Source organism: Lytechinus pictus, unplaced genomic scaffold, assembly GCF_037042905.1.
Source record: "Lytechinus pictus isolate F3 Inbred unplaced genomic scaffold, Lp3.0 scaffold_23, whole genome shotgun sequence".
Classification (NCBI taxonomy): Eukaryota; Metazoa; Echinodermata; class Echinoidea; order Temnopleuroida; family Toxopneustidae; genus Lytechinus; species Lytechinus pictus.
The window spans coordinates 97,034-169,122 of record NW_026974143.1 but is presented as its reverse complement, the minus strand read 5'-3'; the positions used below and the strand labels follow the sequence as shown (position 1 = coordinate 169,122).

The 72,089-nt window shown below is 40.4% G+C and overlaps 1 protein-coding gene and 1 long non-coding RNA gene across 2 annotated transcripts; one reads left to right on the top strand and one right to left on the bottom strand.

Annotated features, from left to right (window-relative positions):
* Positions 1 to 25,126: 25,126 nt before the first annotated feature.
* On the bottom strand, positions 25,127 to 29,708 carry LOC135158002 (uncharacterized). The gene is made up of 2 exons (XM_064115208.1): positions 29,342 to 29,708; positions 25,127 to 26,919 (listed from the first exon to the last, which is right to left on the bottom strand). The coding sequence occupies exons 1-2, from the start codon at positions 29,508 to 29,510 to the stop codon at positions 25,934 to 25,936; spliced, it is 1,155 nt and encodes a 384-aa protein (XP_063971278.1). The 5' UTR covers positions 29,511 to 29,708; the 3' UTR covers positions 25,127 to 25,933.
* Positions 29,709 to 42,295: 12,587 nt separating this feature from the next.
* On the top strand, positions 42,296 to 48,719 carry LOC129264357 (uncharacterized). The gene is made up of 5 exons (XR_010296845.1): positions 42,296 to 42,387; positions 43,648 to 43,744; positions 44,505 to 44,664; positions 45,737 to 46,020; positions 46,400 to 48,719. It is a non-coding gene; the product is annotated as an uncharacterized LOC129264357 (long non-coding RNA).
* The last annotated feature ends 23,370 nt before the right edge of the window (positions 48,720 to 72,089 follow it).

The following is a 72,089-nucleotide window of genomic DNA, read 5'->3' as shown; positions in this document are numbered from 1 at the left end:
GGGTCTACGATGCCCCGAAAGGTAGGGGGTGCATGGACGAAAATATAGCGCGTGTTATATAATTATGTATTATATACGTGTATTCCAACAATTCCACTTTGGTCTGGTAATACATTCGCCGCTAATCGAAATCACCATTTTATGTCTTGAAAATCAACCAAATTGATCTTTATTAATCACTTCATCGATTTAGGGGTGAACATTGGTGCACAGAAAAGGGGGACGGGGTCTACGATGCCCAGAAAGGTAGGGGGTGCATGGACGAAAATATAGCGCGTGTTATATAATTATGTATTATATACGTGTATTCCAACAATTCCACTTTGGTCTGGTAATACATTCGCTGCTAATCGAAATCACCTTTTTATGTCTTGAAAATCGACCAAATTGATCTTTATAAATCACTTCATTGATTTAAGGGTGAACATTGGTGCACAGAAAAGGGGGACGGGGTCTACGATGCCCCAAAAGGTAGGGGGTGCATGGACGAAAATATAGCGCGTGTTATATAATTATATATTATATACGTGTATTCCAACAATTCCACTTTGGTCTGGTAATACATTCGCCGCTAATCGAAATCACCTTTTTATGTCTTGAAAATCAACCAAATTGATCTTTATTAATCACTTCATCGATTTAGGGGTGAACATTGGTGCACAGAAAAGGGGGACGGGGTCTACGATGCCCCGAAAGGTAGGGGGTGCATGGACGAAAATATAGCGCGTGTTATATAATTATGTATTATATAAGTGTATTCCAACAATTCCACTTTGGTCTGGTAATACATTCGCCGCTAATCGAAATCACCTTTTTATGTCTTGAAAATCAACCAAATTGATCTTTATTAATCACTTCATCGATTTAGGGGTAAAAAATTGGTGCACAAAAAAGGGGGACGGGGTCTACGATGCCCCGAAAGGTAGGGGGTGCATGGACGAAAATATAGCGCGTGTTATATAATTATGTATTATATACGTGTATTCCAACAATTCCACTTTGGTCTGGTAATACATTCGCCGCTAATCGAAATCACCATTTTATGTCTTGAAAATCAACCAAATTGATCTTTATTAATCACTTCATCGATTTAGGGGTGAACATTGGTGCACAGAAAAGGGGGACGGGGTCTACGATGCCCCGAAAGGTAGGGGGTGCATGGACGAAAATATAGCGCGTGTTATATAATTATGTATTATATACGTGTATTCCAACAATTCCACTTTGGTCTGGTAATACATTCGCCGCTAATAAAAATCACCATTTTATGTCTTGAAAATCAACCAAATTGATCTTTATTAATCACTTCATCGATTTAGGGGTGAACATTGGTGCACAGAAATAGGGGACGGGGTCTACGATGCCCAGAAAGGTAGGGGGTGCATGGACGAAAATATAGCGCGTGTTATATAATTATGTATTATATACGTGTATTCCAACAATTCCACTTTGGTCTGGTAATACATTCGCCGCTAATCGAAATCACCTTTTTATGTCTTGAAAATCGACCAAATTGATCTTTATAAATCACTTCATCGATTTAGGGGTGAACATTGGTGCACAGAAAAGGGGGACGGGGTCTACGATGCCCCAAAAGGTAGGGGGTGCATGGACGAAAATATAGCGCGTGTTATATAATTATGTATTATATACGTGTATTCCAACAATTCCACTTTGGTCTGGTAATACATTCGCCGCTAATCGAAATCACCTTTTTATGTCTTGAAAATCAACCAAATTGATCTTTATTAATCACTTCATCGATTTAGGGGTGAACATTGGTGCACAGAAAAGGGGGACGGGGTCTACGATGCCCCGAAAGGTAGGGGGTGCATGGACGAAAATATAGCGCGTGTTATATAATTATGTATTATATAAGTGTATTCCAACAATTCCACTTTGGTCTGGTAATACATTCGCCGCTAATCGAAATCACCTTTTTATGTCTTGAAAATCAACCAAATTGATCTTTATTAATCACTTCATCGATTTAGGGGTGAACATTGGTGCACAGAAAAGGGGGACGGGGTCTACGATGCCCCAAAAGGTAGGGGGTGCATGGACGAAAATATAGCGCGTGTTATATAATTATGTATTATATACGTGTATTCCAACAATTCCACTTTGGTCTGGTAATACATTCGCCGCTAATCGAAATCACCTTTTTATGTCTTGAAAATCAACCAAATTGATCTTTATTAATCACTTCATCGATTTAGGGGTGAACATTGGTGCACAGAAAAGGGGGACGGGGTCTACGATGCCCCGAAAGGTAGGGGGTGCATGGACGAAAATATAGCGCGTGTTATATAATTATGTATTATATAAGTGTATTCCAACAATTCCACTTTGGTCTGGTAATACATTCGCCGCTAATCGAAATCACCTTTTTATGTCTTGAAAATCAACCAAATTGATCTTTATTAATCACTTCATCGATTTAGGGGTAAAAAATTGGTGCACAAAAAAGGGGGACGGGGTCTACGATGCCCCGAAAGGTAGGGGGTGCATGGACGAAAATATAGCGCGTGTTATATAATTATGTATTATATACGTGTATTCCAACAATTCCACTTTGGTCTGGTAATACATTCGCCGCTAATCGAAATCACCATTTTATGTCTTGAAAATCAACCAAATTGATCTTTATTAATCACTTCATCGATTAAGGGGTGAACATTGGTGCACAGAAAAGGGGGACGGGATCTACGATGCCCCGAAATGTAGGGGGTGCATGGACGAAAATATAGCGCGTGTTATATAATTATGTATTATATACGTGTATTCCAACAATTCCACTTTGGTCTGGTAATACATTCGCCGCTAATCAAAATCACCATTTTATGTCTTGAAAATCAACCAAATTGATCTTTATTTATCACTTCATCGATTTAGGGGTGAACATTGGTGCACAGAAAAGGGGGACGGGGTCTACGATGCCCCGAAAGGTAGGGGGTGCATGGACGAAAATATAGCGCGTGTTATATAATTATGTATTATATACGTGTATTCCAACAATTCCACTTTGGTCTGGTAATACATTCGCCGCTAATCGAAATCACCATTTTATGTCTTGAAAATCAACCAAATTGATCTTTATTAATCACTTCATCGATTTAGGGGTGAACATTGGTGCACAGAAAAGGGGGACGGGGTCTACGATGCCCCGAAAGGTAGGGGGTGCATGGACGAAAATATAGCGCGTGTTATATAATTATGTATTATATACGTGTATTCCAACAATTCCACTTTGGTCTGGTAATACATTCGCCGCTAATCGAAATCACCATTTTATGTCTTGAAAATCAACCAAATTGATCTTTATTAATCACTTCATCGATTTAGGGGTGAACATTGGTGCACAGAAAAGGGGGACGGGGTCTACGATGCCCCGAAAGGTAGGGGGTGCATGGACGAAAATATAGCGCGTGTTATATAATTATGTATTATATACGTGTATTCCAACAATTCCACTTTGGTCTGGTAATACATTCTCCGCTAATCGAAATCACCATTTTATGTCTTGAAAATCAACCAAATTGATCTTTATTAATCACTTCATCGATTTAGGGGTGAACATTGGTGCACAGAAAAGGGGGACGGGGTCTACGATGCCCCGAAAGGTAGGGGGTGCATGGACGAAAATATAGCGCGTGTTATATAATTATGTATTATATACGTGTATTCCAACAATTCCACTTTGGTCTGGTAATACATTCGCCGCTAATCAAAATCACCATTTTATGTCTTGAAAATCAACCAAATTGATCTTTATTAATCACTTCATCGATTTAGGGGTGAACATTGGTGCACAGAAAAGGGGGACGGGGTCTACGATGCCCCGAAAGGTAGGGGGTGCATGGACGAAAATATAGCGCGTGTTATATAATTATGTATTATATACGTGTATTCCAACAATTCCACTTTGGTCTGGTAATACATTCGCCGCTAATCGAAATCACCATTTTATGTCTTGAAAATCAACCAAATTGATCTTTATTAATCACTTCATCGATTTAGGGGTGAACATTGGTGCACAGAAAAGGGGGACGGGGTCTACGATGCCCCGAAAGGTAGGGGGTGCATGGACGAAAATATAGCGCGTGTTATATAATTATGTATTATATACGTGTATTCCAACAATTCCACTTTGGTCTGGTAATACATTCGCCGCTAATCGAAATCACCATTTTATGTCTTGAAAATCAACCAAATTGATCTTTATTAATCACTTCATCGATTTAGGGGTGAACATTGGTGCACAGAAAAGGGGGACGGGGTCTACGATGCCCCGAAAGGTAGGGGGTGCATTGACGAAAATATAGCGCGTGTTATATAATTATGTATTATATACGTGTATTCCAACAATTCCACTTTGGTCTGGTAATACATTCTCCGCTAATCGAAATCACCATTTTATGTCTTGAAAATCAACCAAATTGATCTTTATTAATCACTTCATCGATTTAGGGGTGAACATTGGTGCACAGAAAAGGGGGACGGGGTCTACGATGCCCCGAAAGGTAGGGGGTGCATGGACGAAAATATACCGCGTGTTATATAATTATGTATTATATACGTGTATTCCAACAATTCCACTTTGGTCTGGTAATACATTCGCCGCTAATCGAAATCACGATTTTATGTCTTGAAAATCAACCAAATTGATCTTTATTAATCACTTCATCGATTTAGGGGTGAACATTGGTGCACAGAAAAGGGGGACGGGGTCTACGATGCCTAGAAAGGTAGGGGGTGCATGGACGAAAATATAGCGCGTGTTATATAATTATGTATTATATACGTGTATTCCAACAATTCCACTTTGGTCTGGTAATACATAAGCCGCTAATCGAAATCACCTTTTTATGTCTTGAAAATCGACCAAATTGATCTTTATAAATCACTCCATCGATTTAGGGGTGAACATTGGTGCACAGAAAAGGGGGACGGGGTCTACGATGCCCCAAAAGGTAGGGGGTGCATGGACGAAAATATACCGCGTGTTATATAATTATGTATTATATACGTGTATTCCAACAATTCCACTTTGGTCTGGTAATACATTCGCCGCTAATCGAAATCACCTTTTTATGTCTTGAAAATCAATCAAATTGATCTTTATTAATCACTTCATCGATTTAGGGGTGAACATTGGTGCACAGAAAAGGGGGACGGGGTCTACGATGCCCCGAAAGGTAGGGGGTGCATGGACGAAAATATAGCGCGTGTTATATAATTATGTATTATATACGTGTATTCCAACAATTCCACTTTGGTCTGGTAATACATTCGCCGCTAATCGAAATCACCATTTTATGTCTTGAAAATCAACCAAATTGATCTTTATTAATCACTTCATCGATTAAGGGGTGAACATTGGTGCACAGAAAAGGGGGACGGGGTCTACGATGCCCCGAAAGGTAGGGGGTGCATGGACGAGAATATAGCGCGTGTTATATAATTATGTATTATATACGTGTATTCCGACAATTCCACTTTGGTCTGGTAATACATTCGCCGCTAATCAAAATCACCATTTTATGTCTTGAAAATCAACCAAATTGATCTTTATTAATCACTTCATCGATTTAGGGGTGAACATTGGTGCACAGAAAAGGGGGACGGGGTCTACGATGCCCCGAAAGGTAGGGGGTGCATGGACGAAAATATAGCGCGTGTTATATAATTATGTATTATATACGTGTATTCCAACAATTCCACTTTGGTCTGGTAATACATTCTCCGCTAATCGAAATCACCATTTTATGTCTTGAAAATCAACCAAATTGATCTTTATTAATCACTTCATCGATTTAGGGGTGAACATTGGTGCACAGAAAAGGGGGACGGGGTCTACGATGCCCCGAAAGGTAGGGGGTGCATGGACGAAAATATACCGCGTGTTATATAATTATGTATTATATACGTGTATTCCAACAATTCCACTTTGGTCTGGTAATACATTCGACGCTAATCGAAATCACCATTTTATGTCTTGAAAATCAACCAAATTAATCTTTATTAAACACTTCATCGATTTAGGGGTGAAGATTGGTGCACAGAAAAGGGGGACGGGGTATACGATGCCCAGAAAGGTAGGGGGTGCATGGACGAAAATATAGCGCGTGTTATATAATTATGTATTATATACGTGTATTCCAACAATTCCACTTTGGTCTGGTAATACATTCGCCGCTAATCGAAATCACCTTTTTATGTCTTGAAAATCGACCAAATTGATCTTTATAAATCACTTCATCGATATAGGGGTGAACATTGGTGCACAGAAAAGGGGGACGGGGTCTACGATGCCCCAAAAGGTAGGGGGTGCATGGACGAAAATATACCGCGTGTTATATAATTATGTATTATATACGTGTATTCCAACAATTCCACTTTGGTCTGGTAATACATTCGCCGCTAATCGAAATCACGATTTTATGTCTTGAAAATCAACCAAATTGATCTTTATTAATCACTTCATCGATTTAGGGTTGAACATTGGTGCACAGAAAAGGGGGACGGGGTATACGATGCCCAGAAAGGTAGGGGTGCATCAACGAAAATATAGCGCGTGTTATATAATTATGTATTATACACGTGTATTCCAACAATTCCACTTTGGTCTGGTAATACATTCGCCGCTAATCGAAATCACCTTTTTATGTCTTGAAAATTGACCAGATTGATCTTTATTAATCACTTCATCGATTAAGGGGTGAACATTGGTGCACAGAAAAGGGGGACGGGGTCTACGATGCCCCGAAAGGTAGGGGGTGCATGGACGAAAATATAGCGCGTGTTATATAATTATGTATTATATACGTGTATTCCGACAATTCCACTTTGGTCTGGTAATACATTCGCCGCTAATCGAAATCACCTTTTTATGTCTTGAAAATCAACCAAATTGATCTTTATTAATCACTTCATCGATTTAGGGGTGAACATTGGTGCAAAGAAAAGGGGGACGGGGTCTACGATGCCCCGAAAGGTAGGGGGTGCATGGACGAAAATATAGCGCGTGTTATATAATTATGTATTATATACGTGTATTCCAACAATTCCACTTTGGTCTGGTAATACATTCGCCGCTAATCGAAATCACCATTTTATGTCTTGAAAATCAACCAAATTGATCTTTATTAATCACTTCATCGATTAAGGGGTGAACATTGGTGCACAGAAAAGGGGGACGGGGTCTACGATGCCCCGAAAGGTAGGGGGCGCATGGACGAAAATATAGCGCGTGTTATATAATTATGTATTATATACGTGTATTCCGACAATTCCACTTTGGTCTGGTAATACATTCGCCGCTAATCAAAATCACCATTTTATGTCTTGAAAATCAACCAAATTGATCTTTATTTATCACTTCATCGATTTAGGGGTGAACATTGGTGCACAGAAAAGGGGGACGGGGTCTACGATGCCCCGAAAGGTAGGGGGTGCATGGACGAAAATATAGCGCGTGTTATATAATTATGTATTATATACGTGTATTCCAACAATTCCACTTTGGTCTGGTAATACATTCGCCGCTAATCGAAATCACAATTTTATGTCTTGAAAATCGACCAAATTGATCTTTATTAATCACTTCATCGATTTAGGGGTGAACATTGGTGCACAGAAAAGGGGGACGGGGTCTACGATGCCCCGAAAGGTAGGGGGTGCATGGACGAAAATATAGCGCGTGTTATATAATTATGTATTATATACGTGTATTCCGACAATTCCACTTTGGTCTGGTAATACATTCGCCGCTAATCGAAATCACCATTTTATGTCTTGAAAATCAACCAAATTGATCTTTATTAATCACTTCATCGATTTAGGGGTGAACATTGGTGCACAGAAAAATGGGGACGGGGTCTACGATGCCCCAAAAGGTAGGGGGTGCATGGACCAAAATATAGCGCGTGTTATATAATTATGTATTATATACGTGTATTCCAACAATTCCACTTTAGTCTGGTAATACATTCGCCGGTAATCGAAATCACCTTTTTATGTCTTGAAAATCAACCAAATTGATCTTTATTAATCACTTCATCGATTTAGGGGTGAACATTGGTGCACAGAAAAGGGGGACGGGGTCTACGACGCCCCGAAAGGTAGGGGGTGCATGGACGAAAATATAGCGCGTGTTATATAATTATGTATTATATACGTGTATTCCAACAATTCCACTTTGGTCTGGTAATACATTCGCCGCTAATCGAAATCACCATTTTATGTCTTGAAAGTCAACCAAATTGATCTTTATTAATCACTTCATCGATTAAGGGGTGAACATTGGTGCACAGAAAAGGGGGACGGGGTCTACGATGCCCCGAAAGGTAGGGGGTGCATGGACGAAAATATAGCGCGTGTTATATAATTATGTATTATATACGTGTATTCCAACAATTCCACTTTGGTCTGGTAATACATTCGCCGCTAATCGAAATCACCATTTTATGTCTTGAAAATCAACCAAATTGATCTTTATTAATCACTTCATCGATTTAGGGGTGAACATTGGTGCACAGAAAAGGGGGACGGGGTCTACGATGCCCCGAAAGGTAGGGGGTGCATGGACGAAAATACAGCGCGTGCTATATAATTATGTAGTATATACGTGTATTCCAACAATTCCACTTTGGTCTGGTAATACATTCGCCGCTAATCGAAATCACCATTTTATGTCTTGAAAATCAACCAAATTGATCTTTATTAATCACTACATCGATTTAGGGGTGAACATTGGTGCACAGAAAAGGGGGACGGGGTCTACGATGCCCCGAAAGGTAGGGGGAGCATGGACGAAAATATAGCGCGTGTTATATAATTATGTATTATATACGTGTATTCCAACAATTCCACTTTGGTCTGGTAATACATTCGCCGCTAATCGAAATCACCATTTTATGTCTTGAAAATCAACCAAATTGATCTTTATTAATCACTTCATCGATTTAGGGTTGAACATTGGTGCACAGAAAAGGGGGACGGGGTCTACGATGCCCCGAAAGGTAGGGGGTGCATGGACGAAAATACAGCGCGTGCTATATAATTATGTAGTATATACGTGTATTCCAACAATTCCACTTTGGTCTGGTAATACATTCGCCGCTAATCGAAATCACCTTTTTATGTCTTGAAAATCAACCAAATTGATCTTTATTACTCACTTCATCGATTTGGGGGTGAACATTGGAGCACAGAAAAGGGGGACGGGGTCTACGATGCCCCGAAAGGTAGGGGGTGCATGGACGAAAATATAGCGCGTGTTATATAATTATGTATAATATACGTGTATTCCAACAATTCCACTTTGGTCTGGTAATACATTCGCCGCTAATCGAAATCACCATTTTATGTCTTAAAAATCAACCAAATTGATCTTTATTAATCAGTTCATCGATTTAGGGGTGAACATTGGTGCACAAAAAAGAGGGACGGGGTCTACGATGCCCCGAAAGGTAGGGGGTGCATAACGAAAATATAGCGCGTGTTATATAATTATGTATTATATACGTGTATTCCAACAATTCCACTTTGGTCTGGTAATACATTCGCCGCTAATCGAAATCACCATTTTATGTCTTGAAAATCAACCAAATTGATTATTATTAATCACTTCATCGATTTAGGGGTGAACATTGGTGCACAGTAAAGGGGGACGGGGTCTACGATGCCCCGAAAGGTAGGGGGTGCATGGACGAAAATATAGCGCGTGTTATATAATTATGTATTATATACGTGTATTCCAACAATTCCACTTTGGTCTGGTAATACATTCGCCGCTAATCGAAATCACCATTTTATGTCTTGAAAATCAACCAAATTGATCTGTATTAATCACTTCATCGATTTAGGGGTGAACATTGGTGCACAGAAAAGGGGGACGGGGTCTACGATGCCCCGAAAGGTAGGGGGTGCATGGACGAAAATATAGCGTGTGTTATATAATTATGTATTATATACGTGTATTCCAACAATTCCACTTTGGTCTGGTAATACATTCGCCGCTAATCGAAATCACCATTTTATGTCTTGAAAATCAACCAAATTGATCTGTATTAATCACTTCATCGATTTAGGGGTGAACATTGGTGCACAGAAAAGGAGGACGGGGTCTACGATGCCCCGAAAGGTAGGGGGTGCATGGACGAAAATATAGCGCGTGTTATATAATTATGTATTATATACGTGTATTCCAACAATTCCACTTTGGTCTGGTAATACATTCGCCGCTAATCGAAATCACCTTTTTATGTCTTGAAAATCGAGCAAATTGATCTTTATAAATAACTTCATCGATTTAGGGGTGAACATTGGTGCATAGAAAAAGGGGACGGGGTCTACGATGCCCCGAAAGGTAGGGGGTGCATGGACGAAAATATAGCGCGTGTTATATAATTATGTATTATATACGTGTATTCCAACAATTCCACTTTGGTCTGGTAATACATTCGCCGCTAATCGAAATCACCTTTTTATGTCTTGAAAATCAACCAAATTGATCTTTATTAATCACTTCATCGATTTAGGGGTGAACATTGGTGCACAGAAAAGGGGGACGGGGTCTACGATGCCCCGAAAGGTAGGGGGTGCATGGACGAAAATATAGCGCGTGTTATATAATTATGTATCATATACGTGTATTCCAACAATACCACTTTGGTCTGGTAATACATTCGCCGCTAATCGAAATCACCTTTTTATGTCTTGAAAATCAACCAAATTGATCTTTATTAATCACTTCATCGATTTAGGGGTGAATATTGGTGCACAGTAAAGGGGGACGGGGTCTACGATGCCCCGAAAGGTAGGGGGTGCATGGACGAAAATATAGCGCGTGTTATATAATTATGTATTATATACGTGTATTCCAACAATTCCACTTTGGTCTGGTAATACATTCGCCGCTAATCGAAATCACAATTTTATGTCTTGAAAATCAACCAAATTGATCTTTATTAATCACTTCGTCGATTTAGGGGTGAACATTGGTGCACAGAAAAGGGGGACGGGGTCTACGATGCCCCGAAAGGTAGGGGGTGCATGGACGAAAATATAGCGCGTGTTATACAATTATGTATTATATACGTGTATTCCAACAATTCCACTTTGGTCTGGTAATACATTCGCCGCTAATCGAAATCACCTTTTTATGTCTTGAAAATCAACCAAATTGATCTTTATAAATCACTACATCGATCTAGGGGTGAACATTGGTGCACAGAAAAGGGGGACGGGGTCTACGATGCCCCGAAAGGTAGGGGGTGCATGGACGAAAATATAGCGCGTGTTATATAATTATGTATTATATACGTGTATTCCAACAATTCCACTTTGGTCTGGTAATACATTCGCCGCTAATCGAAATCACCTTTTTATGTCTTGAAAATCAACCAAATTGATTATTATTAATCACTTCATCGATTTAGGGGTGAACATTGGTGCACAGTAAAGGGGGACGGGGTCTACGATGCCCCGAAAGGTAGGGGGTGCATGGACGAAAATATAGCGCGTGTTATATAATTATGTATTATATACGTGTATTCCAACAATTCCACTTTGGTCTGGTAATACATTCGCCGCTAATCGAAATCACCATTTTATGTCTTGAAAATCAACCAAATTGATCTGTATTAATCACTTCATCGATTTAGGGGTGAACATTGGTGCACAGAAAAGGGGGACGGGGTCTACGATGCCCCGAAAGGTAGGGGGTGCATGGACGAAAATATAGCGTGTGTTATATAATTATGTATTATATACGTGTATTCCAACAATTCCACTTTGGTCTGGTAATACATTCGCCGCTAATCGAAATCACAATTTTATGTCTTGAAAATCAACCAAATTGATCTGTATTAATCACTTCATCGATTTAGGGGTGAACATTGGTGCACAGAAAAGGAGGACGGGGTCTACGATGCCCCGAAAGGTAGGGGGTGCATGGACGAAAATATAGCGCGTGTTATATAATTATGTATTATATACGTGTATTCCAACAATTCCACTTTGGTCTGGTAATACATTCGCCGCTAATCGAAATCACCTTTTTATGTCTTGAAAATCGAGCAAATTGATCTTTATAAATAACTTCATCGATTTAGGGGTGAACATTGGTGCATAGAAAAAGGGGACGGGGTCTACGATGCCCCGAAAGGTAGGGGGTGCATGGACGAAAATATAGCGCGTGTTATATAATTATGTATTATATACGTGTATTCCAACAATTCCACTTTGGTCTGGTAATACATTCGCCGCTAATCGAAATCACCTTTTTATGTCTTGAAAATCAACCAAATTGATCTTTATTAATCACTTCATCGATTTAGGGGTGAACATTGGTGCACAGAAAAGGGGGACGGGGTCTACGATGCCCCGAAAGGTAGGGGGTGCATGGACGAAAATATAGCGCGTGTTATATAATTATGTATCATATACGTGTATTCCAACAATACCACTTTGGTCTGGTAATACATTCGCCGCTAATCGAAATCACCTTTTTATGTCTTGAAAATCAACCAAATTGATCTTTATTAATCACTTCATCGATTTAGGGGTGAATATTGGTGCACAGTAAAGGGGGACGGGGTCTACGATGCCCCGAAAGGTAGGGGGTGCATGGACGAAAATATAGCGCGTGTTATATAATTATGTATTATATACGTGTATTCCAACAATTCCACTTTGGTCTGGTAATACATTCGCCGCTAATCGAAATCACAATTTTATGTCTTGAAAATCAACCAAATTGATCTTTATTAATCACTTCATCGATTTAGGGGTGATCATTGGTGCACAGAAAAGGGGGACGGGGTCTACGATGCCCCGAAAGGTAGGGGGTGCATGGACGAAAATATAGCGCGTGTTATATAATTATGTATTATATACGTGTATTCCAACAATTCAACTTTGGTCTGGTAATACATTCGCCGCTAATCGAAATCACCTTTTTATGTCTTGAAAATCAACCAAATTGATCTTTATTAATCACTTCATCGATTTAGGGGTGAACATTGGTGCACAGTAAAGGGGGACGGGGTCTACGATGCCCCGAAAGGTAGGGGGTGCATGGACGAAAATATAGCGCGTGTTATATAATTATGTATTATATACGTGTATTCCAACAATTCCACTTTGGTCTGGTAATACATTCGCCGCTAATCGAAATCACCATTTTATGTCTTGAAAACCAACCATATTGATCTGTATTAATCACTTCATCGATTTAGGGGTGAACATTGGTGCACAGAAAAGGGGGACAGGGTCTACGATGCCCCGAAAGGTAGGGGGTGCATGGACGAAAATATAGCGCGTGTTATATAATTATGTATTATATACGTGTATTCCAACAATTCAACTTTGGTCTGGTAATACATTCGCCACTAATTGAAATCACCTTTTTATGTCTTGAAAATCAACCAAATTGATCTTTATTAATCACTTCATCGATTTAGGGGTGAACATTGGTGCACAGAAAAGGGGGACGGGGTCTACGATGCCCCGAAAGGTAGGGGGTGCATGGACGAAAATATAGCGCGTGTTATATAATTACGTATTATATACGTGTATTCCAACAATTCCACTTTGGTCTGGTAATACATTCGCCGCTAATCGAAATCACCTTTTTATGTCTTGAAAATCAACCAAATTGATCTTTATTAATCACTTCATCGATTTAGGGGTGAACATTGGTGCACAGAAAAGGGGGACGGGGTGTACGATGCCCCGAAAGGTAGGGGGTGCATGGACGAAAATATAGCGCGTGTTATATAATTATGTATTATATACGTGTATTCCAACAATTCAACTTTGGTCTGGTAATACATTCGCCGCTAATCGAAATCACCTTTTTATGTCTTGAAAATCAACCAAATTGATATTTATTAATCACTTCATCGATTTAGGGGTGAACATTGGTGCACAGTAAAGGGGGACGGGGTCTACGATGCCCCGAAAGGTAGGGGGTGCATGGACGAAAATATAGCGCGTGTTATATAATTATGTATTATATACGTGTATTCCAACAATTCCACTTTGGTCTGGTAATACATTCGCCGCTAATCGAAATCACCATTTTATGTCTTGAAAATCAACCATATTGATCTGTATTTATCACTTCATCGATCTAGGGGTGAACATTGGTGCACAGAAAAGGGGGACAGGGTCTACGATGCCCCGAAAGGTAGGGGGTGCATGGACGAAAATATAGCGCGTGTTATATAATTATGTATTATATACGTGTATTCCAACAATTCCACTTTGGTCTGGTAATACATTCGCCGCTAATCGAAATCACCTTTTTATGTCTTGAAAATCGAGCAAATTGATCTTTATAAATAACTTCATCGATTTAGGGGTGAACATTGGTGCATAGAAAAAGGGGACGGGGTCTACGATGCCCCGAAAGGTAGGGGGTGCATGGACGAAAATATAGCGCGTGTTATATAATTATGTATTATATACGTGTATTCCAACAATTCCACTTTGGTCTGGTAATACATTCGCCGCTAATCGAAATCACCTTTTTATGTCTTGAAAATCAACCAAATTGATCTTTATTAATCACTTCATCGATTTAGGGGTGAACATTGGTGCACAGAAAAGGGGGACGGGGTCTACGATGCCCCGAAAGGTAGGGGGTGCATGGACGAAAATATAGCGCGTGTTATATAATTATGTATCATATACGTGTATTCCAACAATACCACTTTGGTCTGGTAATACATTCGCCGCTAATCGAAATCACCTTTTTATGTCTTGAAAATCAACCAAATTGATCTTTATTAATCACTTCATCGATTTAGGGGTGAATATTGGTGCACAGTAAAGGGGGACGGGGTCTACGATGCCCCGAAAGGTAGGGGGTGCATGGACGAAAATATAGCGCGTGTTATATAATTATGTATTATATACGTGTATTCCAACAATTCAACTTTGGTCTGGTAATACATTCGCCGCTAATCGAAATCACCTTTTTATGTCTTGAAAATCAACCAAATTGATCTTTATTAATCACTTCATCGATTTAGGGGTGAACATTGGTGCACAGTAAAGGGGGACGGGGTCTACGATGCCCCGAAAGGTAGGGGGTGCATGGACGAAAATATAGCGCGTGTTATATAATTATGTATTATATACGTGTATTCCAACAATTCCACTTTGGTCTGGTAATACATTCGCCGCTAATCGAAATCACCATTTTATGTCTTGAAAATCAACCATATTGATCTGTATTAATCACTTCATCGATTTAGGGGTGAACATTGGTGCACAGAAAAGGGGGACAGGGTCTACGATGCCCCGAAAGGTAGGGGGTGCATGGACGAAAATATAGCGCGTGTTATATAATTATGTATTATATACGTGTATTCCAACAATTCAACTTTGGTCTGGTAATACATTCGCCACTAATTGAAATCACCTTTTTATGTCTTGAAAATCAACCAAATTGATCTTTATTAATCACTTCATCGATTTAGGGGTGAACATTGGTGCACAGAAAAGGGGGACGGGGTCTACGATGCCCCGAAAGGTAGGGGGTGCATGGACGAAAATATAGCGCGTGTTATATAATTACGTATTATATACGTGTATTCCAACAATTCCACTTTGGTCTGGTAATACATTCGCCGCTAATCGAAATCACCTTTTTATGTCTTGAAAATCAACCAAATTGATCTTTATTAATCACTTCATCGATTTAGGGGTGAACATTGGTGCACAGAAAAGGGGGACGGGGTGTACGATGCCCCGAAAGGTAGGGGGTGCATGGACGAAAATATAGCGCGTGTTATATAATTATGTATTATATACGTGTATTCCAACAATTCAACTTTGGTCTGGTAATACATTCGCCGCTAATCGAAATCACCTTTTTATGTCTTGAAAATCAACCAAATTGATATTTATTAATCACTTCATCGATTTAGGGGTGAACATTGGTGCACAGTAAAGGGGGACGGGGTCTACGATGCCCCGAAAGGTAGGGGGTGCATGGACGAAAATATAGCGCGTGTTATATAATTATGTATTATATACGTGTATTCCAACAATTCCACTTTGGTCTGGTAATACATTCGCCGCTAATCGAAATCACCATTTTATGTCTTGAAAATCAACCATATTGATCTGTATTTATCACTTCATCGATCTAGGGGTGAACATTGGTGCACAGAAAAGGGGGACAGGGTCTACGATGCCCCGAAAGGTAGGGGGTGCATGGACGAAAATATAGCGCGTGTTATATAATTATGTATTATATACGTGTATTCCAACAATTCCACTTTGGTCTGGTAATACATTCGCCGCTAATCGAAATCACCATTTTATGTCTTGAAAATCAACCAAATTGATCTTTATTAATCACTTCATCGATTTAGGGGTGAACATTGGTGCACAGAAAAGGGGGACGGGGTCTACGATGCCCCGAAAGGTAGGGGGTGCATGGACGAAAATATAGCGCGTGTTATATAATTATGTATTATATACGTGTATTCCAACAATTCCACTTTGGTCTGGTAATACATTCGCCGCTAATCGAAATCACCTTTTTATGTCTTGAAAATCGACCAAATTGATCTTTATAAATAACTTCATCGATCTAGGGGTGAACATTGGTGCACAGAAAAAGGGGACGGGGTCTTCGATGCCCCGAAAGGTAGGGGGTGCATGGACGAAAATATAGCGCGTGTTATATAATTATGTATTATATACGTGTATTCCAACAATTCCACTTTGGTCTGGTAATACATTCGCCGCTAATCGAAATCACCATTTTATGTCTTGAAAATTTAACCAAATTGATATTTATTAATCACTTCATCGATTTAGGGGTGAACATTGGTGCACATAAAAGGGGGACGGGGTCTACGATGCCCCGAAAGGTAGGGGGTGCATGGACGAAAATACAGCGCGTGTTATATAATTATGTATTATATACGTGTATTCCAACAATACCACTTTGGTCTGGTAATACATTCGCCGCTAATTGAAATCACCTTTTTATGTCTTGAAAATCAACCAAATTGATCTTTATTAATCAATTCATCGATTTAGGGGTGAACATTGGTGCACAGAAAAGGGGGACGGGGTCTACGATGCCCCGAAAGGTAGGGGGTGCATGGACGAAAATACAGCGCGTGTTATATAATTACGTATTATATACGTGTATTCCAACAATTCCACTTTGGTCTGGTTATACATTCGCCGCTAATCGAAATCACCATTTTATGTCTTGAAAATCAACCATATTGATCTGTATTAATCACTTCATCGATTTAGGGGTGAACATTGGTGCACAGAAAAGGGGGACAGGGTCTACGATGCCCCGAAAGGTAGGGGGTGCATGGACGAAAATATAGCGCGTGTTATATAATTATGTATTATATACGTGTATTCCAACAATTCCACTTTGGTCTGGTAATACATTCGCCGCTAATCGAAATCACCATTTTCAGTCTTTTAAATCAACCATATTGATCTGTATCAATCACTTCATCGATTTAGGGGTGAACATTGGTGCACAGAAAAGGGGGACAGGGTCTACGATGCCCCGAAAGGTAGGGGGTGCATGGACGAACATATAGCGCGTGTTATATAATTATGTATTATATACGTGTATTCCAACAATTCCACTTTGGTCTGGTAATACATTCGCCGCTAATCGAAATCACCATTTTATGTCTTGAAAATCAACCAAATTGATCTTTATTAATCACTTCATCGATTTAGGGGTGAACATTGGTGCACAGAAAAGGGGGACGGGGTCTACGATGCCCCGAAAGGTAGGGGGTGCATGGACGAAAATATAGCGCGTGTTATATAATTATGTATTATATACGTGTATTCCAACAATTCCACTTTGGTCTGGTAATACATTCGCCGCTAATCGAAATCACCTTTTTATGTCTTGAAAATCGACCAAATTGATCTTTATAAATAACTTCATCGATCTAGGGGTGAACATTGGTGCACAGAAAAAGGGGACGGGGTCTACGATGCCCCGAAAGGTAGGGGGTGCATGGACGAAAATATTGCGCGTGTTATATAATTATGTATTATATACGTGTATTCCAACAATTCCACTTTGGTCTGGTAATACATTCGCCGCTAATCGAAATCACCATTTTATGTCTTGAAAATCAACCAAATTGATCTTTATCAATCACTTCTTCGATTTAGGGGTGAACATTGGTGCACAGAAAAGGGGGACGGGGTCTACGATGACCCGAAAGGTAGGGGGTGCATGGACGAAAATACAGCGCGTGTTATATAATTATGTATTATATACGTGTATTCCAACAATACCACTTTGGTCTGGTAATACATTCGCCGCTAATTGAAATCACCTTTTTATGTCTTGAAAATCAACCAAATTGATCTTTATTAATCACTTCATCGATTTAGGGGTGAACATTGGTGCACAGAAAAGGGGGACGGGGTCTACGATGCCCCGAAAGGTAGGGGGTGCATGGACGAAAATATAGCGCGTGTTATATAATTACGTATTATATACGTGTATTCCAACAATTCCACTTTGGTCTGGTAATACATTCGCCGCTAATCGAAATCACTATTTTATGTCTTGAAAATCAACCAAATTGATCTTTATTAATCACTTCATCGATTTAGGGGTGAACATTGGTGCACAGAAAAGGGGGACGGGGTCTACGATGCCCCGAAAGGTAGGGGGTGCATGGACGAAAATATAGCGCGTGTTATATAATTATGTATTATATACGTGTATTCCAACAATTCCACTTTGGTCTGGTAATACATTCGCCGCTAATCGAAATCACCATTTTATGTCTTGAAAATCGACCAAATTGATTTTTATAAATCACTTCATCGATCTAGGGGTGAACATTGGTGCACAGAAAAGGGGGACTGGGTCTAAGATGCCCCGAAAGGTAGGGGGTGCATGGACGAAAATATAGCGCGTGTTATATAATTACGTATTATATACGTGTATTCCAACAATTCCACTTTGGTCTGGTAATACATTCGCCGCTAATCGAAATCACCTTTTTATGTCTTGAAAATCAACCAAATTGATCTTTATTACTCACTTCATCGATTTGGGGGTGAACATTGGTGCACAGAAAAGGGAGACGGGGTCTACGATGCCCCGAAAGGTAGGGGGTGCATGGACGAAAATATAGCGCGTGTTATATAATTATGTATTATATACGTGTATTCCAACAATTCCACTTTGGTCTGGTAATACATTCGCCGCTAATCGAAATCACCATTTTATGTCTTGAAAATCAACCATATTGATCTGTATCAATCACTTCATCGATTTAGGGGTGAACATTGGTGCACAGAAAAGGGGGACAGGGTCTACGATGCCCCGAAAGGTAGGGGGTGCATGGACGAACATATAGCGCGTGTTATATAATTATGTATTATATACGTGTATTCCAACAATTCCTCTTTGGTCTGGTAATACATTCGCCGCTAATCGAAATCACCATTTTATGTCTTGAAAATCAACCAAATTGATCTGTATTAATCACTTCATCGATTTAGGGGTGAACATTGGTGCACAGAAAAGGGGGACAGGGTCTACGATGCCCCGAAAGGTAGGGGGTGCATGGACGAAAATATAGCGCGTGTTATATAATTACGTATTATATACGTGTATTCCAACAATTCCACTTTGGTCTGGTAATACATTCGCCGCTAATCGAAATCACCATTTTATGTCTTGAAAATCAACCATATTGATCTGTATCAAGCACTTCATCGATTTAGGGGTGAACATTGGTGCACAGAAAAGGGGGACAGGGTCTACGATGCCCCGAAAGGTAGGGGGTGCATGGACGAAAATATAGCGCGTGTTATATAATTATGTATTATATACGTGTATTCCAACAATTCCACTTTGGTCTGGTAATACATTCGCCGCTAATCGAAATCACCATTTTATGTCTTGAAAATCAACCAAATTGATCTTTATTAATCACTTCATCGATTTAGGGGTGAACATTGGTGCACAGAAAAGGGGGACGGGGTCTACGATGCCCCGAAAGGTAGGGGGTGCATGGACGAAAATATAGCGCGTGTTATATAATTATGTATTATATACGTGTATTCCAACAATTCCACTTTGGTCTGGTAATACATTCGCCGCTAATCGAAATCACCTTTTTATGTCTTGAAAATCGACCAAATTGATCTTTATAAATAACTTCATCGATCTAGGGGTGAACATTGGTGCACAGAAAAAGGGGACGGGGTCTACGATGCCCCGAAAGGTAGGGGGTGCATGGACGAAAATATTGCGCGTGTTATATAATTATGTATTATATACGTGTATTCCAACAATTCCACTTTGGTCTGGTAATACATTCGCCGCTAATCGAAATCACCATTTTATGTCTTGAAAATCAACCAAATTGATCTTTATCAATCACTTCTTCGATTTAGGGGTGAACATTGGTGCACAGAAAAGGGGGACGGGGTCTACGATGACCCGAAAGGTAGGGGGTGCATGGACGAAAATACAGCGCGTGTTATATAATTATGTATTATATACGTGTATTCCAACAATACCACTTTGGTCTGGTAATACATTCGCCGCTAATTGAAATCACCTTTTTATGTCTTGAAAATCAACCAAATTGATCTTTATTAATCACTTTATCGATTTAGGGGTGAACATTGGTGCACAGAAAAGGGGGACGGGGTCTACGATGCCCCGAAAGGTAGGGGGTGCATGGACGAAAATATAGCGCGTGTTATATAATTACGTATTATATACGTGTATTCCAACAATTCCACTTTGGTCTGGTAATACATTCGCCGCTAATCGAAATCACTATTTTATGTCTTGAAAATCAACCAAATTGATCTTTATTAATCACTTCATCGATTTAGGGGTGAACATTGGTGCACAGAAAAGGGGGACGGGGTCTACGATGCCCCGAAAGGTAGGGGGTGCATGGACGAAAATATAGCGCGTGTTATATAATTATGTATTATATACGTGTATTCCAACAATTCCACTTTGGTCTGGTAATACATTCGCCGCTAATCGAAATCACCATTTTATGTCTTGAAAATCAACCAAATTGATCTTTATTAATCACTTCATCGATTAAGGGGTGAACATTGGTGCACAAAAAAGGGGGACGGGGTCTACGATGCCCCGAAAGGTAGGGGGTGCATGGACGAAAATATAGCGCGTGTTATATAATTATGTATTATATACGTGTATTCCAACAATTCCACTTTGGTCTGGTAATACATTCGCCGCTAATCGAAATCAACTTTTTATGTCTTGAAAATCGACCAAATTGATCTTTATAAATCTCTTCATCGATCTAGGGGTGAACATTGGTGCACAGAAAAGGGAGACGGGGTCTACGATGCCCCGAAAGGTAGGGGGTGCATGGACGAAAATATAGCGCGTGTTATATAATTATGTATTATATACGTGTATTCCAACAATTCCACTTTGGTCTGGTAATACATTCGCCGTTAATCGAAATCACCTTTTTATGTCTTGAAAATCAACCAAATTGATCTTTATTAATCACTTCATCGATTTAGGGGTGAACATTGGTGCACAGAAAAGGGGGACGGGGTCTACGATACCCCGAAAGGTAGGGGGTGCATGGACGAAAATATAGCGCGTGTTATATAATTATGTAATATATACGTGTATTCCAACAATTCCACTTTGGTCTTGTAATACATTTGCCGCTAATCGAAATCACAATTTTATGTCTTGAAAATCAACCAAATTGATCTTTATTAATCACTTCATCGATTTAGGGGTCAACATTGGTGCACAGAAAAGGGGGACGGGGTCTACGATGCCCCGAAAGGTAGGGGGTGCATGGACGAAAATATAGCGCGTGTTATATAATTATGTAATATATACGTGTATTCCAACAATTCCACTTTGGTCTGGTAATACATTCGCCGCTAATCGAAATCACCATTTTATGTCTTGAAAATCAACCAAATTGATCTTTATTAATCACTTCATCGTTTTAGGGGTGAACATTTGTGCACAGGAAAGAGGGACGGGGTCTACGATGCCCCGAAAGGTAGGGGGTGCATGGACGAAAATATAGCGCGTGTTACATAATTATGTATTATATACGTGTATTCCAACAATTCCACTTTGGTCTGGTAATACATTCGCCGCTAATCGAAATCACCTTTTTATGTCTTGAAAATCGACCAAATTGATCTTTATAAATCACTTCATCGATCTAGGGGTAAACATTGGTGCACAGAAAAGGGGGACGGGGTCTACGATGCCCCGAAAGGTAGGGGGTGCATGGACGAAAATATAGCGCGTGTTATATAATTATGTATTATGTACGTGTATTCCAACAATTCCACTTTGGTCTGGTAATACATTCGCCGCTAATCGAAATCACCTTTTTATGTCTTGAAAATCAACCAAATTGATCTTTATTAATCACTTCATCGATTTAGGGGTGAACATTGGTGCACAGAAAAGGGGGACGGGGTCTACGATGCCCCGAAAGGTAGGGGGTGCATGGACGAAAATATAGCGCGTGTTATATAATTATGTATTATATACGTGTATTCCAACAATTCCACTTTGGTCTGGTATTACATTCGCCGCTAATCGAAATCACCATTTTATGTCTTGAAAATCAACCAAATTGATCTTTATTAATCACTTCATCGATTTAGGGGTGAACATTGGTGCACAGAAAAGGGGGACGGGGTCTACGATGCCCCGAAAGGTAGGGGGTGCATGGACGAAAATATAGCGCGTGTTATATAATTATGTATTATATACGTGTATTCCAACACTTCCACTTTGGTCTGGTAATACATTCGCCGCTAATCGAAATCACCATTTTATGTCTTGAAAATTTAGCAAATTGATCTTTATTAATCACTTCATCGATTTAGGGGTGAACATTGGTGCACAGAAAAGGGGGACGGGGTCTACGATGCCCCGAAAGGTAGGGGGTGCATGGACGAAAATATAGCGCGTGTTATATAATTATGTATTATATACGTGTATTCCAACAATTCCACTTTGGTCTGGTAATACATTCGCCGCTAATCGAAATCACCTTTTTATGTCCTGAAAATCGACCAAATTGATCTTTATAAATCTTTTCATCGATCTAGGGGTGAACATTGGTGCACAGAAAAGGGGGACGGGGTCTACGATGCCCCGAAAGGTAGGGGGTGCATGGACGAAAATATAGCGCGTGTTATATAATTATGTATTATATACGTGTATTCCAACAATTCCACTTTGGTCTGATAATACATTCGCCGCTAATCGAAATCACCTTTTTATGTCTTGAAAATCAACCAAATTGATCTTTATTAATCACTTCATCGATTAAGGGGTGAACATTGGTGCACAGAAAAGGGGGACGGGGTCTACGATACCCCGAAAGGTAGGGGGTGCATGGACGAAAATATAGCGCGTGTTATATAATTATGTAATATATACGTGTATTCCAACAATTCCACTTTGGTCTGGTAATACATTTGCCGCTAATCGAAATCACCATTTTATGTCTTGAAAATCAACCATATTGATCTGTATTAATCACTTCATCGATTTAGGGGTGAACATTGGTGCACAGAAAAGGGGGACGGGGTCTACGATGTCCCGAAAGGTAGGGGGTGCATGGACGAAAATATAGCGCGTGTTATATAATTATGTATTATATACGTGTATTCCAACAATTCCACTTTGGTCTGGTAATACATTCGCTGCTAATCGAAATCACCATTTTATGTCTTGAAAATCAACCAAATTGATCTTTATTAATCACTTCATCGATTTAGGGGTGAACATTGGTGCACAGAAAAGGAGGACGGGGTCTACGATGCCCCGAAAGGTAGGGGGTGCATGGACGAAAATATAGCGCGTGTTATATAATTATGTATTATATACGTGTATTCCAACAATTCCACTTTGGTCTGGTAATACATTCGCCGCTAATCGAAATCACCTTTTTATGTCTTGAAAATCGAGCAAATTGATCTTTATAAATAACTTCATCGATTTAGGGGTGAACATTGGTGCATAGAAAAAGGGGACGGTGTCTACGATGCCCCGAAAGGTAGGGGGTGCATGGACGAAAATATAGCGCGTGTATTCCAACAATTCCACTTTGGTCTGGTAATACATTCGCCGCTAATCGAAATCACCTTTTTATGTCTTGAAAATCGAGCAAATTGATCTTTATAAATAACTTCATCGATTTAGGGGTGAACATTGGTGCATAGAAAAAGGGGACGGGGTCTACGATGCCCCGAAAGGTAGGGGTTGCATGGACGAAAATATAGCGCGTGTTATATAATTATGTATTATCTCAACCCAGACAAAATACACGAGAGGCGAGTAAATGCATTTTCCGTGGAGTTTAATAAAAATTGTTTCTGAAAAGCATCATCCAAATGATGTATACCAAAATGCAAAATGATGTGTTGTCAAATAAAGCCAACATAATATAATGCAACAATCAAAACATAATAATATAAACGTAAAGCCTCCTGAGATGTGTCATATGCGAAAAATTAAAGTTATTAAACCAATCTCCTCAATTGACAATTAAAACAGTCCATCCACATTCATGACAAAGACACCAGTTTGTCATGTTGGCCAAATGTGGGCAACGTAAAATTCCATCTGCAAAGCTACGAAGCAAAGATTCCCGTTTGCAACACGAGCTTATGCAGGAAAACTTTAAAAACAGAAACTAGTGCTCAGAAGCCCCACCAACGGCCCTGAACTAGAATGTGAACGAGGCAACGTTAATGTTCGGTCCGAAATGGAATTCGCTGGTGGCCTCATCCAAATCGGGTGACGAACCAAGCCCCGTTCACATTATAACATGAGGAGTGGAATATACGAAATTGGTCTAAATAAATGAAAAATATTATCTCAGGAAGCCCAAAATAAGTGAAGAATCATAATGTGTTGTGGCAAAAAATGGAATGCCGCCAAACGGGATGACTCATCGTCAGCCCGCCGCCACAACACAATATGATGCCATTAGTTCAAACCATGCTGTATTTACAAGGTCCACGCTAAGAAGCGGGGAAAAAAAGGGGGGGGGTGCATTAAACGAACAGGGACGCACAATTAAACCATCTAGGAGGATTCATGCTCATTCAGTCCACTTGCGAAGAATCTAGTGCACTAAGATAAAGGAGAGGCGGGGGGGGGGGGGGCGGGGCTTAGTCAGTAAATAGTGAAGTTTGTAGTAAGGACGTGAGATCTGATGATACCACGTGTGAGTTCTGGATAAGGTATTCAGGTCATAACATCTGCTCATAAAAAGGTTCCAACTGTTCGCGACGTCCGAGCCAGCGAGTCCTCGACGGAGGTAAAACAGCTGTTACTCTAGTGATTTCGCTCCGCGACAAAGAAATCAAGTGTTCTCCTGTTCGCGGATGTATTGAGTTTTAGGACCCGGCCACGTGCCGAGTAGTGAGGGCCCGCCCCCAACTAGAGCGGGACTGCCCGCGTCAGCGAAACGTGAATTGTCCCCTTCCTCTCTTACGATTCCGTGGAATGCTGACACAACCCACGTCGAGACTCCAAATAACTGCACATGGAAGAGAGAAAAGGAAAGAAACAGCGGCACCAATTGTACATTCTAAAAAGGGGGGGGGTACATAGTTACCATAAACACGATAAGTGTAGCAAAGACCACAATCTACTAACAGTGGGCGAGCAATTCTGCCTGCGCCCATGGAACTATTAACGGGTAAGATAACCATTGCGTCACTATGGCAACAAGCGAGAGAGAGAGAGAGTAAGGTTAATATTTACTGCTCGTTAGGGGTTGTCAAAAAACAAAAACAAATAAACATTAGGTCGATATTAAATTGTGCACAAACTGGTATTAAACATAGAAGGGTGATAAACATACTGGCAAAATTGCTTAAATTAAGGGGGGAGAGGTTGTCGAATATACAATCTGTGTGTGTTGGAAGCCCAGCGCCCCATATTTTGAATGCAAACATCGGGAACACATGCCATGGCTGCAGAAGTTGCCGCCCCAATACGGAAAGAATGGGAAGAGAAATGAGCAACGGGTAGCCCGCAAAAACTAATGGCACGCTTTAAAACTTGGCCAAATTGGTGCCTCGTTAGGGGTGACGAGTCAAAGTGACGGAAAAAGGCAGAGCCGACCGAGCTCCGCAGAGCGAGGTAATCATTTACAGCGCGAAGTGGGCATAAATACGAAACAACATTCTGTGGAATTAAAATCGAGCATCCACGTCCAGTTTGATCTGTTTTAGACCTCGCAATCACAATGCGCAATTTTGCTTGATTACCCATACCTTGAATAATAACATCTTTTTCTGATAAAGGAACGGGTTCATGTCTAGATCGAGACGTGAACTCCCCTACTCGAAGAAAACCAAAGAAAGCGATTAGAAAGGCAGCCCGAAACAATGCCAGATCATACGTATTAACGCATACGTGAGTCAATGAATTTAGGATGGATTTGAGAATAGGCAGGGTTATGGGACACCGGGTATCACGGCGAGCATTTTTCCGCCTGCACCCGTCTACCAGCCGCCGGATTACAAACGCGTCAGTCACATCAGGCCAACCCAATGTTTGCATCGTAAAAGCCAGGCCTGATATATATGTACTTATTGTTGCCCCCGCATACCCATTCCAGGAGAGATAAGCAATAAATTGAGCGACCTGCTCAACGTCAGGACGTATACTTATATCATAATGATATTGCAGCCGAAACTGCTTAAACACAGACCAAGCGTTCCTATAAGTATGATGAGTGCCGGGCGCCCGCGAAGAAAACAACAGATGCTCTCTCTCTATATGAAGCTGCTCCAAAGATGGGCGGGAAGCTTGCTGCCAGCCAGATCTGCGCCTGGTGCTAACCTGCGAAACCTGTCCATCTGAAAACGAGAGAGGGCATCAGCCTTTTCATTGCGAGAGCCTTTCACGTAACGTGCTTTGAACATAATATTATGTTCCAAACAAAGAACTTCCAGCAAACGAACCAGTTTCATTACACTAGGACATTTCGAAGTTAAGGAATTAACAACATGAACAACTGTTTGATTATCCGACCAAAATAAGACCTTAGAATTAGCTAGAAGAGCCCCCCCACATACGTATACCGACTACTATTGGGAAAAGCTCTAGAAAAGCGATGGAATAATTCTTCTCCAGTATTTCAGCTGGCCATTTCCCTTGAGCCCACTTATCCTGGAAGGATATACCAAAGCCAATGCTACCCGCAGCGTCAGTAAAGAACTGAAAATGAGCATTAGTTACCCATGTTGAGTGTGAAAACATAACTGTGCCATTGAAATCGGACAGAAACGTAAGCCAGGCCTGCATGTCCTCTTTTGCGCCGCGTGAAAGCCTTATCCGGTGGTTTGAGGTGCGGACCCCTTTAGTAAGATCGATAAGTCTCCTTAGGAAGGCTCTTCCGGGAGCCACGGCTTTACACACGAAATTAAGGCTGCCAATTAGCGACTGCAACTGCCGCAACGAGAGCTTATCTTTCTTAACAAAATCAATGAGCATTGCCTGTAACACGTTTACTTTCTCCTTGGGTACCCGAACTCTCTGCTCAGCCGCGTCGATTTCAAGCCCTAAAAATATGATAGTGGGAACGGGCCCCTCAGTCTTCTCCTCCGCTATCGGGACGCCAAAAACCTCGCACATCGCCTTAAAATGATACATCAAGGAACGACATTCCTGCCGTGTTGCGCCAACAAAAAAGAAATCATCCAAATAATGCAAAATTTGCTCTGAATTCGCAATTTCACGGCAACATGACTCAAGAAAAGTGCTAAAACGCTCAAAATGGGCACATGAAATTGAGCAGCCCATTGGCAAGCATTTATCAAAGTAATACGCGCCATCAATGCAAAACCCCAGAAGGTCAAAATCGGAGGGATTCACTGGTAGTAAGCGAAAAGCGGATTTTATATCGGTTTTTCCCATGAGAGCACTAGCTCCCAAGCGAGCAACGAGATCAACCGCCTTGTCAAATGAAGTGTAATTCACGGAACATAAATCGGAATCAATGTGGTCATTAACCGAAGCCCCCCGAGGAGAAGATAGATGCTGAATTAGACGGAATTCTCCCGGATTTCGCTTGGGGACGAGCCCTACCGGGGAGCAGCGAAAGTTATCGAAAGGCGGGTCTTGGAAAGGACCTGACATTCTCCCTAAACTAACTTCCTTACCAACTTTCTCCAACAGCATGTCCCTATGCTCCCTAGCAGATTTCAAATTACGCGAGAACACAGAGCGACGCTCGCCTGTGAAACCCAATGAAAAACCCAACCTTAAACCAGAAATCAGAAAAGCTGCATTATGTTGATTATGGTGCCGTCTAAGAAATGGGAGCATGCTGCCAAGTTTAATTGGAGTTGGAGCTAGGCTTCTGTTTGGCGATTGCAGCGGCAGAGTTGCAGGCGTGTGAGCCATGCGCTGCTGAGGAGCATTTTCCGCACCGGTGAGCATAACGACAGGCGGTGCGTTGGCATGACCCAGCGTTAAAGGCGAAACAGACTGGTGAGGAGCGGAAGGGGGCAGGCGCGGCGCCAGGGGCCCGAATTGCCCCTTGTCTGTTGGCATATCCTGAGGATGGGAAACTACCCCGCCGAAACGACCGGTCGTATGGCCGAAAGGGCTGGTTACCCCCAAAAGACGAAAACGCTGCTCGACCGGGCGTCGAAGCTACTGTCAGCCATAGCTCGGTGTCTATGACAGCCCAGGAACGATGTGGATGACGGGCCTGACGTAACCGAAATTGAATGTCATAGGCCCGCCAATTGAAACCCCCAAAACGCACAATAGAGCGAACGATATCCATATACTTGAGGAGCTCGCGCGCACGCATACAGTGTCGCTCCAAGTATATAGACGCGTAAATAATGAACGCAGATGTCCACTGTTCTATGCTGGCGATCACCGGAGCCTTGCTTTGGGGGCGAAGCATTAAAGCGGACCCGGTGGCACAAAGGCTGAAGGCCTGCAACTGGGAACTTTCCTCACTTAAGCTTTCCCTTTTTAGAAATCCTCCTAACTCTACAAATTCACCTTTCCAAATCTTCTCCTTAACACTGGAAGGCACCTCCCCGCCCAAATCATCACACACACAGCTAAGCATATCTGGCTGCGCAGACAGCGTAGGAAAAGGAGGGTTGGGGGCTGGTGTAAAATTATCATGACTATTAAGCCCCTCAACTACATGGGCAGGAGGGATAGAAGGAGAAGCTTGGGATTGAATTTGGGGAATGACCGGATCTTGTGGAGAAGTCACAAGAGGCCAGGAGCCCCCCATTGTCCCGAACTCACCGTTGGTTGTCGACGCCGAACTTCCAGCAGCTGGGCTCTGCGTAGAAGTAAAAACTTGGCCGACGTCTGTCTCGAGGTCGACAGGAGAAGGCTGGCTGGCGGCATCTCGGACCGAACGACGAGTAGACTTCCTCTGACTTAACTTTTTGCCTGGCTTAACCTTGGGCATGATTGAATAATGCAGGGGTGGCGAAATTGAAAAGTCCTTAGAGCAAACTGTGACTCCTAACAGCTCAAAAGTCCAACAAACGGATATAACACAAATATACAGGTATGTTCCTAGATAAAAGAATAAATTCTCAACTGCGAAGCGTTCTTTAAGATATATGAATGGGTAAGAAAGACAATTAGAAGGATCACAACTAAAGAGTTCACATTCGCCGCACAGAAAAGGGGGACGGGGTCTACGATGCCCCGAAAGGTAGGGGGTGCATGGACGAAAATATAGCGCGTGTTATATAATTATGTATAATATACGTTTATTCCAACAATTCCACTTTGGTCTGGTAATACATTCGCCGCTAATCGAAATCACCATTTTATGTCTTAAAAATCAACCAAATTGATCTTTATTAATCAGTTCATCGATTTAGGGGTGAACATTGGTGCACAAAAAAGAGGGACGGGGTCTACGATGCCCCGAAAGGTAGGGGGTGCATGGACGAAAATATAGCGCGTGTTATATAATTATGTATTATATACGTGTATTCCAACAATTCCACTTTGGTCTGGTAATACATTCGCCGCTAATCGAAATCACCATTTTATGTCTTGAAAATCAACCAAATTGATTATTATTAATCACTTCATCGATTTAGGGGTGAACATTGGTGCACAGTAAAGGGGGACGGGGTCTACGATGCCCCGAAAGGTAGGGGGTGCATGGACGAAAATATAGCGCGTGTTATATAATTATGTATTATATACGTGTATTCCAACAATTCCACTTTGGTCTGGTAATACATTCGCCGCTAATCGAAATCACCATTTTATGTCTTGAAAATCAACCAAATTGATCTTTATTAATCACTTCATCGATTTAGGGGTGAACATTGGTGCACAGAAAAGGAGGACGGGGTCTACGATGCCCCGAAAGGTAGGGGGTGCATGGACGAAAATATAGCGCGTGTTATATAATTATGTATTATATACGTGTATTCCAACAATTCCACTTTGGTCTGGTAATACATTCGCCGCTAATCGAAATCACCTTTTTATGTCTTGAAAATCGAGCAAATTGATCTTTATAAATAACTTCATCGATTTAGGGGTGAACATTGGTGCATAGAAAAAAGGGACGGGGTCTACGATGCCCCGAAAGGTAGGGGGTGCATGGACGAAAATATAGCGCGTGTTATATAATTATGTATTATATACGTGTATTCCAACAATTCCACTTTGGTCTGGTAATACATTCGCCGCTAATCGAAATCACCTTTTTATGTCTTGAAAATCAACCAAATTGATCTTTATTAATCACTTCATCGATTTAGGGGTGAACATTGGTGCACAGAAAAGGGGGACGGGGTCTACGATGCCCCGAAAGGTAGGGGGTGCATGGACGAAAATATAGCGCGTGTTATATAATTATGTATCATATACGTGTATTCCAACAATACCACTTTGGTCTGGTAATACATTCGCCGCTAATCGAAATCACCTTTTTATGTCTTGAAAATCAACCAAATTGATCTTTATTAATCACTTCATCGATTTAGGGGTGAATATTGGTGCACAGTAAAGGGGGACGGGGTCTACGATGCCCCGAAAGGTAGGGGGTGCATGGACGAAAATATAGCGCGTGTTATATAATTATGTATTATATACGTGTATTCCAACAATTCCACTTTGGTCTGGTAATACATTCGCCGCTAATCGAAATCACAATTTTATGTCTTGAAAATCAACCAAATTGATCTTTATTAATCACTTCGTCGATTTAGGGGTGAACATTGGTGCACAGAAAAGGGGGACGGGGTCTACGATGCCCCGAAAGGTAGGGGGTGCATGGACGAAAATATAGCGCGTGTTATACAATTATGTATTATATACGTGTATTCCAACAATTCCACTTTGGTCTGGTAATACATTCGCCGCTAATCGAAATCACCTTTTTATGTCTTGAAAATCAACCAAATTGATCTTTATAAATCACTACATCGATCTAGGGGTGAACATTGGTGCACAGAAAAGGGGGACGGGGTCTACGATGCCCCGAAAGGTAGGGGGTGCATGGACGAAAATATAGCGCGTGTTATATAATTATGTATTATATACGTGTATTCCAACAATTCCACTTTGGTCTGGTAATACATTCGCCGCTAATCGAAATCACCTTTTTATGTCTTGAAAATCAACCAAATTGATTATTATTAATCACTTCATCGATTTAGGGGTGAACATTGGTGCACAGTAAAGGGGGACGGGGTCTACGATGCCCCGAAAGGTAGGGGGTGCATGGACGAAAATATAGCGCGTGTTATATAATTATGTATTATATACGTGTATTCCAACAATTCCACTTTGGTCTGGTAATACATTCGCCGCTAATCGAAATCACCATTTTATGTCTTGAAAATCAACCAAATTGATCTGTATTAATCACTTCATCGATTTAGGGGGGAACATTGGTGCACAGAAAAGGGGGACGGGGTCTACGATGCCCCGAAAGGTAGGGGGTGCATGGACGAAAATATAGCGTGTGTTATATAATTATGTATTATATACGTGTATTCCAACAATTCCACTTTGGTCTGGTAATACATTCGCCGCTAATCGAAATCACCATTTTATGTCTTGAAAATCAACCAAATTGATCTGTATTAATCACTTCATCGATTTAGGGGTGAACATTGGTGCACAGAAAAGGAGGACGGGGTCTACGATGCCCCGAAAGGTAGGGGGTGCATGGACGAAAATATAGCGCGTGTTATATAATTATGTATTATATACGTGTATTCCAACAATTCCACTTTGGTCTGGTAATACATTCGCCGCTAATCGAAATCACCTTTTTATGTCTTGAAAATCGAGCAAATTGATCTTTATAAATAACTTCATCGATTTAGGGGTGAACATTGGTGCATAGAAAAAGGGGACGGGGTCTACGATGCCCCGAAAGGTAGGGGGTGCATGGACGAAAATATAGCGCGTGTTATATAATTATGTATTATATACGTGTATTCCAACAATTCCACTTTGGTCTGGTAATACATTCGCCGCTAATCGAAATCACCTTTTTATGTCTTGAAAATCAACCAAATTGATCTTTATTAATCACTTCATCGATTTAGGGGTGAACATTGGTGCACAGAAAAGGGGGACGGGGTCTACGATGCCCCGAAAGGTAGGGGGTGCATGGACGAAAATATAGCGCGTGTTATATAATTATGTATCATATACGTGTATTCCAACAATACCACTTTGGTCTGGTAATACATTCGCCGCTAATCGAAATCACCTTTTTATGTCTTGAAAATCAACCAAATTGATCTTTATTAATCACTTCATCGATTTAGGGGTGAATATTGGTGCACAGTAAAGGGGGACGGGGTCTACGATGCCCCGAAAGGTAGGGGGTGCATGGACGAAAATATAGCGCGTGTTATATAATTATGTATTATATACGTGTATTCCAACAATTCCACTTTGGTCTGGTAATACATTCGCCGCTAATCGAAATCACAATTTTATGTCTTGAAAATCAACCAAATTGATCTTTATTAATCACTTCATCGATTTAGGGGTGATCATTGGTGCACAGAAAAGGGGGACGGGAACTACGATGCCCCGAAAGGTAGGGGGTGCATGGACGAAAATATAGCGCGTGTTATATAATTATGTATTATATACGTGTATTCCAACAATTCAACTTTGGTCTGGTAATACATTCGCCGCTAATCGAAATCACCTTTTTATGTCTTGAAAATCAACCAAATTGATCTTTATTAATCACTTCATCGATTTAGGGGTGAACATTGGTGCACAGTAAAGGGGGACGGGGTCTACGATGCCCCGAAAGGTAGGGGGTGCATGGACGAAAATATAGCGCGTGTTATATAATTATGTATTATATACGTGTATTCCAACAATTCAACTTTGGTCTGGTAATACATTCGCCACTAATTGAAATCACCTTTTTATGTCTTGAAAATCAACCAAATTGATCTTTATTAATCACTTCATCGATTTAGGGGTGAACATTGGTGCACAGAAAAGGGGGACGGGGTCTACGATGCCCCGAAAGGTAGGGGGTGCATGGACGAAAATATAGCGCGTGTTATATAATTACGTATTATATACGTGTATTCCAACAATTCCACTTTGGTCTGGTAATACATTCGCCGCTAATCGAAATCACCTTTTTATGTCTTGAAAATCAACCAAATTGATCTTGATTAATCACTTCATCGATTTAGGGGTGAACATTGGTGCACAGAAAAGGGGGACGGGGTGTACGATGCCCCGAAAGGTAGGGGGTGCATGGACGAAAATATAGCGCGTGTTATATAATTATGTATTATATACGTGTATTCCAACAATTCAACTTTGGTCTGGTAATACATTCGCCGCTAATCGAAATCACCTTTTTATGTCTTGAAAATCAACCAAATTGATATTTATTAATCACTTCATCGATTTAGGGGTGAACATTGGTGCACAGTAAAGGGGGACGGGGTCTACGATGCCCCGAAAGGTAGGGGGTGCATGGACGAAAATATAGCGCGTGTTATATAATTATGTATTATATACGTGTATTCCAACAATTCCACTTTGGTCTGGTAATACATTCGCCGCTAATCGAAATCACCATTTTATGTCTTGAAAATCAACCATATTGATCTGTATTTATCACTTCATCGATCTAGGGGTGAACATTGGTGCACAGAAAAGGGGGACAGGGTCTACGATGCCCCGAAAGGTAGGGGGTGCATGGACGAAAATATAGCGCGTGTTATATAATTATGTATTATATACGTGTAGTCCAACAATTCCACTTTGGTCTGGTAATACATTCGCCGCTAATCGAAATCACCATTTTATGTCTTGAAAATCAACCAAATTGATCTTTATTAATCACTTCATCGATTTAGGGGTGAACATTGGTGCACAGAAAAGGGGGACGGGGTCTACGATGCCCCGAAAGGTAGGGGGTGCATGGACGAAAATATAGCGCGTGTTATATAATTAAGTATTATATACGTGTATTCCAACAATTCCACTTTGGTCTGGTAATACATTCGCCGCTAATCGAAATCACCTTTTTATGTCTTGAAAATCGACCAAATTGATCTTTATAAATAAATTCATCGATCTAGGGGTGAACATTGGTGCACAGAAAAAGGGGACGGGGTCTTCGATGCCCCGAAAGGTAGGGGGTGCATGGACGAAAATATAGCGCGTGTTATATAATTATGTATTATATACGTGTATTCCAACAATTCCACTTTGGTCTGGTAATACATTCGCCGCTAATCGAAATCACCATTTTATGTCTTGAAAATTTAACCAAATTGATATTTATTAATCACTTCATCGATTTAGGGGTGAACATTGGTGCACATAAAAGGGGGACGGGGTCTACGATGCCCCGAAAGGTAGGGGGTGCATGGACGAAAATACAGCGCGTGTTATATAATTATGTATTATATACGTGTATTCCAACAATACCACTTTGGTCTGGTAATACATTCGCCGCTAATTGAAATCACCTTTTTATGTCTTGAAAATCAACCAAATTGATCTTTATTAATCAATTCATCGATTTAGGGGTGAACATTGGTGCACAGAAAAGGGGGACGGGGTCTACGATGCCCCGAAAGGTAGGGGGTGCATGGACGAAAATACAGCGCGTGTTATATAATTACGTATTATATACGTGTATTCCAACAATTCCACTTTGGTCTGGTTATACATTCGCCGCTAATCGAAATCACCATTTTATGTCTTGAAAATCAACCATATTGATCTGTATTAATCACTTCATCGATTTAGGGGTGAACATTGGTGCACAGAAAAGGGGGACAGGGTCTACGATGCCCCGAAAGGTAGGGGGTGCATGGACGAAAATATAGCGCGTGTTATATAATTATGTATTATATACGTGTATTCCAACAATTCCACTTTGGTCTGGTAATACATTCGCCGCTAATCGAAATCACCATTTTCAGTCTTTTAAATCAACCATATTGATCTGTATCAATCACTTCATCGATTTAGGGGTGAACATTGGTGCACAGAAAAGGGGGACAGGGTCTACGATGCCCCGAAAGGTAGGGGGTGCATGGACGAACATATAGCGCGTGTTATATAATTATGTATTATATACGTGTATTCCAACAATTCCACTTTGGTCTGGTAATACATTCGCCGCTAATCGAAATCACCATTTTATGTCTTGAAAATCAACCAAATTGATCTGTATTAATCACTTCATCGATTTAGGGGTGAACATTGGTGCACAGAAAAGGGGGACAGGGTCTACGATGCCCCGAAATGTAGGGGGTGCATTGACGAAAATATAGCGCGTGTTATATAATTACGTATTATATACGTGTATTCCAACAATTCCACTTTGGTCTGGTAATACATTCGCCGCTAATCGAAATCACCATTTTATGTCTTGAAAATCAACCATATTGATCTGTATCAATCACTTCATCGATTTAGGGGTGAACATTGGTGCACAGAAAAGGGGGACAGGGTCTACGATGCCCCGAAAGGTAGGGGGTGCATGGACGAAAATATAGCGCGTGTTATATAATTATGTATTATATACGTGTATTCCAACAATTCCACTTTGGTCTGGTAATACATTCGCCGCTAATCGAAATCACCATTTTATGTCTTGAAAATCAACCAAATTGATCTTTATTAATCACTTCATCGATTTAGGGGTGAACATTGGTGCACAGAAAAGGGGGACGGGGTCTACGATGCCCCGAAAGGTAGGGGGTGCATGGACGAAAATATAGCGCGTGTTATATAATTATGTATTATATACGTGTATTCCAACAATTCCACCTTGGTCTGGTAATACATTCGCCGCTAATCGAAATCACCTTTTTATGTCTTGAAAATCGACCAAATTGATCTTTATAAATAACTTCATCGATCTAGGGGTGAACATTGGTGCACAGAAAAAGGGGACGGGGTCTACGATGCCCCGAAAGGTAGGGGGTGCATGGACGAAAATATTGCGCGTGTTATATAATTATGTATTATATACGTGTATTCCAACAATTCCACTTTGGTCTGGTAATACATTCGCCGCTAATCGAAATCACCATTTTATGTCTTGAAAATCAACCAAATTGATCTTTATTAATCACTTCATCGATTTAGGGGTGAACATTGGTGCACAGAAAAGGGGGACAGGGTCTACGATGCCCCGAAAGGTAGGGGGTGCATGGACGAAAATACAGCGCGTGTTATATAATTATGTATTATATACGTGTATTCCAACAATACCACTTTGGTCTGGTAATACATTCGCCGCTAATTGAAATCACCTTTTTATGTCTTGAAAATCAACCAAATTGATCTTTATTAATCACTTCATCGATTTAGGGGTGAACATTGGTGCACAGAAAAGGGGGACGGGGTCTACGATGCCCCGAAAGGTAGGGGGTGCATGGACGAAAATATAGCGCGTGTTATATAATTACGTATTATATACGTGTATTCCAACAATTCCACTTTGGTCTGGTAATACATTCGCCGCTAATCGAAATCACCTTTTTATGTCTTGAAAATCAACCAAATTGATCTTTATTAATCACTTCATCGATTTGGGGGTGAACATTGGTGCACAGAAAAGGGGGACGGGGTCTACGATGCCCCGAAAGGTAGGGGGTGCATGGACGAAAATATAGCGCGTGTTATATAATTATGTATTATATACGTGTATTCCAACAATTCCACTTTTGTCTGGTAATACATTCGCCGCTAATCGAAATCACCATTTTATGTCTTGAAAATCGACCAAATTGATCTTTATAAATCACTTCATCGATCTAGGGGTGAACATTGGTGCACAGAAAAGGGGGACTGGGTCTAAGATGCCCCGAAAGGTAGGGGGTGCATGAACGAAAATATAGCGCGTGTTATATAATTACGTATTATATACGTGTATTCCAACAATTCCACTTTGGTCTGGTAATACATTCGCCGCTAATCGAAATCACCATTTTATGTCTTGAAAATCAACCAAATTGATCTGTATTAATCACTTCATCGATTTAGGGGTGAACATTGGTGCACAGAAAAGGGGGACAGGGTCTACGATGCCCCGAAAGGTAGGGGGTGCATGGACGAACATATAGCGCGTGTTATATAATTATGTATTATATACGTGTATTCCAACAATTCCTCTTTGGTCTGGTAATACATTCGCCGCTAATCGAAATCACCATTTTATGTCTTGAAAATCAACCAAATTGATCTGTATTAATCACTTCATCGATTTAGGGGTGAACATTGGTGCACAGAAAAGGGGGACAGGGTCTACGATGCCCCGAAAGGTAGGGGGTGCATGGACGAAAATATAGCGCGTGTTATATAATTACGTATTATATACGTGTATTCCAACAATTCCACTTTGGTCTGGTAATACATTCGCCGCTAATCGAAATCACCATTTTATGTCTTGAAAATCAACCATATTGATCTGTATCAATCACTTCATCGATTTAGGGGTGAACATTGGTGCACAGAAAAGGGGGACAGGGTCTACGATGCCCCGAAAGGTAGGGGGTGCATGGACGAAAATATAGCGCGTGTTATATAATTATGTATTATATACGTGTATTCCAACAATTCCACTTTGGTCTGGTAATACATTCGCCGCTAATCGAAATCACAATTTTATGTCTTGAAAATCAACCAAATTGATCTTTATTAATCACTTCATCGATTTAGGGGTGAACATTGGTGCACAGAAAAGGGGGACGGGGTCTACGATGCCCCGAAAGGTAGGGGGTGCATGGACGAAAATATAGCGCGTGTTATATAATTATGTATTATATACGTGTATTCCAACAATTCCACTTTGGTCTGGTAATACATTCGCCGCTAATCGAAATCACCTTTTTATGTCTTGAAAATCGACCAAATTGATCTTTATAAATAACTTCATCGATCTAGGGGTGAACATTGGTGCACAGAAAAAGGGGACGGGGTCTACGATGCCCCGAAAGGTAGGGGGTGCATGGACGAAAATATTGCGCGTGTTATATAATTATGTATTATATACGTGTATTCCAACAATTCCACTTTGGTCTGGTAATACATTCGCCGCTAATCGAAATCACCATTTTATGTCTTGAAAATCAACCAAATTGATCTTTATCAATCACTTCTTCGATTTAGGGGTGAACATTGGTGCACAGAAAAGGGGGACGGGGTCTACGATGACCCGAAAGGTAGGGGGTGCATGGACGAAAATACAGCGCGTGTTATATAATTATGTATTATATACGTGTATTCCAACAATACCACTTTGGTCTGGTAATACATTCGCCGCTAATTGAAATCACCTTTTTATGTCTTGAAAATCAACCAAATTGATCTTTATTAATCACTTCATCGATTTAGGGGTGAACATTGGTGCACAGAAAAGGGGGACGGGGTCTACGATGCCCCGAAAGGTAGGGGGTGCATGGACGAAAATATAGCGCGTGTTATATAATTACGTATTATATACGTGTATTCCAACAATTCCACTTTGGTCTGGTAATACATTCGCCGCTAATCGAAATCACTATTTTATGTCTTGAAAATCAACCAAATTGATCTTTATTAATCACTTCATCGATTTAGGGGTGAACATTGGTGCACAGAAAAGGGGGACGGGGTCTACGATGCCCCGAAAGGTAGGGGGTGCATGGACGAAAATATAGCGCGTGTTATATAATTATGTATTATATACGTGTATTCCAACAATTCCACTTTGGTCTGGTAATACATTCGCCGCTAATCGAAATCACCATTTTATGTCTTGAAAATCAACCAAATTGATCTTTATTAATCACTTCATCGATTAAGGGGTGAACATTGGTGCACAAAAAAGGGGGACGGGGTCTACGATGCCCCGAAAGGTAGGGGGTGCATGGACGAAAATATAGCGCGTGTTATATAATTATGTATTATATACGTGTATTCCAACAATTCCACTTTGGTCTGGTAATACATTCGCCGCTAATCGAAATCAACTTTTTATGTCTTGAAAATCGACCAAATTGATCTTTATAAATCTCTTCATCGATCAAGGGGTGAACATTGGTGCACAGAAAAGGGAGACGGGGTCTACGATGCCCCGAAAGGTAGGGGGTGCATGGACGAAAATATAGCGCGTGTTATATAATTATGTATTATATACGTGTATTCCAACAATTCCACTTTGGTCTGGTAATACATTCGCCGTTAATCGAAATCACCTTTTTATGTCTTGAAAATCAACCAAATTGATCTTTATTAATCACTTCATCGATTTAGGGGTGAACATTGGTGCACAGAAAAGGGGGACGGGGTCTACGTTACCCCGAAAGGTAGGGGGTGCATGGACGAAAATATAGCGCGTGTTATATAATTATGTAATATATACGTGTATTCCAACAATTCCACTTTGGTCTTGTAATACATTTGCCGCTAATCGAAATCACAATTTTATGTCTTGAAAATCAACCAAATTGATCTTTATTAATCACTTCATCGATTTAGGGGTCAACATTGGTGCACAGAAAAGGGGGACGGGGTCTACGATGCCCCGAAAGGTAGGGGGTGCATGGACGAAAATATAGCGCGTGTTATATAATTATGTAATATATACGTGTATTCCAACAATTCCACTTTGGTCTGGTAATACATTCGCCGCTAATCGAAATCACCATTTTATGTCTTGAAAATCAACCAAATTGATCTTTATTAATCACTTCATCGTTTTAGGGGTGAACATTTGTGCACAGGAAAGGGGGACGGGGTCTACGATGCCCCGAAAGGTAGGGGGTGCATGGACGAAAATATAGCGCGTGTTACATAATTATGTATTATATACGTGTATTCCAACAATTCCACTTTGGTCTGGTAATACATTCGCCGCTAATCGAAATCACCTTTTTATGTCTTGAAAATCGACCAAATTGATCTTTATAAATCACTTCATCGATCTAGGGGTAAACATTGGTGCACAGAAAAGGGGGACGGGGTCTACGATGCCCCGAAAGGTAGGGGGTGCATGGACGAAAATATAGCGCGTGTTATATAATTATGTATTATATACGTGTATTCCAACAATTCCACTTTGGTCTGGTATTACATTCGCCGCTAATCGAAATCACCATTTTATGTCTTGAAAATCAACCAAATTGATCTTTATTAATCACTTCATCGATTTAGGGGTGAACATTGGTGCACAGAAAAGGGGGACGGGGTCTACGATGCCCCGAAAGGTAGGGGGTGCATGGACGAAAATATAGCGCGTGTTATATAATTATGTATTATATACGTGTATTCCAACAATTCCACTTTGGTCTGGTAATACATTCGCCGTTAATCGAAATCACCTTTTTATGTCTTGAAAATCAACCAAATTGATCTTTATTAATCACTTCATCGATTTAGGGGTGAACATTGGTGCACAGAAAAGGGGGACGGGGTCTACGTTACCCCGAAAGGTAGGGGGTGCATGGACGAAAATATAGCGCGTGTTATATAATTATGTAATATATACGTGTATTCCAACAATTCCACTTTGGTCTTGTAATACATTTGCCGCTAATCGAAATCACAATTTTATGTCTTGAAAATCAACCAAATTGATCTTTATTAATCACTTCATCGATTTAGGGGTCAACATTGGTGCACAGAAAAGGGGGACGGGGTCTACGATGCCCCGAAAGGTAGGGGGTGCATGGACGGAAATATAGCGCGTGTTATATAATTATGTAATATATACGTGTATTCCAACAATTCCACTTTGGTCTGGTAATACATTCGCCGCTAATGGAAATCACCATTTTATGTCTTGAAAATCAACCAAATTGATCTTTATTAATCACTTCATCGTTTTAGGGGTGAACATTTGTGCACAGGAAAGGGGGACGGGGTCTACGATGCCCCGAAAGGTAGGGGGTGCATGGACGAAAATATAGCGCGTGTTACATAATTATGTATTATATACGTGTATTCCAACAATTCCACTTTGGTCTGGTAATACATTCGCCGCTAATCGAAATCACCTTTTTATGTCTTGAAAATCGACCAAATTGATCTTTATAAATCACTTCATCGATCTAGGGGTAAACATTGGTGCACAGAAAAGGGGGACGGGGTCTACGATGCCCCGAAAGGTAGGGGGTGCATGGACGAAAATATAGCGCGTGTTATATAATTATGTATTATATACGTGTATTCCAACAATTCCACTTTGGTCTGGTAATACATTCGCCGCTAATCGAAATCACCTTTTTATGTCTTGAAAATCAACCAAATTGATCTTTATTAATCACTTCATCGATTTAGGGGTAAACATTGGTGCACAGAAAAGGGGGACGGGGTCTACGATGCCCCGAAAGGTAGGGGGTGCATGGACGAAAATATAGCGCGTGTTATATAATTATGTATTATATACGTGTATTCCAACACTTCCACTTTGGTCTGGTAATACATTCGCCGCTAATCGAAATCACCATTTTGGCCCGAATTCACAAAGGTGGACTAAAGTTATACCCGGGGTATAAAACGCGTCATTTGACGTCATTTTAATCCATGGACTAAAGTTAGCACCTAGGGGCTAACTTTTGCGATTCACAAAGGTCGACTAAAGTTATACCGGGGTATAAAACGCGTCATTTGACGTCACGACTTAGTCAGCTCTTTGGGGTGGACTAAATCGGTGGGTTAAAGTTAGTCCACTGTTTTAACCAATCAGATAGCAGCATTTCGATTGCGGAAAAGTTTGCTGCAAGAAAAAAGTTTTTTGGACAGAGACGAGATTCGGTGTGATCGGCTTATCTAAAGCTTCATATTTCACGACTTCGACCGAGATTGTAAGTAAATTACATAATTTTTGGAGCTTAAATCATGACGGAGCCTTCAGTTCCATCTGTAACTATTATTGATAGCTTTAACTTTCCAAAAGGTATACTCGAAAACTTGAAATGGTATCTGAATCATTGTTATCGTCGCGTCTCTAAGCTGCTCAGTCCCAGCCATGTACTTTTGTGTGCGTTCATATCTATGAGCATTGCAGTGCGAGACGCAATTAGCGTACACTACACAGGCCAGGTAGTCGTGATTGAAAGGTCGATACTATTTGCTAGTTATGTCAGGCAGTGATTTTCGATTTCGTGTGATTTTCATGGAATTTTTGTTGTCTACGATACCCCTGCCACTCCTCCTGGCCCTGCCAACACAGCTACTGTGCATCTAATTTTGTCTGAGACTGAAGCAAGGCCAAGGCAAGTCCAGGCATGCCAGGAGAGCAGCAATACAAATAAGTTTTTTTTTAAACACTACAATACAGAGCCGGTCTAACTTAGACATTCTACTCTGGGCTGGCTTTTTCTTGGCTTGGATAGATGGTCAAGCTTTGAAGCTTACCTGGTAGCCATGTTAGAGTTAGTCCTACAACATCGTTGGAGTAAAAAAAATATTTTAATAAGGGTCAACTCTAAATTAAGGCTAAGCCCTGATTAAATTATTTTTTGAAAAAATATTTAATAAAGATTGGGTTCCACTCACCGCTGTTTACTCCAACAGCTATAAATGAGCTGATTTTACTTATACTAAAACTAAGTTTTACTGACCTTCGGCATTGCATTTGCGATCACTTATAGATTTACGGTGTCGTCAAAACATTAAAAAATAATGGAAATCCTAGGCCTAATTGATTATTTGAGTAGATCTAACTGAGGTCTAACTTTGAAAATTCTCTCTTTTGGGGGTTATTATAAACTCTACCCCACCCTCTTTGTTTCAAGTATTTTTTTTTCACAAGGAGTCCCAATGTTATATTCACATGATACCACAGACAAGTGCATTTGATCTTCAGTCCTCTACATTTGTAGTAGACCGATAAATAGGTTTATTTCTGTCAGGGATATGCTCCCCTGAGATTTCATGTGGCTCCGCAGCATCCCGTCCCACCAAAAAAAAATCAGAAACTGTTGAACGACTCCTCTGAAACAGCGGATTTTATCAATCTACATTTGTAGCTGCTTTATTATTTTTTTCTTTGATATACCTTGACATTGCAGTATGATTGATGAATAAATATTTTTTTCATTATTTTTTTTCTTCCATATCAGCAACAGACCATACATACTCGGCAGATTGTGCTCAATCAAGACAAAGCAAACATGGCTCACAATTTTGAACTGCTGTGCCGTCTTGCAAGAGAGTGAGGTATGCCTTATCAATTCATATTTAAAAAAAATTAAATGTCATTAAAATGGCCTTTTTTAATAAAATATTATTTCTGGGATTTGAATTCATCATGTAATTGTAATTTGTAAATGTATCATGTGACATGTATGTTACTTTTTCATTCTTGTCATAGTAATTGACAAAAAAGAAGAGGGGGGGGGGACCTTGCTTGTGTGTTATTAACATATATATTTGTCTACTGGTCACTAGGCTTGTTGATCTCCAATTAATCCTGACATTTTGTTGAATATTTATTTAAAAGAGAGAAAGAAAGCATTGTCAGTTTCATGAATGCCGGGGGGGGGGGTAGAAAAAAAGTTTAATGAGACTTTGATGAAGATTCATGAAAATATGTTATTCGAAAGTCACTCGCAAGCAATAACCTCTATTTGTGTAAACAAAGTTCCATAAAATTAGTGCCTTGCCTTCATTATTAAAGCCAATTGAAAGTGATTCAGTAAATCAGTTTTCATAGTAAGCATCTCTATGACGTGCGTGGTTTGATCAATGATGATGATCAGCAGCAATTGGCAGGTTTTTTTTCTTCACTTTTACAAGTAGGTAAATAGAAAAGCTACTCATGTCAATTAGAATTTTTATCCTATCTTTTTTAAAGGATTTCTGTATAATGTTTCACATTTTGTTCCTCATTTTAAACACTTTTGAATTAAATGTAATTCAAAGAGTAAATTGCCCATTCATGGTGACTCTTAAACACAATCTTTTAACTTCCATGCAGATTCAGCAACACATAGAAAGACCACAGCATGGATTAAGAGACAGGAAGAATCCATTTGAATACTATGAGGATGAACCTCTCAGAGTGGGGTACCAACAGAGAGAACCACACATTGCCTGTCATGTTACAGGTTTTGACAGGACTTTGTTTTATGTCATTGGTGAGTTTTCATGTGCGAACTATAAAGCAGAGGGTAATTGGGGGGGGGGGTCAAATTATGTTCTATGAAAGTGATTTTCCAGGCCAAAAATGATGAGATTTTGATAAAGAACGATTCGACTAGCAAAAACCATCAATATTGGATGGAGAATCATGAATTGATTCAGTTTTAAAGTTTTACATAACTTGGGGGAAACAGTTCTGTGTATCTCATATGCAATATTCATATCCCCACTTGTTCTCTAGTGATCTGAAATCATAATCATTATTTTTTTTCCTCCAGGAATGTAAAAATGGGGTTGACTGCTGATTATATATTTTAGATAGTTATTGCGAGTTCAGAATAATGTAAGGATCAAGGATTGGAAGTATCTAGTCATGAAAATTAAGTTTCATGTTTTGCTTAGCATGCAGATTTTCCATTGAGTAATTGTCGCCAGAGCAAATATCATGAAACCCTTGTACATTCATGTGTGGAAAATGTGTGGATGTGACATCATCAGGCTATTTCTTGCATATTCATGAAAACATGCACATGTTTCACAGAAATAATTAATGCAAAACCTAATATTCATTATTAATCATCCAAATTGTATGATTTTTGTTTCTGCTTTCAGCCAGGAGTACTAGTAACCCCTTACAGGGGAGGGGGAGTGTTGGGGGTATTTCACAGAAAGGTTTTTGTCGGAATGAAACATGTAACCCTTTGGGTTGGAAATAGGTGGGGATTTTATTTTTCTCTCATTTTTTACAATGTAGCAACATTTTTTAATACAAATATGTCATATTCAAGTGGGAAATTATCATGAAGGATGATTTATAACCACCCAAAAAGAAATATTGGTATGTCATTTCAGCTTAACAGAGATATTCTCCATTTTGCATGGATTGTTATTGCAGTAGAGTTTTTTTTTAATGAATCGAAGAAAAATCTCTTTAAGCAGTTCCAGTGCATCATAAACATCAGGTCATAACAGAAGCACAATGTTTGCAAACGTAAATGGTAAAGTATCAATTGGCTTTCATATCAATAAACCAATTACATAACATCACTTATCATTCGATAATTAAAGGTACCTTTTAGAAGATGCAAGCAGACGAAGCAACTATATCACAGTCATCCGTGTGCAGAATCATCAAAGATTTTTCTGAGGCAATAGCAAGGAGTAACAGTCAATGAAGTTTCCGATGACGAGAAATTCAAACCACCCAGCGACAATTTGATGATTGCTACAGGTTTCCAAGAGTCATAGGTGCTATCGATTGGGGCCAATCCAGGCCATGTCTGCATCAGGAGTCCTGATGGGGAACAAGCCCTGTACTTACCAGGAAGAACAGGTCTTCTGTAAATGTATAGGTTGGTATACTCACTCAGTTTTTAATGTGATATTCTCTGTATTCAACACCTACTAGAGGTATGTGATAATGAAGAAAAAATATATTGGCCCCTACTACATACTGTCTTTTATCAAGTTTCAATCTTGTTGTTGGTCAAATTTTCTTGTAATTTTATACTCTTAATATGTGAAATAAGACAATTTTAAAGATATCACTGAAGAAAAAAATATAGATAATCTGCTAACTTTCCTATTGCAGGCGAAATGAAAAATAGAATTTTTTTTTTGCTTATTCAGGTAAAGGAGGTATTAATTGCTTGATCAATGAAGATATATTTGCAGAAAGAATACCGAAGAGCAAATTTTCTAATATTCATTTTGTTTTGATCCTTATTGCAGGTATCCGTTGCTCCCCTCTTTGATGAATTCCTGCCTGCATTCTGTTGTCAATAGAAAAGGACGGTGTGCTACGGGTATAAGCATTCCATTGGATTATCTGTGCATGAAAGTGGACACTTGTGATAAAAAATGGTAGCTTGGTTGTAGTGGCGTACCTAGGATTTTCCACAGGGAGGGCAAAACCGTTCGGCCGAAAAATTTTACAAGTAAAAAAAAAAAGGTCTTCAATCACAAATAAAGGATTTCGTAGCAGAAAAAAAATTGACAAGCAAAAAAAAAAGGTGTTCAAGCTCGTCAGGGGGGCAGGTATACGTCCTTTGCATGGGTTGTGGCTCGTCAGGGGGGGGGGGGCAGAGTGGCCCCCCCCCCCGTAGGTACGCTAGTGCTTGGTTGATAGGATGTATTCATGCATTCCGATTTATCATTAGTGATCAAATGACCATCTTGCTTTTTAAAAACCCAAGTTCACAACATTTTTCTTGTTTGATAAAAGGTTTGGGACGTGAATTCCAGGATATAAATGACACATATGATGGGCTAATGTATAAGCAGGGACATGAGAGGTATAAGCAACATTTTTTTCATGCTTAATTAAGTTTGGCATGAGATGGACTTGGTCTTTCTTATGATTCAAGTCTATTTTATACCAATTTTGTTTTAATCAACAATCAATGTTTTAAGTCTCATGATTTCAATTTCAAAACCTCTTTGTTAATTAAATATTCATTTTTCCTTAGCATTTGCATCTTCTTAATTTATCAAATTTAAATTATAAGATATCATTTTTGCTGAATATCCCTTTTTTCACCTATTTTCATAGGCCCTAAGATACATTTCTGTAGTAAGCACTATAAATACATTGCAAGCTATTATCATTTGTTTGATATTACTATTTTATAGAATCATCTTTTAATTTCTTTCAGAAAGATATTTGACAAATTACTTGTGATATCCATGCTTTAGCTGTAGAGTTTAAAATCTTCATTAAAGGAGAATGAAACCCTTGAAACCAGCTGAATCCATATCAAAGAAAAAATTCAAAGAAACATATTGTTGAAAGTTTGAGGAAGATTGAATGAATAATAAGAAAGTTATGAGCATTTGAATATTGAGATCACTAATGCCATGTAGATCCTCCCATTGGCAATGCGACCAAGATCTGTGATGTCACACACGTACAACTCCCTCATTGCTTTAGTACTTATTTCACTTATATTCTCACTTATTATAGAATCTATCACAAGGTGAGGTGTTCTCTTTATGAGAGGACAAGTACAGAGGTTTCACAACATTATATCATTGATGAATCGTTTGTCATATGATTAGAATGAGCAAAAAGAGATGTTTTGGGGTATATTTTCAGTGTCCAAAAGGGGAGAGTTGTTCATCTGTGATATCATAGATCTTGTTGCGTTGCCAATGGGAGGATCTCCATAGCAATAGTGATCTCGACATTCAAATGCTCATAACTCTTCTATTGCTAGTCCTATTTTACTCAAACTTTTGTTGATCTTATTCTTTGATTTTTCTGCTTTCACAAAAGCTAACTTGCTCCAAGAGTTTCATTCTCCTTTAAACTTTATTTAATCTGTTGTTTATCTATTTTCATTCAGAGTTTCTGAAAACGTAAACATATCATTTGTATCATTATGTAAAGAATTTCAATCTACCTTAAAAAGTAATGCACTAAATAAACTGCTCTGTCTACTACACATGTACATATAAGTTTTGATTTTAAAGGTCAAGTCCTCCCCAGAAAAAAATTCGATTTGAATTAATAGAAAAAAAATCAACCGAGCATAATGCTGAGAATTTCATCAAAATCCGCGTCGTTTGTAAAATAGGAACGTTATGAAATTTTCAAGTTTGGCTTATTTTTCACAACACAGTTATATGCACAGATCAGTGACATGCAAATGAGACAGTCAATGATGTCCACATGTTCGGGGGGGGGGGGGGGGACTAATCTTGGTTTCACTTGACAATGAAGGGAAAATTTGAATATTTCATCTCGTAGAATTAAAAGAAATAGTTTGCATGCCGACTGGGATGTACATATAAGTTTGTAGTCAAGCAAAACTTTAAAAATGTCATAACTTAATATCTTTACATCAGATTTTGATGAAATTTTCAGTGTTATACGCTCGTGTTTTTCTCTTTTTATTCAAATCAACTTTGTGGGGGTGGACTTGTCCTTTTATATCGTTTTCAAGTAATTGTGTCAGGAGAAAACAAAAATGAAATTCTTTTATCAATTCTGTCCATATGCTGCATGGTTCATCGTTCTTGCAGGAGGCAAAAAATAAATTTATATAAGAAAGTCTTATTTTATTTACTTTCAGATAAAAATTGTGCTAAGGAGAGATTAAGGTTATGTGTAAGACAGGGGTGGTGGTAATGGTATGTTGGTTAAGGTTGTGTATGAAAAAAGTCAAGTGATTGCTTGCTTGTGCAGGAGGATATACTTCAAGAAACTTGTTGTAAGGCATAATGCAAAATTATTTATAATAGAACTTAATTGAGAGAAAAGTATTTGGCACGTTAAGATGCACAATAATGTACATGTGATTGAAGCAAATGAGAAATGAAAGGAGTAAAGGTAGCTACATGTGTCACTGAGAGAATTGCCTGTGGTGTTATATTTATAGCATAAATCTTTGTTTAAAAGTTATTTTATTTTAGGAAATTTATTCCCTTCAGTTTGAAAGTATAGAGGGCGGACCATGGACCACTGACCATGGAAAAAAGTCCCCCCCCCCCAAAAAAAAAAGAAGAAAAAAAAAAAAAAATATTACCAAGAAAAGAAAGAAAGGTGAAACACATTATTTTCTGAATATTATGTCAAATCTATCACAAAATTGGATATTTGATATTAAAATTTTGAATATTATTCCTTGCTCGCAAGTTTTTATTTTACCTGATATGCCATATTTAGCCCACTGATATTTCCCCAATTTCAAATATATTATTATGATTGGGTGGAATACCCTTTACACTTATCCAGGATTGATAAGTCTTTATTTTTCTGATAAGGAAATTGTGTTTCCTTTAAGGAAAAAAATACTGCAAGCATGGTGAATAGCTTGACCCCCCCCCCCTCCAAAGCAAACTGGAGTATATAGGTTAAGGTTGGGAATAATGCGATTGCAAGAGTGACCAGTGAGTGTGGAGGAGCTACTAATGAGTATCTCAGCTCCTTTTAGAGATGTTGGTAGAACTGACGTACAGAATAGGGAGGGGGGGGCTTGGGGCTCTTGCCCCCCCCCCAAAAAAAAAAAAAAAAAAAAAAAAAAAAAAAAAAATTCACGACCAAGAAAAAGATAAAAGAAATGAGGGTGAAATAGAATATTTTTTGATATTATGTGAAAATCTAACACAAACTAGGATTTTAATGTCAATTTAAAAAAAATTTTGCTCGCTTAATTTTTTTTTTAAAATCAATTTATCGAGATACACCATATAAGAAGACAATAATAAATAAATGAATTGAAAATATTACTTCGAATGGGAAAGTCAATTCTGAGGGAAAGGAAAAGAGGCACGCTTGTGGACGCGAGATCAGATCAAGGTCATGTCGCTTCACCCCACGCGACGCTGGCCCCACCATTTACCAAGTACATAACCCAAACAAAGATTCAATTCCATATTTCCATTTTTTATCAAAGCTAGCTCCGGGCTAAGTTCCACCGGACTTCGATAAGGTAGGTAGGATTATACAATCAGATTGGTTATGATTTAATTCAAACAAATGTGCACTTGATCTAGATGTAATTGGCGTGTAACGTTAGATTTATTTTTCCGTAGATCTAAGTAACTTCCTCAGGCCTAAAACGCAGTTACGGCACGCTATTATAGGCCTAGATCCACCGTCCACGTCTAACTGCACTGTAATACGATGGCGATCGATCTGGACTTCGACCACAAAAAGGCAAAAAAAACAAAAAAACTTTGGTCTCTGTCATTGTTCCGCTGGACTCCGTTGCCTCCACTAACCAATTGAGAAATAAGAAATTGAAAAAAAAATGTGTATACCCCCCTCGAAAAAGCCGGCTGCTGCAGCTGTCTAAAAAAGGTTAAAACTTCTTCACGTTGCAGTGCACCTACCGCACGGTATACCGTACATTGACGGAGTTTGAACTTCTCGATACGGTACGATGCTGCAGGCGCAGTCGAGCTAGCTCGCACGCAGGCAGCGCTAACGTTAGTCCGAACCTAAGTTGGTAAATATTAACAAATAAGTAATGACAATGTTCGTTGTCAACACCTCATTGCTAAGAAATTCAAGTTCATGCTGCTGATACATGATTTTGGGGTTGAGTTCTGCTTCCTAACTCATGTGATGCAATGGCGACATTTCATATGGCCCTAGCAGACGAAACTCTCAAATACGGCACTGAGCATGCTCAGTACTGCTTTATTACACTGAGCATGCTCAGTGCAGTGTTATAATAGTATGCTAGCTTCAGTCCATGATTTAATCCATGGACTAAAGTTATCACCGGGGTATAACTCAGCCGTGGGTTAAATTTAGCACCGGGTGCTAAAGTTAGTCCATGGATTAGTTAGTCCACCGTTTGTGAATAGCGCAGTGGACTAACTTTATACCCCGGTATTAGTTAACCCCCGACTAAATTTAACCCCGGTATAACTTTAGTCGACCTTTGTGAATTCGGGCCTTTATGTCTTGAAAATCAAGCAAATTGATCTTTATTAATCACTTCATCGATTTAGGGGTGAACATTGGTGCACAGAAAAGGGGGACGGGGTCTACGATGCCCCGAAAGGTAGGGGGTGCATGGACGAAAATATAGCGCGTGTTATATAATTATGTATTATATACGTGTATTCCAACAATTCCACTTTGGTCTGGTAATACATTCGCCGCTAATCGAAATCACCTTTTTATGTCCTGAAAATCGACCAAATTGATCTTTATAAATCTTTTCATCGATCTAGGGGTGAACATTGGTGCACAGAAAAGGGGGACGGGGTCTACGATGCCCCGAAAGGTAGGGGGTGCATGGACGAAAATATAGCGCGTGTTATATAATTATGTATTATATACGTGTATTCCAACAATTCCTCTTTGGTCTGGTAATACATTCGCCGCTAATCGAAATCACCATTTTATGTCTTGAAAATCAACCAAATTGATCTGTATTAATCACTTCATCGATTTAGGGGTGAACATTGGTGCACAGAAAAGGGGGACAGGGTCTACGATGCCCCGAAAGGTAGGGGGTGCATGGACGAAAATATAGCGCGTGTTATATAATTACGTATTATATACGTGTATTCCAACAATTCCACTTTGGTCTGGTAATACATTCGCCGCTAATCGAAATCACCATTTTATGTCTTGAAAATCAACCATATTGATCTGTATCAATCACTTTATCGATTTAGGGGTGAACATTGGTGCACAGAAAAGGGGGACAGGGTCTACGATGCCCCGAAAGGTAGGGGGTGCATGGACGAAAATATAGCGCGTGTTATATAATTATGTATTATATACGTGTATTCCAACAATTCCACTTTGGTCTGGTAATACATTCGCCGCTAATCGAAATCACCATTTTATGTCTTGAAAATCAACCAAATTGATCTTTATTAATCACTTCATCGATTTAGGGGTGAACATTGGTGCACAGAAAAGGGGGACGGGGTCTACGATGCCCCGAAAGGTAGGGGGTGCATGGACGAAAATATAGCGCGTGTTATATAATTATGTATTATATACGTGTATTCCAACAATTCCACTTTGGTCTGGTAATACATTCGCCGCTAATCGAAATCACCTTTTTATGTCTTGAAAATCGACCAAATTGATCTTTATAAATAACTTCATCGATCTAGGGGTGAACATTGGTGCACAGAAAAAGGGGACGGGGTCTACGATGCCCCGAAAGGTAGGGGGTGCATGGACGAAAATATTGCGCGTGTTATATAATTATGTATTATATACGTGTATTCCAACAATTCCACTTTGGTCTGGTAATACATTCGCCGCTAATCGAAATCACCATTTTATGTCTTGAAAATCAACCAAATTGATCTTTATCAATCACTTCTTCGATTTAGGGGTGAACATTGGTGCACAGAAAAGGGGGACGGGGTCTACGATGACCCGAAAGGTAGGGGGTGCATGGACGAAAATACAGCGCGTGTTATATAATTATGTATTATATACGTGTATTCCAACAATACCACTTTGGTCTGGTAATACATTCGCCGCTAATTGAAATCACCTTTTTATGTCTTAAAAATCAACCAAATTGATCTTTATTAATCACTTCATCGATTTAGGGGTGAACATTGGTGCACAGAAAAGGGGGACGGGGTCTACGATGCCCCGAAAGGTAGGGGGTGCATGGACGAAAATATAGCGCGTGTTATATAATTACGTATTATATACGTGTATTCCAACAATTCCACTTTGGTCTGGTAATACATTCGCCGCTAATCGAAATCACTATTTTATGTCTTGAAAATCAACCAAATTGATCTTTATTAATCACTTCATCGATTTAGGGGTGAACATTGGTGCACAGAAAAGGGGGACGGGGTCTACGATGCCCCGAAAGGTAGGGGGTGCATGGACGAAAATATAGCGCGTGTTATATAATTATGTATTATATACGTGTATTCCAACAATTCCACTTTGGTCTGGTAATACATTCGCCGCTAATCGAAATCACCATTTTATGTCTTGAAAATCAACCAAATTGATCTTTATTAATCACTTCATCGATTAAGGGGTGAACATTGGTGCACAAAAAAGGGGGACGGGGTCTACGATGCCCCGAAAGGTAGGGGGTGCATGGACGAAAATATAGCGCGTGTTATATAATTATGTATTATATACGTGTATTCCAACAATTCCACTTTGGTCTGGTAATACATTCGCCGCTAATCGAAATCAACTTTTTATGTCTTGAAAATCGACCAAATTGATCTTTATAAATCTCTTCATCGATCTAGGGGTGAACATTGGTGCACAGAAAAGGGAGACGGGGTCTACGATGCCCCGAAAGGTAGGGGGTGCATGGACGAAAATATAGCGCGTGTTATATAATTATGTATTATATACGTGTATTCCAACAATTCCACTTTGGTCTGGTAATACATTCGCCGTTAATCGAAATCACCTTTTTATGTCTTGAAAATCAACCAAATTGATCTTTATTAATCACTTCATCGATTTAGGGGTGAACATTGGTGCACAGAAAAGGGGGACGGGGTCTACGTTACCCCGAAAGGTAGGGGGTGCATGGACGAAAATATAGCGCGTGTTATATAATTATGTAATATATACGTGTATTCCAACAATTCCACTTTGGTCTTGTAATACATTTGCCGCTAATCGAAATCACAATTTTATGTCTTGAAAATCAACCAAATTGATCTTTATTAATCACTTCATCGATTTAGGGGTCAACATTGGTGCACAGAAAAGGGGGACGGGGTCTACGATGCCCCGAAAGGTAGGGGGTGCATGGACGAAAATATAGCGCGTGTTATATAATTATGTAATATATACGTGTATTCCAACAATTCCACTTTGGTCTGGTAATACATTCGCCGCTAATCGAAATCACCATTTTATGTCTTGAAAATCAACCAAATTGATCTTTATTAATCACTTCATCGTTTTAGGGGTGAACATTTGTGCACAGGAAAGGGGGACGGGGTCTACGATGCCCCGAAAGGTAGGGGGTGCATGGACGAAAATATAGCGCGTGTTACATAATTATGTATTATATACGTGTATTCCAACAATTCCACTTTGGTCTGGTAATACATTCGCCGCTAATCGAAATCACCTTTTTATGTCTTGAAAATCGACCAAATTGATCTTTATAAATCACTTCATCGATCTAGGGGTAAACATTGGTGCACAGAAAAAAGGGACGGGGTCTACGATGCCCCGAAAGGTAGGGGGTGCATGGACGAAAATATAGCGCGTGTTATATAATTATGTATTATATACGTGTATTCCAACAATTCCACTTTGGTCTGGTAATACATTCGCCGCTAATCGAAATCACCTTTTTATGTCTTGAAAATCAACCAAATTGATCTTTATTAATCACTTCATCGATTTAGGGGTGAACATTGGTGCACAGAAAAGGGGGACGGGGTCTACGATGCCCCGAAAGGTAGGGGGTGCATGGACGAAAATATAGCGCGTGTTATATAATTATGTATTATATACGTGTATTCCAACAATTCCACTTTGGTCTGGTATTACATTCGCCGCTAATCGAAATCACCATTTTATGTCTTGAAAATCAACCAAATTGATCTTTATTAATCACTTCATCGATTTAGGGGTGAACATTGGTGCACAGAAAAGGGGGACGGGGTCTACGATGCCCCGAAAGGTAGGGGGTGCATGGACGAAAATATAGCGCGTGTTATATAATTATGTATTATATACGTGTATTCCAACACTTCCACTTTGGTCTGGTAATACATTCGCCGCTAATCGAAATCACCATTTTATGTCTTGAAAATCAAGCAAATTGATCTTTATTAATCACTTCATCGATTTAGGGGTGAACATTGGTGCACAGAAAAGGGGGACGGGGTCTACGATGCCCCGAAAGGTAGGGGGTGCATGGACGAAAATATAGCGCGTGTTATATAATTATGTATTATATACGTGTATTCCAACAATTCCACTTTGGTCTGGTAATACATTCGCCGCTAATCGAAATCACCTTTTTATGTCCTGAAAATCGACCAAATTGATCTTTATAAATCTTTTCATCGATCTAGGGGTGAACATTGGTGCACAGAAAAGGGGGACGGGGTCTACGATGCCCCGAAAGGTAGGGGGTGCATGGACGAAAATATAGCGCGTGTTATATAATTATGTATTATATACGTGTATTCCAACAATTCCACTTTGGTCTGATAATACATTCGCCGCTAATCGAAATCACCTTTTTATGTCTTGAAAATCAACCAAATTGATCTTTATTAATCACTTCATCGATTAAGGGGTGAACATTGGTGCACAGAAAAGGGGGACGGGGTCTACGATACCCCGAAAGGTAGGGGGTGCATGGACGAAAATATAGCGCGTGTTATATAATTATGTAATATATACGTGTATTCCAACAATTCCACTTTGGTCTGGTAATACATTTGCCGCTAATCGAAATCACCATTTTATGTCTTGAAAATCAACCAAATTGATCTGTATTAATCACTTCATCGATTTAGGGGTGAACATTGGTGCACAGAAAAGGGGGACGGGGTCTACGATGTCCCGAAAGGTAGGGGGTGCATGGACGAAAATATAGCGCGTGTTATATAATTATGTATTATATACGTGTATTCCAACAATTCCACTTTGGTCTGGTAATACATTCGCTGCTAATCGAAATCACCATTTTATGTCTTGAAAATCAACCAAATTGATCTTTATTAATCACTTCATCGATTTAGGGGTGAACATTGGTGCACAGAAAAGGAGGACGGGGTCTACGATGCCCCGAAAGGTAGGGGGTGCATGGACGAAAATATAGCGCGTGTTATATAATTATGTATTATATACGTGTATTCCAACAATTCCACTTTGGTCTGGTAATACATTCGCCGCTAATCGAAATCACCTTTTTATGTCTTGAAAATCGAGCAAATTGATCTTTATAAATAACTTCATCGATTTAGGGGTGAACATTGGTGCATAGAAAAAGGGGACGGTGTCTACGATGCCCCGAAAGGTAGGGGGTGCATGGACGAAAATATAGCGCGTGTATTCCAACAATTCCACTTTGGTCTGGTAATACATTCGCCGCTAATCGAAATCACCTTTTTATGTCTTGAAAATCGAGCAAATTGATCTTTATAAATAACTTCATCGATTTAGGGGTGAACATTGGTGCATAGAAAAAGGGGACGGGGTCTACGATGCCCCGAAAGGTAGGGGTTGCATGGACGAAAATATAGCGCGTGTTATATAATTATGTATTATCTCAACCCAGACAAAATACACGAGAGGCGAGTAAATGCATTTTCCGTGGAGTTTAATAAAAATTGTTTCTGAAAAGCATCATCCAAATGATGTATACCAAAATGCAAAATGATGTGTTGTCAAATAAAGCCAACATAATATAATGCAACAATCAAAACATAATAATATAAACGTAAAGCCTCCTGAGATGTGTCATATGCGAAAAATTAAAGTTATTAAACCAATCTCCTCAATTGACAATTAAAACAGTCCATCCACATTCATGACAAAGACACCAGTTTGTCATGTTGGCCAAATGTGGGCAACGTAAAATTCCATCTGCAAAGCTACGAAGCAAAGATTCCCGTTTGCAACACGAGCTTATGCAGGAAAACTTTAAAAACAGAAACTAGTGCTCAGAAGCCCCACCAACGGCCCTGAACTAGAATGTGAACGAGGCAACGTTAATGTTCGGTCCGAAATGGAATTCGCTGGTGGCCTCATCCAAATCGGGTGACGAACCAAGCCCCGTTCACATTATAACATGAGGAGTGGAATATACGAAATTGGTCTAAATAAATGAAAAATATTATCTCAGGAAGCCCAAAATAAGTGAAGAATCATAATGTGTTGTGGCAAAAAATGGAATGCCGCCAAACGGGATGACTCATCGTCAGCCCGCCGCCACAACACAATATGATGCCAATAGTTCAAACCATGCTGTATTTACAAGGTCCACGCTAAGAAGCGGGGAAAAAAAGGGGGGGGGGGTGCATTAAACGAACAGGGACGCACAATTAAACCATCTAGGAGGATTCATGCTCATTCAGTCCACTTGCGAAGAATCTAGTGCACTAAGATAAAGGAGAGGCGGGGGGGGGGGGCGGGGCTTAGTCAGTAAATAGTGAAGTTTGTAGTAAGGACGTGAGATCTGATGATACCACGTGTGAGTTCTGGATAAGGTATTCAGGTCATAACATCTGCTCATAAAAAGGTTCCAACTGTTCGCGACGTCCGAGCCAGCGAGTCCTCGACGGAGGTAAAACAGCTGTTACTCTAGTGATTTCGCTCCGCGACAAAGAAATCAAGTGTTCTCCTGTTCGCGGATGTATTGAGTTTTAGGACCCGGCCACGTGCCGAGTAGTGAGGGCCCGCCCCCAACTAGAGCGGGACTGCCCGCGTCAGCGAAACGTGAATTGTCCCCTTCCTCTCTTACGATTCCGTGGAATGCTGACACAACCCACGTCGAGACTCCAAATAACTGCACATGGAAGAGAGAAAAGGAAAGAAACAGCGGCACCAATTGTACATTCTAAAAAGGGGGGGGGGTACATAGTTACCATAAACACGATAAGTGTAGCAAAGACCACAATCTACTAACAGTGGGCGAGCAATTCTGCCTGCGCCCATGGAACTATTAACGGGTAAGATAACCATTGCGTCACTATGGCAACAAGCGAGAGAGAGAGAGAGTAAGGTTAATATTTACTGCTCGTTAGGGGTTGTCAAAAAACAAAAACAAATAAACATTAGGTCGATATTAAATTGTGCACAAACTGGTATTAAACATAGAAGGGTGATAAACATACTGGCAAAATTGCTTAAATTAAGGGGGGAGAGGTTGTCGAATATACAATCTGTGTGTGTTGGAAGCCCAGCGCCCCATATTTTGAATGCAAACATCGGGAACACATGCCATGGCTGCAGAAGTTGCCGCCCCAATACGGAAAGAATGGGAAGAGAAATGAGCAACGGGTAGCCCGCAAAAACTAATGGCACGCTTTAAAACTTGGCCAAATTGGTGCCTCGTTAGGGGTGACGAGTCAAAGTGACGGAAAAAGGCAGAGCCGACCGAGCTCCGCAGAGCGAGGTAATCATTTACAGCGCGAAGTGGGCATAAATACGAAACAACATTCTGTGGAATTAAAATCGAGCATCCACGTCCAGTTTGATCTGTTTTAGACCTCGCAATCACAATGCGCAATTTTGCTTGATTACCCATACCTTGAATAATAACATCTTTTTCTGATAAAGGAACGGGTTCATGTCTAGATCGAGACGTGAACTCCCCTACTCGAAGAAAACCAAAGAAAGCGATTAGAAAGGCAGCCCGAAACAATGCCAGATCATACGTATTAACGCATACGTGAGTCAATGAATTTAGGATGGATTTGAGAATAGGCAGGGTTATGGGACACCGGGTATCACGGCGAGCATTTTTCCGCCTGCACCCGTCTACCAGCCGCCGGATTACAAACGCGTCAGTCACATCAGGCCAACCCAATGTTTGCATCGTAAAAGCCAGGCCTGATATATATGTACTTATTGTTGCCCCCGCATACCCATTCCAGGAGAGATAAGCAATAAATTGAGCGACCTGCTCAACGTCAGGACGTATACTTATATCATAATGATATTGCAGCCGAAACTGCTTAAACACAGACCAAGCGTTCCTATAAGTATGATGAGTGCCGGGCGCCCGCGAAGAAAACAACAGATGCTCTCTCTCTATATGAAGCTGCTCCAAAGATGGGCGGGAAGCTTGCTGCCAGCCAGATCTGCGCCTGGTGCTAACCTGCGAAACCTGTCCATCTGAAAACGAGAGAGGGCATCAGCCTTTTCATTGCGAGAGCCTGGCACGTAACGTGCTTTGAACATAATATTATGTTCCAAACAAAGAACTTCCAGCAAACGAACCAGTTTCATTACACTAGGACATTTCGAAGTTAAGGAATTAACAACATGAACAACTGTTTGATTATCCGACCAAAATAAGACCTTAGAATTAGCTAGAAGAGCCCCCCCACATACGTATACCGACTACTATTGGGAAAAGCTCTAGAAAAGCGATGGAATAATTCTTCTCCAGTATTTCAGCTGGCCATTTCCCTTGAGCCCACTTATCCTGGAAGGATATACCAAAGCCAATGCTACCCGCAGCGTCAGTAAAGAACTGAAAATGAGCATTAGTTACCCATGTTGAGTGTGAAAACATAACTGTGCCATTGAAATCGGACAGAAACGTAAGCCAGGCCTGCATGTCCTCTTTTGCGCCGCGTGAAAGCCTTATCCGGTGGTTTGAGGTGCGGACCCCTTTAGTAAGATCGATAAGTCTCCTTAGGAAGGCTCTTCCGGGAGCCACGGCTTTACACACGAAATTAAGGCTGCCAATTAGCGACTGCAACTGCCGCAACGAGAGCTTATCTTTCTTAACAAAATCAATGAGCATTGCCTGTAACACGTTTACTTTCTCCTTGGGTACCCGAACTCTCTGCTCAGCCGCGTCGATTTCAAGCCCTAAAAATATGATAGTGGGAACGGGCCCCTCAGTCTTCTCCTCCGCTATCGGGACGCCAAAAACCTCGCACATCGCCTTAAAATGATACATCAAGGAACGACATTCCTGCCGTGTTGCGCCAACAAAAAAGAAATCATCCAAATAATGCAAAATTTGCTCTGAATTCGCAATTTCACGGCAACATGACTCAAGAAAAGTGCTAAAACGCTCAAAATGGGCACATGAAATTGAGCAGCCCATTGGCAAGCATTTATCAAAGTAATACGCGCCATCAATGCAAAACCCCAGAAGGTCAAAATCGGAGGGATTCACTGGTAGTAAGCGAAAAGCGGATTTTATATCGGTTTTTCCCATGAGAGCACTAGCTCCCAAGCGAGCAACGAGATCAACCGCCTTGTCAAATGAAGTGTAATTCACGGAACATAAATCGGAATCAATGTGGTCATTAACCGAAGCCCCCCGAGGAGAAGATAGATGCTGAATTAGACGGAATTCTCCCGGATTTCGCTTGGGGACGAGCCCTACCGGGGAGCAGCGAAAGTTATCAAAAGGCGGGTCTTGGAAAGGACCTGACATTCTCCCTAAACTAACTTCCTTACCAACTTTCTCCAACAGCATGTCCCTATGCTCCCTAGCAGATTTCAAATTACGCGAGAACACAGAGCGACGCTCGCCTGTGAAACCCAATGAAAAACCCAACCTTAAACCAGAAATCAGAAAAGCTGCATTATGTTGATTATGGTGCCGTCTAAGAAATGGGAGCATGCTGCCAAGTTTAATTGGAGTTGGAGCTAGGCTTCTGTTTGGCGATTGCAGCGGCAGAGTTGCAGGCGTGTGAGCCATGCGCTGCTGAGGAGCATTTTCCGCACCGGTGAGCATAACGACAGGCGGTGCGTTGGCATGACCCAGCGTTAAAGGCGAAACAGACTGGTGAGGAGCGGAAGGGGGCAGGCGCGGCGCCAGGGGCCCGAATTGCCCCTTGTCTGTTGGCATATCCTGAGGATGGGAAACTACCCCGCCGAAACGACCGGTCGTATGGCCGAAAGGGCTGGTTACCCCCAAAAGACGAAAACGCTGCTCGACCGGGCGTCGAAGCTACTGTCAGCCATAGCTCGGTGTCTATGACAGCCCAGGAACGATGTGGATGACGGGCCTGACGTAACCGAAATTGAATGTCATAGGCCCGCCAATTGAAACCCCCAAAACGCACAATAGAGCGAACGATATCCATATACTTGAGGAGCTCGCGCGCACGCATACAGTGTCGCTCCAAGTATATAGACGCGTAAATAATGAACGCAGATGTCCACTGTTCTATGCTGGCGATCACCGGAGCCTTGCTTTGGGGGCGAAGCATTAAAGCGGACCCGGTGGCACAAAGGCTGAAGGCCTGCAACTGGGAACTTTCCTCACTTAAGCTTTCCCTTTTTAGAAATCCTCCTAACTCTACAAATTCACCTTTCCAAATCTTCTCCTTAACACTGGAAGGCACCTCCCCGCCCAAATCATCACACACACAGCTAAGCATATCTGGCTGCGCAGACAGCGTAGGAAAAGGAGGGTTGGGGGCTGGTGTAAAATTATCATGACTATTAAGCCCCTCAACTACATGGGCAGGAGGGATAGAAGGAGAAGCTTGGGATTGAATTTGGGGAATGACCGGATCTTGTGGAGAAGTCACAAGAGGCCAGGAGCCCCCCATTGTCCCGAACTCACCGTTGGTTTTCGACGCCGAACTTCCAGCAGCTGGGCTCTGCGTAGAAGTAAAAACTTGGCCGACGTCTGTCTCGAGGTCGACAGGAGAAGGCTGGCTGGCGGCATCTCGGACCGAACGACGAGTAGACTTCCTCTGACTTAACTTTTTGCCTGGCTTAACCTTGGGCATGATTGAATAATGCAGGGGTGGCGAAATTGAAAAGTCCTTAGAGCAAACTGTGACTCCTAACAGCTCAAAAGTCCAACAAACGGATATAACACAAATATACAGGTATGTTCCTAGATAAAAGAATAAATTCTCAACTGCGAAGCGTTCTTTAAGATATATGAATGGGTAAGAAAGACAATTAGAAGGATCACAACTAAAGAGTTCACATTCGCCGCTAATCGAAATCACCTTTTTATGTCTTGAAAATCAACCAAATTGATCTTTATTAATCACTTCATCGATTTAGGGGTGAACATTGGTGCACAGAAAAGGGGGACGGGGTCTACGATGCCCCGAAAGGTAGGGGGTGCATGGACGAAAATATAGCGCGTGTTATATAATTATGTATCATATACGTGTATTCCAACAATACCACTTTGGTCTGGTAATACATTCGCCGCTAATCGAAATCACCTTTTTATGTCTTGAAAATCAACCAAATTGATCTTTATTAATCACTTCATCGATTTAGGGGTGAATATTGGTGCACAGTAAAGGGGGACGGGGTCTACGATGCCCCGAAAGGTAGGGGGTGCATGGACGAAAATATAGCGCGTGTTATATAATTATGTATTATATACGTGTATTCCAACAATTCCACTTTGGTCTGGTAATACATTCGCCGCTAATCGAAATCACCATTTTATGTCTTGAAAATCAACCAAATTGATCTTTATTAATCACTTCATCGATTTAGGGGTGATCATTGGTGCACAGAAAAGGGGGACGGGGTCTACGATGCCCCGAAAGGTAGGGGGTGCATGGACGAAAATATAGCGCGTGTTATATAATTATGTATTATATACGTGTATTCCAACAATTCAACTTTGGTCTGGTAATACATTCGCCGCTAATCGAAATCACCTTTTTATGTCTTGAAAATCAACCAAATTGATCTTTATTAATCACTTCATCGATTTAGGGGTGAACATTGGTGCACAGTAAAGGGGGGCGGGGTCTACGATGCCCCGAAAGGTAGGGGGTGCATGGACGAAAATATAGCGCGTGTTATATAATTATGTATTATATACGTGTATTCCAACAATTCCACTTTGGTCTGGTAATACATTCGCCGCTAATTGAAATCACCTTTTTATGTCTTGAAAATCAACCAAATTGATCTTTATTTATCACTTCATCGATTTAGGGGTGAACATTGGTGCACAGAAAAGGGGGACGGGGTCTACGATGCCCCGAAAGGTAGGGGGTGCATGGACGAAAATATAGCGCGTGTTATATAATTATGTATTATATACGTGTATTCCAACAATTCCACTTTGGTCTGGTAATACATTCGCCGCTAATCGAAATCACCTTTTTATGTCTTGAAAATCAACCAAATTGATCTTTATTAATCACTTCATCGATTTAGGGGTGAACATTGGTGCACAGAAAAGGGGGACGGGGTCTACGATGCCCCGAAAGGTAGGGGGTGCATGGACGAAAATATAGCGCGTGTTATATAATTATGTATTATATACGTGTATTCCAACAATTCCACTTTGGTCTGGTAATACATTCGCCGCTAATCGAAATCACCTTTTTATGTCTTGAAAATCGACCAAATTGATCTTTATAAATAGCTTCATCGATCTAGGGGTGAACATTGGTGCACAGAAAAAGAGGACGGGGTCTACGATGCCCCGAAAGGTAGGGGGTGCATGGACGAAAATATAGCGCGTGTTATATAATTATGTATTATATACGTGTATTCCAACAATTCCACTTTGGTCTGGTAATACATTCGCCGCTAATCGAAATCACCATTTGATGTCTTGAAAATCAACCAAATTGATCTTTATTAATCACTTCATCGATTTAGGGGTGAACATTGGTGCACAGAAAAGGGGGACGGGGTCTACGATGCCCCGAAAGGTAGGGGGTGCATGGACGAAAATACAGCGCGTGTTATATAATTATGTATTATATACGTGTATTCCAACAATACCACTTTGGTCTGGTAATACATTCGCCGCTAATTGAAATCACCTTTTTATGTCTTGAAAATCAACCAAATTGATCTTTATTAATCACTTCATCGATTTAGGGGTGAACATTGGTGCACAGAAAAGGGGGACGGGGTCTACGATGCCCCGAAAGGTAGGGGGTGCATGGACGAAAATATAGCGCGTGTTATATAATTACGTATTATATACGTGTATTCCAACAATTCCACTTTGGTCTGGTAATACATTCGCCGCTAATCGAAATCACCTTTTTATGTCTTGAAAATCAACCAAATTGATCTTTATTAATCACTTCATCGATTTGGGGGTGAACATTGGTGCACAGAAAAGGGGGACGGGGTCTACGATGCCCCGAAAGGTAGGGGTGCATGGACGAAAATATAGCGCGTGTTATATAATTATGTATTATATACGTGTATTCCAACAATTCCACTTTGGTCTGGTAATACATTCGCCGCTAATCGAAATCACCTTTTTATGTCTTGAAAATCGACCAAATTGATCTTTATAAATCACTTCATCGATCTAGGGGTGAACATTGGTGCACAGAAAAGGGGGACTGGGTCTAAGATGCCCCGAAAGGTAGGGGGTGCATGGACGAAAATATAGCGCGTGTTATATAATTATGTATTATATACGTGTATTCCAACAATTCCACTTTGGTCTGGTAATACATTCGCCGCTAATCGAAATCACCATTTTATGTCTTGAAAATCAACCAAATTTATCTTTATTAATCACTTCATCGATTTAGGGGTGAACATTGGTGCACAGAAAAGGGGGATGGGGTCTACGATGCCCCGAAAGGTAGGGGGTGCATGGACGAAAATATAGCGCGTGTTATATAATTATGTATTATATACGTGTATTCCAACAATTCCACTTTGGTCTGGTAATACATTCGCCGCTAATCGAAATCACCATTTTATGTCTTGAAAATCAACCAAATTGATCTTTATTAATCACTTCATCGATTTAGGGGTGAACATTGGTGCACAGAAAAGGGGGACTGGGTCTAAGATGCCCCGAAAGGTAGGGGGTGCATGGACGAAAATACAGCGCGTGTTATATAATTATGTATTATATACGTGTATTCCAACAATACCACTTTGGTCTGGTAATACATTCGCCGCTAATTGAAATCACCTTTTCATGTCTTGAAAATCAACCAAATTGATCTTTATTAATCACTTCATCGATTTAGGGGTAAACATTGGTGCACAGAAAAGGGGGACGGGGTCTACGATGCCCCGAAAGGTAGGGGGTGCATGGACGAAAATATAGCGCGTGTTATATAATTACGTATTATATACGTGTATTCCAACAATTCCACTTTGGTCTGGTAATACATTCGCCGCTAATCGAAATCACCATTTTATGTCTTGAAAATCAACCATATTGATCTGTATTAATCAGTTCATCGATTTAGGGGTGAACGTTGGTGCACAGAAAAGGGGGACAGGGTCTACGATGCCCCGAAAGGTAGGGGGTGCATGGACGAAAATATAGCGCGTGTTATATAATTATGTATTATATACGTGTATTCCAACAATTCCACTTTGGTCTGGTAATACATTCGCCGCTAATCGAAATCACCTTTTTATGTCTTGAAAATCGACCAAATTGATCTTTATAAATCACATCATCGATCTAGGGGTGAACATTGGTCCACAGAAAAGGGGGACTGGGTCTAAGATGCCCCGAAAGGTAGGGGGTGCATGGACGAAAATATAGCGCGTGTTATATAATTATGTATTATATACGTGTATACCAACAATTCCATTTTGGTCTGGTAATACATTCGCCGCTAATCGAAATCACCATTTTATGTCTTGAAAATCAACCAAATTGATCTTTATTAATCACTTCATCGATTTAGGGGTAAACATTGGTGCACAGAAAAGGGGGACGGGGTCTACGATGCCCCGAAAGGTAGGGGGTGCATGGACGAAAATATAGCGCGTGTTATATAATTATGTATTATATACGTGTATTCCAACAATTCCACTTTGGTCTGGTAATACATTCGCCGCTAATCGAAATCACCTTTTTATGTCTTGAAAATCGACCAAATTGATCTTTATAAATAACTTCATCGATCTAGAGGTGAACATTGGTGCACAGAAAAAGGGGACGGGGTCTACGATGCCCCGAAAGGTAGGGGGTGCATGGACGAAAATATAGCGCGTGTTATATAATTATGTATTATATACGTGTATTCCAACAATTCCACTTTGGTCTGGTAATACATTCGCCGCTAATCGAAATCACCATTTTATGTCTTGAAAATCAAGCAAATTGATCTTTATTAATCACTTCATCGATTTAGGGGTGAGCATTGGTGCACAGAAAAGGGGGACGGGGTCTACGATGCCCCGAAAGGTAGGGGGTGCATGGACGAAAATACAGCGCGTGTTATATAATTATGTATTATATACGTGTATTCCAACAATACCACTTTGGTCTGGTAATACATTCGCCGCTAATTGAAATCACCTTTTTATGTCTTGAAAATCAACCAAATTGATCTTTATTAATCACTTCATCGATTTTGGGGTGAACATTGGTGCACAGAAAAGGGGGACGGGGTCTACGATGCCCCGAAAGGTAGGGGGTGCATGGACGAAAATATAGCGCGTGTTATATAATTACGTATTATATACGTGTATTCCAACAATTCCACTTTGGTCTGGTAATACATTCGCCGCTAATCGAAATCACCATTTTATGTCTTGAAAATCAACCATATTGATCTGTATTAATCACTTCATCGATTTAGGGGTGAACATTGGTGCAAAGAAAAGGGGGACAGGGTCTACGATGCCCCGAAAGGTAGGGGGTGCATGGACGAAAATATAGCGCGTGTTATATAATTATGTATTATATACGTGTATTCCAACAATTCCACTTTGGTCTGGTAATACATTCGCCGCTAATCGAAATCACCATTTTATGTCTTGAAAATCAACCATATTGATCTGTATTAATCACTTCATCGATTTAGGGGTGAACATTGGTGCACAGAAAAGGGGGACAGGGTCTACGATGCCCCGAAAGGTAGGGGGTGCATGGACGAACATATAGCGCGTGTTATATAATTATGTATTATATACGTGTATTCCAACAATTCCACTTTGGTCTGGTAATACATTCGCCGCTAATCGAAATCACCATTTTATGTCTTGAAAATCAACCAAATTGATCTGTATTAATCACTTCATCGATTTAGGGGTGAACATTGGTGCACAGAAAAGGGGGACAGGGTCTACGATGCCCCGAAAGGTAGGGGGTGCATGGACGAAAATATAGCGCGTGTTATATAATTACGTATTATATACGTGTATTCCAACAATTCCACTTTGGTCTGGTAATACATTCGCCGCTAATCGAAATCACCATTTTATGTCTTGAAAATCAACCATATTGATCTGTATTAATCACTTCATCGATTTAGGGGTGAACATTGGTGCACAGAAAAGGGGGACAGGGTCTACGATGCCCCGAAAGGTAGGGGGTGCATGGACGAAAAAATAGCGCGTGTTATATAATTATGTATTATATACGTGTATTCCAACAATTCCACTTTGGTCTGGTAATACATTCGCCGCTAATCGAAATCACCATTTTATGTCTTGAAAATCGACCAAATTGATCTTTATAAATCACTTCATCGATCTAGGGGTTAACATTGGTGCACAGAAAAGGGGGACGGGGTCTACGATGACCCGAAAGGTAGGGGGTGCATGGACGAAAATATAGCGCGTGTTATATAATTATGTATTATATACGTGTATTCCAACAATTCCACTTTGGTCTGGTAATACATTCGCCGCTAATCGAAATCACCTTTTTATGTCTTGAAAATCGACCAAATTGATCTTTATAAAGAACTTCATCGATCTAGGGGTGAACATTGGTGCACAGAAAAAGGGGACGGGGTCTACGATGCCCCGAAAGGTAGGGGGTGCATGGACGAAAATATAGCGCGTGTTATATAATTATGTATTATATACGTGTATTCCAACAATTCCACTTTGGTCTGGTAATACATTCGCCGCTAATCGAAATCACCATTTTATGTCTTGAAAATCAACCAAATTGATCTTTATTAATCACTTCATCGATTTAGGGGTGAACATTGGTGCACAGAAAAGGGGGACGGGGTCTACGATGCCCCGAAAGGTAGGGGGTGCATGGACGAAAATACAGCGCGTGTTATATAATTATGTATTATATACGTGTATTCCAACAATACCACTTTGGTCTGGTAATACATTCGCCGCTAATTGAAATCACCTTTTTATGTCTTGAAAATCAACCAAATTGATCTTTATTAATCACTTCATCGATTTAGGGGTGAACATTGGTGCACAGAAAAGGGGGACGGGGTCTACGATGCCCCGAAAGGTAGGGGGTGCATGGACGAAAATATAGCGCGTGTTATATAATTACGTATTATATACGTGTATTCCAACAATTCCACTTTGGTCTGGTAATACATTCGCCGCTAATCGAAATCACCTTTTAATGTCTTGAAAATCAACCAAATTGATTTTTATTAATCACTTCATCAATTTGGGGGTGAACATTGGTGCACAGAAAAGGGGGACGGGGTCTACGATGCCCCGAAAGGTAGGGGGTGCATGGACGAAAATATAGCGCGTGTTATATAATTATGTATTATATACGTGTATTCCAACAATTCCACTTTGGTCTGGTAATACATTCGCCGCTAATCGAAATCACCTTTTTATGTCTTGAAAATCGACCAAATTGATCTTTATAAATCACTTCATCGATCTAGGGGTGAACATTGGTGCACAGAAAAGGGGGACTGGGTCTAAGATGCCCCGAAAGGTAGGGGGTGCATGGACGAAAATATAGCGCGTGTTATATAATTACGTATTATATACGTGTATTCCAACAATTCCACTTTGGTCTGGTAATACATTCGCCGCTAATCGAAATCACCTTTTTATGTCTTGAAAATCAACCAAATTGATCTTTATTAATCACTTCATCGATTTGGGGGTGAACATTGGTGCACAGAAATTGGGGACGGGGGTATTCCAACAATTCCACTTTGGTCTGGTAATACATTCGCCGCTAATCGAAATCACCATTTTATGTCTTGAAAATCAACCAAATTGATCTGTATTAATCACTTCATCGATTTAGGGGTGAACATTGGTGCACAGAAAAGGGGGACAGGGTCTACGATGCCCCGAAAGGTAGGGGGTGCATGGACGAAAATATAGCGCGTGTTATATAATTACGTATTATATACGTGTATTCCAACAATTCTACTTTGGTCTGGTAATACATTCGCCGCTAATCGAAATCACCATTTTATGTCTTGAAAATCAACCATATTGATCTGTATTAATCACTTCATCGATTTAGGGGTGAACATTGGTGCACAGAAAAGGGGGACAGGGTCTACGATGCCCCGAAAGGTAGGGGGTGCATGGACGAAAATATAGCGCGTGTTATATAATTATGTATTATATACGTGTATTCCAACAATTCCACTTTGGTCTGGTAATACATTCGCCGCTAATCGAAATCACTATTTTATGTCTTGAAAATCAACCAAATTGATCTTTATTAATCACTTCATCGATTTAGGGGTGAACATTGGTGCACAGAAAAGGGGGACGGGGTCTACGATGCCCCGAAAGGTAGGGGGTGCATGGACGAAAATATAGCGCGTGTTATATAATTATGTATTATATACGTGTATTCCAACAATTCCACTTTGGTCTGGTAATACATTCGCCGCTAATCGAAATCACCTTTTTATGTCTTGAAAATCGACCAAATTGATCTTTATAAATCACTTCATCGATCTAGGGGTGAACATTGGTGCACAGAAAAGGGGGACTGGGTCTAAGAAGCCCCGAAAGGTAGGGGGTGCATGGACGAAAATATAGCGCGTGTTATATAATTACGTATTTTATACGTGTATTCCAACAATTCCACTTTGGTCTGGTAATACATTCGCCGCTAATCGAAATCACCTTTTTATGTCTTGAAAATCAACCAAATTGATCTTTATTAATCACTTCATCGATTTGGGGGTGAACATTGGTGCACAGAAATTGGGGACGGGGTCTACGATGCCCCGAAAGGTAGGGGTGCATGGACGAAAATATAGCGCGTGTTATATAATTATGTATTATATACGTGTATTCCAACAATTCCACTTTGGTCTGGTAATACATTCGCCGCTAATCGAAATCACCTTTTTATGTCTTGAAAATCAACCAAATTTTTTTTATTAATCACTTCATCGATTTGGGAGTGAACATTGGTGCACAGAAAAGGGGGACGGGGTCTACGATGCCCCGAAAGGTAGGGGGTGCATGGACGAAAATATAGCGCGTGTTATATAATTATGTATTATATACGTGTATTCCAACAATTCCACTTTGGTCTGGTAATACATTCGCCGCTAATCGAAATCACTATTTTATGTCTTGAAAATCAACCAAATTGATCTTTATTAATCACTTCATCGATTTAGGGGTGAACATTGGTGCACAGAAAAAGGGGACGGGGTCTACGATGCCCCGAAAGGAGGGGGTGCATGGACGAAAATATAGCGCGTGTTATATAATTATGTATTATATACGTGTATTCCAACACTTCCACTTTGGTCTGGTAATACATTCGCCGCTAATCGAAATCACCATTTTATGTCTTGAAAATCAACCAAATTGATCTTTATTAATCACTTCATCGATTTAGGGGTGAACATTGGTGCACAAAAAAGGGGGACGGGGTCTACGATGCCCCGAAAGGTAGGGGGTGCATGGACGAAAATATAGCGCGTGTTATATAATTATGTATTATATACGTGTATTCCAACAATTCCACTTTGGTCTGGTAATACATTCGCCGCTAATCGAAATCAACTTTTTATGTCTTGAAAATCGACCAAATTGATCTTTATAAATCTCTTCATCGATCTAGGGGTGAACATTGGTGCACAGAAAAGGGAGACGGGGTCTACGATGCCCCGAAAGGTAGGGGGTGCATGGACGAAAATATAGCGCGTGTTATATAATTATGTATTATATACGTGTATTCCAACAATTCCACTTTGGTCTGGTAATACATTCGCCGTTAATCGAAATCACCTTTTTATGTCTTGAAAATCAACCAAATTGATCTTTATTAATCACTTCATCGATTTAGGGGTGAACATTGGTGCACAGAAAAGGGGGACGGGGTCTACGATACCCCGAAAGGTAGGGGGTGCATGGACGAAAATATAGCGCGTGTTATATAATTATGTAATATATACGTGTATTCCAACAATTCCACTTTGGTCTGGTAATACATTTGCTGCTAATCGAAATCACCATTTTATGTCTTGAAAATCAATCAAATTGATCTTTATTAATCACTTCATCGATTTAGGGGTGAACATTGGTGCACAGAAAAGGGGGACGGGGTCTACGATGCCCCGAAAGGTAGGGGGTGCATGGACGAAAATATAGCGCGTGTTATATAATTATGTAATATATACGTGTATTCCAACAATTCCACTTTGGTCTGGTAATACATTCGCCGCTAATCGAAATCACCATTTTATGTCTTAAAAATCAACCAAATTGATCTTTATTAATCACTTCATCGTTTTAGGGGTGAACATTTGTGCACAGAAAAGGGGGACGGGGTCTACGATGCCTCGAAAGGTAGGGGGTGCATGGACGAAAATATTGCGCGTGTTACATAATTATGTATTATATACGTGTATTCCAACAATTCCACTTTGGTCTGGTAATACATTCGCCGCTAATCGAAATCACCTTTTTATGTCTTGAAAATCGACCAAATTGATCTTTATAAATCACTTCATCGATCTAGGGGTAAACATTGGTGCACATAAAAGGGGGACGGGGTCTACGATGCCCCGAAAGGTAGGGGGTGCATGGACGAAAATATAGCGCGTGTTATATAATTATGTATTATATACGTGTATTCCAACAATTCCACTTTGGTCTGGTAATACTTTGATCATTTGATAATTATTATATATAATAATTTGATAATTATATAACACGCGCTATATTTTCGTCCATGCACCCCCTACCTTTCGGGGCATCGTAGACCCCGTCCCCCTTTTCTGTGCACCAATGTTCACCCCTAAATCGATGAAGTGATTAATAAAGATCAATTTGGTTGATTTTCAAGACATAAAAAGGTGATTTCAATTAGCGGCGAATGTATTACCAGACCAAAGTGGTATTGTTGGAATACACGTATATAATACATAATTATATAACACGCGCTGTATTTTCGTCCATGCACCCCCTACCTTTCGGGGCATCGTAGACCCCGTCCCCCTTTTCTGTGCACCAATGTTCACCCCTAAATCGATGAAGTGATTAATAAAGATCAATTTGGTTGATTTTCAAGACATAAAATGGTGATTTCGATTAGCGGCGAATGTATTACCAGACCAAAGTGGAATTGTTGGAATACACGTATATAATACATAATTATATAACACGCGCTATATTTTCGTC

What these genes read in the sequence shown, in the direction of transcription:
- LOC135158002 (XM_064115208.1), bottom strand. Translation starts at nt 29,510, where the DNA reads ATGCCCAAGGTTAAGCCAGGCAAAAAGTTAAGTCAGAGGAAGTCTACT. An exon ending in TTCGGCGTCGACAACCAACG is followed by an intron (nt 26,920 to 29,341) that starts GTGAGTTCGGGA and finishes TCTCGTTTTCAG; the next exon opens with ATGGACAGGTTTCGCAGGTT.